At 37.2% G+C, this 72,089-nt stretch overlaps 1 long non-coding RNA gene across 1 annotated transcript; it reads right to left on the minus strand.

Annotated features, from left to right (window-relative positions):
- Positions 1 to 33,617: 33,617 nt before the first annotated feature.
- On the minus strand, positions 33,618 to 53,483 carry LOC131402596 (uncharacterized). Its single transcript, XR_009218803.1, has 4 exons — positions 53,367 to 53,483; positions 44,100 to 44,163; positions 35,018 to 35,113; positions 33,618 to 33,780 (listed from the first exon to the last, which is right to left on the minus strand). It is a non-coding gene; the product is annotated as an uncharacterized LOC131402596 (long non-coding RNA).
- Positions 53,484 to 72,089: the final 18,606 nt, after the last annotated feature.

Here is a 72,089-nt window from a genome sequence, read left to right on the forward strand (position 1 = left end):
CAGCAACTAGAAGGATGTGCAACTATGACATACAACTATCTACTGGGGCTTTGGGGGAAAAAATAAATAAAATTATAAAAAAAAAAAGAAAGTGATTATCATTTTTATGATTTTTATATAAGTGTAAACTTAAACTGTTTTATCTTATAATCCCTTGCCGCATTCTCATTAGCTAATGAACACTATAGAATATAAAATATTTCACTGAGAAACAGAAAAGCATTGTGTAAGTAGAGACTTTTTAATGAAAAGCAATTTAGTCACATCGACAGTCTTAAAATGCTACAATGCTGCAGTAAACATCAAATCTTAATCAGTTCTTGTTAGGATAAACTTCTAGAATAGAAATTATTACATTAAAGAGTGTATGGTAAAAGAAACCTTGATATAGCCTAATGAAGAAACATTATATAGACATTTAAAATAATATTTTATAGAAATAATATGAAGAATAACTATGATAGTATAAATAAATGTTAGTGAACGCAAAACTGAATATCCAATAATGGCTGTAACCACATAATAAGAAAGCCTATGCACAGTAATAGCCAAAATGTTGAAAACATAATGTTTTCCTCCAGACTTTTCAGGATTTTTCACATTCTCTTTGACGAGAAATTAATATTATTTATAAAATGAGTTATTTGGAATAAAATAAAAATAGCAATATTTATTTAGCTCTTATAATGAGTCAGACATTTTGTTAAGAGCTCTACACACATTATCATTTAATCATATATGACTACCATGAGTTAGGAATTATTATCCCTATATAATAGACGAAAAAAGTGAGGTGTAAAGAGATTAATTAAATTGTCCAAGGTCACACAGTTAAGAAATAGAAGAGATTGGTTTTATAGCTAGGCCTATATGATGGAAAGCTACTTTCGTGTATCACCTTCTTAAAAATAAAAATTTATTATATATATATGTGGTATTCTTTAATCTTCAGGAAAATAATTTGTGGAAAATTTCATGGACCTGTATTTTCACAAAACAAAGTACGAAATCTCCTTTTCTCCATTAATTTGAAAAATGAGAGACCAACAAGTATATATGTTTTTAGCCCAGATCTCTATAAATCTGTACATGATTTAGTAAATAAGTACTGACATTCATCCTAAATTTAGAACCTTTGCAGCTTGGAAAATAAGCTCTTATGATTAAAAAGAATTCCTTTCTTATTGGCCTTTTCTCCAAAGACTGTCAAAGTAGATCAATCCATTTTAATTGACATATGAAATGTGCTAGTCTACTTCTCAGATTTAAAGTTTGGGTTCACTGAAAACGACAAATGTGAAACAATTCTTTCAAGGATGCTTCAACACACATGATCTGATCTATCATGATAATTATGCCATAAATGTAAAATACTGCTTCAAGTAGCTGACCAAAATTACTCATATTGTGTTCACCAGTATGATGGCAAAAATACATGGAACTCTCTAAGAACCTTATGAGAGAACGTCACACCTCAGGGAAGAAGGGGCTCCCAAGGCCCAGTCCTCTGGTTTAGAAGAGGGCAGCTCTTTACAATATGGCTCATTAAATAAGAGGGGGTTAGAATAGGACTAAATAGGATAGGTTTTTCATCAAAGTTCAACAGACCTTTAAAAACTGTTAATAGATTCAAAATAAGAACAAAAAGGGGGAAGGAAATAGGGAAGTCCCAGGTAAGTTTCTAGATTTATTTATATTTATGAATAAATATGATTTTTTTTCTCAGAGTAAAATGCCAGGAATATAGGCAGGCTCAGTGGGTTGGACCAGAGCAGGGGCACAAATTGAGACCTGTAGTAGATTCGGTAAAACAATACTAGATCATAATATTCCTTGTACATCTTTATTCTGGACCATAAACCTTGCTTTCTTATTTGAATCTGTTGTTCCTCTTTTACATTTCAGCCATAACTATAAGAAGTCTTCATCTTGTACGTGAAATATTTCATTATATCTCATGCCTATTATTGGAACTTCTAATTTTAATAAGTTCAGTGGGTTAATTAGAAGGATGCTATTAAATGTCTTTAAGCTCATTTTTTTTTTACTTCCAATTTAACTTTTCTCAGTTCTGGATATTTCTGATCAAGGCATTTAATCTTCATTGGCTCTGGTATAAATACTAGTTGACAGGAGACTTTCATTTCCCTTAAAGACTGCAGACAGTATTACCTGAAAAGAACCTCTGTGTAGCTGTCGCATATGCAGCCTAGGCTTTCAGAAGCAGTTCTGATGCCTTAACTATTTTATTCTGTTTTATTATGATAATCATAAGAATGTCTGTTCAGTGCTCAAATTCACTCCCATGCCTATAGATAAATTTGGCTTTCTGGTTCCTCAAAAACACTTTCTTTCTTTGCCAAACTAATGAAGTAGATGTTTTCTTTTAACTCTTTAAGTAGAAATTATGTCTCAAATGGGTTAAACTATTTGAGAGCATTAGAACGAAGTGAACCAAATAAAACTGAGCCACGTGCAAAATTTACTTAAATGGTCAAAGATTAATAAACCTTTAAGAACTGTGAATAGATTTGAAACAAGAATAAAAGAGGGACATCGGTATAGGTTCATGTTGCAGGATTGCTATATAACAAATCTACTAAATTAGGAGAGGTTTATACCCTTTCTTGGATTGCAGCAAACTCACTTCCTGAGCAGATGGTCTTCCACCATTTAATCGCTCTTTAACTCCCTACAATCTGCCTTCTGGGCACACTATCCACTAAAATCACTCAAAGGTCACCAACAACCTGGATCATGGAAGCCAGCAACAGAAGTGCTAGAAAGAGATTTACGAATCAAACCCAGCCAAATAATTTTATGGATTAGAGAACTACACTCCAGATACATTAGGAGACCTTCCCCAGATTACACTGCGGGTGAATCGTGCGAGGTCTGAAGACCAGCACCTGAATTTCTGCCAGTGCTGTGCTGTTCCTCCCAGCCAACAAGGTAGTCAAAAGCCTTCTTGAATCACCGTCTCAAAGTCAAAATTCTCCACACTTTCACATCCACTGACACTGTTTTACCTTCTCACTAGACTCCTTTGTCCTGCCCTCCTTGAACATCCCTTTACTCCATCATCTGCATTACCCACACTCTGGCAAAGAACTAAGCCTCAACCCTGGCCTCCCAAGAACTTTCTGCTCATCGTTTCAAATTCTACCATAAGCCATGTTCAATAGCAACACAACCTTGTACCTTTTCTTTTCATTAACTACTGGGCACCTCGATTAACTACCACGTCTGCATTGGAACTATCAAAATGCAAATATTAATAATAGCTAACATTTGTTGAGTGCTTAACTACAAACTAGGAGCTGTTTTAAGCTCTTTACCTGTATTAATTCATTTAATCCTCACAACTCTTGAGTATTATTCTGATTTTACATGCGAGGAAACTAAGGCATAACAGAGGTTAACCAACTTGCCCAAACTTGGATTCAAACCCATATACTGTGCCTCCAGAGGCTGTGCTCTACACTGTTTTGCTAGGCAGAAGGTCTAGCAATATGGAATCTCTCCTATTTATATTCTTGAATATTAACACAGCATTTTCATATCATAGTGTTTTTTTTTCTGTGACTCGTCCTTTGATGTTAGAATGGCTTATTTATGTAAAAATTCTGTTGCATTCAACATCAATTTCAAGAAACAACATCAAATTTTCTCAAGTTGGTTTAAAAATGAAGAAAAGAAACCCAATTCCTGGCTGGTCTTATGCTACTGCCTGTTAAATATGTTAGTTTCAGACAGAATCCTGCAAACATTTAAAAAGGTATGAAGTGTGTTTTCCTATTTAACCACTAATCTTCTGTATTTTGATTAGTATAATACACATTTCAAAAGAAAGTCCATTTGCTCTACAACTCCAGAAACCTACCCCTGGTTGCTATAAATGGATGTCCTCTGTAGGGTCACCTTATCCCCAGTGGACAACTGCAATGTAGAATACAAAGAATCAGTGAAATGTACATGGTCTGCTGCTTACACTTTCTGCACCAGTCAAATCTCTTCCAGATATGAATGAGCAGCAAAGGCTGGAAACAAACACAGCCTTCAAGAAACCATTATCTGATGTTAACATGGCAGAGTCACTGCAGTGCGAACAACGAAAGTCTCATCGACAGATAATCAGTAGGTAGTCAGCACCAGAATTACTGAGGCAACAGAAAACGATGAACATCTACCGACAACAAGTTAGGGTGAAAGGAGAGGGAGAGTAAACACTCAAAGAAGCTTGCTAGCCTCCTGAAAGTGTTTTCCTTTGGACAAGGAAGAAGAAAATCCCTAATAAAATTACTAATTATTAGACTGTGGACTTGGTCTCATCCTAGTGCTAACAGGGAAGAAGAAAGAAGCTAACAGTTAGACCCTTTTAACATGATCAACCCCATGAGGTGACATCTCTGCATCTAATTCTTCAGATCATTTCCACAGCCCTCTCAGTGTGCTAAGGCACAGGTGCAACTATTTTTCTGTGGTGTAATATTGAGCCAGCCTGTTCAGTTAATAAGCTATTTCCTTTGTTAATTCCTTCACACCATTACAAAAATCATTGCTTCCAAATGCTTGACATCCCCTCCCCCTTTCCTTCTTCAGGTAACACCTTCATATTGGTTATGCCACTTGACAACTGTGTGACCTTGGAAAAATTACTTAACCCTTCTGAGACTCACATTAGTTATTTGCAAAATGGGTATAATAATATATATTTCAGAAAAGTGTTAAAATCAGATATAATACATACAATACATATAAAATACCCATACCGTAGGAGCACAATCAATAGTGGCGATTCTTATTTCTCTCATTTCCTTTCTCTTGCCCTGACAAATACCAGACTAGGCTGATAGAACACAAAGAAGAATAAGACACATTCTCTACCGTGAGGAGCCTTGCCAGGCCACAACTACGACAGTGTGACAAGTGTTGTAACATGGAGTGCGTAAAGAGCTATAGGAAAGCAGGCTTAGTGGCACAGCTGCCAAACCCACATGACTTGTTTCCAGGGAGTTGTTTATGGGATGATTGGATAATATGGTCTTTTGTATAATTTATCTTCTCTAAATCAAATGTGACATAGGAAAGTGGGAGCAAGAAGAGCAGGCATTGTTACCCTATTTATAAGAATAAAGGACAGACTAATTAACAGGTTGGGGTTAATTATTTTCTTTCAAATATTTCTTTATCAGATAATATGAATAATTTTGGCGTTTAATTTACTTGGTTTGCATCTACTTGGGGTCATCACAACTGTTTAATGAACATTTACTCTGCTTAAATCCCAGTGTTAGGTTTATCAGCCCAGATCTGTGGAGCATAGAGGGTAGCTGGAGAACAAAACACTCACAGAAACAATGAGATAAGACTCAAGCAAAGGAGGTAAGGCTTAGGTTTCTAGTTCCAGAGAGCAAAGTGAGCACATGCACTCAATTCTCATTCCTCCTCAGACCCCACAGAAATGACCATAAAGATGTTAATAATAAATAAAAAAAACTAATGCCACAGCAATGAAGAGAAAACATCAAATAAGATATTTCAGCACATTTCTAGTATAAGAGACGGCAAATGGAAGTGCATTAATGCATAAAGCAGAGCAGAGGAAGCCCATATATGCCAAACTATACCACTTAGAGTATCACCAAAATGCTGCCACAGGTGTGGGAGTTGATCCACCGAATAGAGGGGCCCCAGAGGGGCACCTGGTTTGCAGGCACAATGGAGGGCAGATGGGAGAAGTGGGGTGTGACACAGAACTGATGAAAGGCCACAGTGGCCAGCCTCATGCCCCACACAGAGAACCACAGTCAGCAATAAAACCAAGTTTTTCTCTTAATATACTGAACAAACTGACTGGCGCAAGTTAATGCTTCCAGTGTAGGCAAGAGCCTCCTCAAAGTTTCCCCTTCACATTCTGGCATTTGGCAAGAATGATGAGGGTCTGATCCCTGAGAGACAAAACTCCTAATCCCATCTCCCTCACCTCTTGTTGAGGTGGTGTGGGGGCAGACCACTTAAGACACTGAGACACTTAAGTGAGACCACGTAAGATACAATCAGATCATCCATCACATTAATATGACTGGATAAATGAAGATCATCAGGTAGGTGACAAAATAACCAGCAGGAAGAAAGAGAAACATCACATTAATGAAACACAAAAATTACCTTGGATATTACATTTAGTGAAATAAGCTAGACACAGAAAGGTAAATATTGTATAATTTCACTTATATGAGGTACCTAAAATGGGCAAATTCATAGAGACAGAAGACAGAATAGAGGTTATCAAGAGCTGGAGCGTGGGGAGAAGGGGGAGTCATTGTTTAAGGGGTAGAGAGTTTTTGTTGGGAATGACGAAAAGGTTTTGGGTATAGACAGTGGTGATGGTTACACAACATTGTAAATGCATTTAATGCCAACGAACTGTACACTTATGAATGGTTAAAATGGTAAATATTATGTTATGTATATTTTGCCACAATAAAAAAAAAGAAAAAAATTACTCTGGAGATTTAACAAATGGCACTTTGACAACTGGATATTCACATGCAAAGAACCAAGTTGGATCCCTACCTCACACTATATACATAAATTAACTCAAAATGGATCAGAGACCTAAACATAAGAGCTAACCCTATAAAATTCTTAGAAGAAAATATCAGCATAAATCTTCATCACCCTGGATTAGGCAATGGTTTCTTAGATATGACAGCAAAAACACAAGCAACCAAAGAAAAAACATATAAATTAGACTTCATCAAAATGGAAAACTTCTGTGCTTCAAATGACACCATCAAGAAAGTGAAATGACAGTCTACCAAATGGCATAAAAAATTTGCAGATCATATAAGGAACTCATATTCAGAATACATAAAGAACTCTTACAATACAATAATAAAAAGACAAATAACCCAATTAAAAAATGACACTGTATCTTAACAGACATTTCTCCAAATAACATAAATACAAATTGCCAATAAACACATGAAAAGATGCTCAACAACATTAGTAACCAGGGAAGGCAAAAAAAAAAAACCCACAATGATATACCACTTCTCACCCATTAGAATGGCTATAATCAAAAAGACAGATAATCACAAGTATGGACAAGAATGTAGAGAAATTGGAACCCTCATAATTTGCTGGTAGGAATACAAAATAATGCAGTCACTTTGGAAAACAGACTGGCAGTTCCTCAAAATGTTAAACATAGAGTTAGCATATGACTCAGCAATTCCATAATGTCCAAGAAAAATGAAAACATGTCACACAAAAACTTGTACACAAAATTTCATAGCAGCAATATTCATAATGGCCAAAAGTGGAAACCACCCAAATGTCCATCACCTGATGAATGGATAAATAAAATATGGTGTACACATACAATGGAATGTTACTTTGCCCTAAAAAGGAATGAAGTACTGATACATGCTACAACACTGATGAATTTTGAAAACATTATGGGAGTAAAAAAAGCCAGTCACAAAATATCACATATATGAAACCATTTATATGCTATGTCCAGAATAGGAAAACCCACACAGACACAAAGTAGATTAGTAGTTGCCTCGGGCTAGGGTAGGGAGAGAGAGAAAGGTTGAGGAAAGTGGAGAGTGACTGTTAAAGGGTACAGGGTTTCTTTTGGGGGTGATGAAAATGTTCTAAAATTGATTGTGATGAATATACTAAAAATTATTGAATTGTACACCTTAAATTAGTGACTTGTATAGGATGTAAATTATATTCCAATAAAGCTTTTATTAAAAAAAAAGTTCAATAAATGATAGCTGTTATTGTTTTATACAATTACTCTGGAGAAAAAAGATGTTTCAAGAACAGAAGAAATCTTAACTCCAAATTTTACTTACAGAAAGACTTACAGAGAGAAAGTATCTATTGAAAAAAGGGAAATGGGAACAAGATGCGTAGACTCAGTTTTCCCTCCTACTCTAATTACAATTTTTTACCCTGGAAATAATCAATGGATAACAATTAAAGGACTCTGAAAGCTGGAAAGAAGAAGGTAGACTGGACTGGCTAAGAACCTCAGGACTTGAAGAATGGCAATACAGTGCGATTCCTGAGATCCCACATATGCTGGGCTGAGCACCAGGGAATCCTGCAGCCTGACACAACAGGCATAGACAAAAAAATAAACAAACACAAAAACAATAAAAGTCTGTTCTCTCTGGCGAAAGGACTGGGAAACAGGAAGCACAACAGAGACCAAGTGGGGACCCCAACCCTAGTTCCTCAACTGAGGTACTTGTTGGCCAATTTGCCTTTAGCAGCAACTGCAAAGCCCTAATGGGCCCACCCAACCTCTGCTTCACAACCAGGGCACTGGTGGGCCAATACAACTGTAGCATCAGCAAAGAAGCCCCAGTGAGCTGTCCAGATCCCTGTTTGGCAAACCAGGCTTCAGTAGGCAGTCCAATTCACCTGCAGGAGCGGCAGTAAAGTTCCAAGAGCCAACTCAACCCCTACTTCAGAACCAGGGCACCAGCAGGCAGTCTGATCCACCAGCAGCAGCAGCTCCACAGCAGTGACAAGCCTACCCAGCCCCAGTGCCACACCTGGGAACCAGTGAGTGGGCCGATCCACCCACACCAGCTCAGGCTGGTGTCAGGCCAGAGAGAAATGGCGTATTACCTATAGAAGAACACAAATTTGAATCGACAAGGGATTTTTCATCTGAAACTACAGAGGCCAGAGGAAGTGGTACAATAATTCTTAGTGCTGAAAGAAAACAACTGCCAATCAGGAGTCCTGTATATAACAAAAGTATCCTTCAGGAATGAAGGGGAAATAAAGACACTATCAGACAATGGAAAACTAATAAGTTCGTTAGCAGACCTACTTATAAATAATATCAAGAGAAAGCTATCTAAACAGAAAGAAAAGGATAAAATGTGGTATATACATACAATGGAATGTTATTTGGCTGTAAAAAGGAATGAAGTACTAATATATGCTACCAGATTGATGAATTTTGAAAACATTATGCAAGTGAAAAAAGCCAGTCACAAAATACCACATATTATATGAAACCATTTTTCCAGAAAGCTGAGACATTCAGAAAGGAAAGAATAATGGAATGGTAAAAGTTGAGATAAGCAGAACAGACTCTCCTTTACCTCATGAGTTTCTTTAATCAAATTTTATGGTTGAAGCAAAAATTTTCACACAACCTGATGTGCTGCTCAATTAATGCAGAGGAAATACTTAAGAAAATTATGCTTAAAAAGTGAAAAAGGGAAAGAAAACTAAACGGAAGTAAAGTTTCTACACTTCACTTAAAGTGGTAAAATGTTGATACAGTAGAGTTTTGATAATCTAAGTATGTATATGGTAATTCCTAGAGCAACTACTAAGAAAATTTAAGAAAGCAATACACTAAAAAACATTATAAATAAATCATAATGGAATTCTAAGAAACGTCAAATAAGCCACAAGATATCCTTCAGTGGGTGAATGGTGAAACGATGGTATAGTGATACCATGAAATACTACTAAGCAATAAAAAGGAACAAACTTCATAACACGCAGCAATTTGTATCAGTCTCATGGGAATTATGCTGAGTGAAAAAAAACAATTCCAAAAGGTTATATATCATATAGTTCCATTTATATAACATTCCTGACATGACAAAATTATAAAATGGAGAACAGATTAGTGGTTGTCTGGGGTTAAAACTGGGGGTGAGGGAGTGGGTGTGGTTAAAAAGGGGTAACACAAGGAAGCCTTATTATGATACGGTGATGGTACAATTAAGTATCTTGACTATGATGGAGGTTACAGAAAGCTACACATGTGATTAAAATGGTCAGAGCTCTACACACACACACATACACACACACGAGTGTATGTATAACTGGTTAAATCTGAATAAGCTTTATAGACTGTACCACTGTCAATTTTCTGGTTTTCTGTTGTACTATGTAATATAAGGCATTAACATTGTGGAGGCTGAGTGAAGGATTCACAGGCCCTCCCTGGACATTTCTTTGCAATTTCTTGTGGATCTGTATTTATTTCAAAATAAAAAGTTAAAAAAAGTTTTTATTCAATTGATACCTCAAAAATTTTTGACTCTCCAAATTTGTAGTAATTGTGACAATAATTTTAAATAAAAACTAGAAAGCTATGAAAATGAGAACAAGAATGAGCTATTAGATATTAAAATGTGACTGAAAAAAAATTCAACAGAAGAGCTGGAACAAAAAGTTAAGGAAGATTCCCTGAATGTAGAGCAAAAAAAAACACAAAGAAATAGAAACCATATGAAAAAAAAGAAGAGATTCAGAGGATCACTCCTTTAGGTCTAAGATCTCACTAATAAGAGCACTAATAGAAAGAATAGAGAAAATAAAGAAAAGGAAATTATCAAAGATATAATTTAAGAAAATTTCCCACAACTGAAGAAAGTCACAAAATGAAAGGGGCAACCAAATGCCAAGCAAAATAAATGAAAATAAGATTCATACAAAAACAGGTTCCCATGAAATTTTAGGACATCAAAAATAAGGACAAGTTCCCAAAAGGAGATGACCCAAAAAATGTAGTTTTATTACATCGTTTAAAGTTATAAAGGTGATAAATAAAAGAACTAAAAATAACTACTAAATATTGGGAGATGAAGATGGAAGGGAGGTTGGGGTATACAAGTGATCTTTCCAAAACAAAGAAACAACAGATACTGTGTAAAGGTAAAACATCAAGCACAGGAGTTACATCTACATTATTCAGAAATTTGGAGACAGAGGTGAAAACAGATATAGATTTAAAAAAGGCTTTTCTAGAGATGGAGAAATGGTGGAATGGTTAATACTCCCAATGGATTGTAATGCAATTGCACTGTAATCTTATCTGTATTATTTCACATTTTACAATATGCATTTATGTAACTTTTTTTTTTGGTGAGGAAGATTGGCCCTGAGCTAACACCTCTTGCCAATCTTCCTCTTATTGCTTGAGGAAGCATGGCCCTGAGCTAACATCTGTGCCCGTCTTCCTCTATTTTGTATGTGGGTCACTGCCACAGCATGGCTTGATGTGTGGTGTAGGTCCGTGCCCAGGAGCTGAACCTGTGAACCCAGGCCACCAAAGCAGAGCGTGCAAACTTAAGTACTATGCCACCAGGCCGGCCCCTGCGTTTATATAACTTTTATATGTAGTCAAAGAAAAAGGCACTGCATGGGGCTTGGATTTTAAGGATTCTGACTCAAAAAGAGGCCAGGGTTTCAGGATGAAGGTTGCACTAAGTGTGGAGGTCTGGGAGCGGTTGAGGGCAGGGTGTGATATTAGATCAACAATTCTGCGAAGGAAGAGCAGGGAGAAATTTGGAGAAATTGCAGGATATAGGTGAAAAACAAGGAACTGAGGTGACCGTGTGGGGCCTCGAATGTCGGGATATGGAGTTTAGAATCTATCGTGTAGGTAGCAGAGAGTCAGGGAAGGTTTTAAGCAGAAAATAACATGAATGCACCCACGCTTTATAAGATCATGTGTTCTCAAGCACAGATGATAAACAGGAGGAGAGACTGGAGACAAAGAGATTATAGTAATCATCCCATTGAGCAGTAATAAAGTCTGAGTGGTACATGGCAGTGCGGATGAATATGAAGAGACAAATGTGGATGTTACTGCGAAGGCAAAGCCAATATGACAATCAACTGGATACAGAAGCTACTGGTGTGAGAAGAGACTACTGCAGTCCTTTCTTATCCAAGATAGGGACTGTGGAAAGAGGGGCAGGTTTGAAAAGAGAAGACAACAAATTTGGCATTAGAAATGTTGGCTTTTACTTCTTTTTAAATTTTTTAAACCACTGTATTGAGAAATATGCACATACAAAAAGCTGTGCATATTTAATGTATACAACTTGATGAGTTAGAAATAAGTATACAACCAGAAACATCGGGTTTTAAATACTAGATCTGTGGAGAGATGATTACCAGGTAGTTGGAAATTCAAGTTTAAATATTAGGAAAGAATCACAATTAGAGAAACAGATTTAGAGATATCTGCATGAGAAGTCCACTTCAGGACCACTAGGACAGGTCCTGAAGCTACAAAAATGAATAAAACATAGTTTCTTATCTCTAGGAGTTTACATTCGAAGACCTCCAAAAGGTTTTTTTCTTTTTTGGTCAGAATCTCATAATACGTTCAAGTATATCTGCTATTGCTTACAATGCTTTTCTTTCTACTTCTCTAAACTTTACTTACAAAATGGGATTTGTTTTATTCTCTAACTAACATCAAGAGGAAACAGCAATTTCTGACTAAAGAGTGAGTAGTGAGAAGGGTTACCCTAGATGATACCACACTTCTCCAACCTCAGTCTTACCCCCAGGTACAAAAGTATTCCCTTTTCCTGAAATGAATTTGCTACGGGTATTGTTAAGAAAATCAACAGTTCTCAATTTAGTCCTCAACGTTTTGGGTTTGCAATGTGCCAATAGCCCTATGCAAACTTGAAGGAATGGACCTTTCTACAGTGCTAGCACACTCCCTGCTTTCTGGATTCTGGAAACTTCCTTCTGCCATAAACCCTTCTGTGAAGGAATGAGTTGATTCGGCAGGTCTGTGTTGTTCAAACCCTGAACATTCCCAAGAAAGGCATGTTTTCAGGATGGGCCCTTGGCCGGCTTCTTGGAATGTTCTGTCAGATAAGAAAGAGTGTTTTGCATGCCTGAGGCCTTGGGCCACAGCTTGTGCTGTGGTTTGTCCAGAGGGTTTCCCCTAACATTGTGGTTTATGGGGAACATCTGCTTTTTCTCTAAGGGGCTAGAGCTTGAATGACCGAGGTCAGTCATGCGGGTGCTGTACGCCCACAGGACTGACCCCCAGTGAAAAGCCTGGACACTCCAGCTTGAGAAAGCTTCCCTGCTTGGAAACGCTCTGCACGCTGTCACACGTGGCTGCTGCGTAACTGCGTCTCGCACGGCTCCACTGGGAGAGCACACTGGGCGGCTTGTGCCTGGTTTACCCAGACTTGCCCCACGTGCCTCTGCTGGTTTTACCCTGTACCCTTTCACTGTAATACACCCCAAGTGCAAGTACAACAGCTTCCGAGTCCCGTGAGTCCTTCTAGTGAATCTCTGAGGCTAAGGGTGGTCATGGGGACCCCGATACATCTTCCTTCCAAGTCTGGGATTTCACTCGTTTTCAGGAATTGTCTGAAATTTACTCCTCTCTATTTACTTTTTCCAACACTTGGCAGACTTTAAAGCACCTGGTCAACCCCCACACATCAGCTAATTGCAAAGTCTGACCTGGTCAATCATGACCAAGAGGCCACTGACACCATTTCAAGCAGAGGACTACATCTGACCTCTATATTTCGCCAGTCCATGTCACCCAAGCCAGCAATGGACATGGGCACGCCAGTCTTGGCTACCGCTTAAATGGCTGAGAAAGTGACAAGGGCACCTCACCATTTTATATCCGACCACAACTAAGCTGCCAGTAGGGTGGGGCATGACAGCTCCCCGCAATTTTCTGCTGCCAATCCTCCCCATCATCTCCCTCTCAGAAACCATACACAACTCTGCACAGACGTAATCTACCACATGGCTGCAGGAGACGAGCCTTTGTCCTTACCCTAGAGCAAGTCTCTTAGCTGCGATGTGGCTCCACCAGGGAGGCATGCCACAGATAATTTAATAGCAACATCAGAAAATGATTTCAATGTTAAAAAATACACGTAAAGCAAATTCTCTATAAAAGTCACTCTCACTCACTCTGATGTGCTTTCTTGAGTGAGAGAGAAAGAGCTGCAAGCATATTGGATGTCAAAAAATAAAAATAACCCACAGCCTTCCTTATAAGTATCAAGCATAAAAATTGTTTATATTGTTGATTTTGCTAGCCATGTGCTTTGATGTTCTCTGGCTCCTGCCCCCACACCTCAAATCTGTGACCTATTACTTTATTTTCTAAGAAAAGGATTTGAGATTTCATTGCCCTAGAGAAGTGGGTCACACATGTGAAATGCTATGTAAATGATAAACACTAGTCTTAAAATGGCTCCGAGTCACAGCACTGGGTAATATGAAGTTAAATGTATTCCCTATTTTATCATTTCTTCAATGATAAACTGCATGTCTCAAATCTGTACAGAATGTACACTTGTACTGCACTGACCCCAGTGGTAACTAAGATAAAGGCTAAATCCCCACCTTGTGTAGGAGCTAACAGGCCAGTGAAAAATTTCTATCACATATTAACATAGGGATTTTATGTTCTTGAGAAAATCTTAACATTTATTTACAAGTCTCCCAAATAGCTTCCCATCTATAAACCACAAGGAGTACTTAACATGTTTTGTTGAAGACCAGCAAAAGACTCAGAAATAGCGTGATAGAATGTAATGGAGCTGGTTGGCTCTCCTTTCTCTCATTAAAACAAACATTTATTTCTGTGTGTGTGTGTTTGTATATGTATGTTTTTTAAAATAAAAGGAGCATTTCAATTTTGTAGACATGTCTTCTATAAGTTCTGATGCTGTTCTTATTAAATAAATGTTAACTGCTTGGAATCCCAGGCACACACTCAAGTTCATTCCCTTTCTCCTCAGGCAGTTTCCATAATCCACAGCATTTTCATTTTAACAGTCCTCATTACTGGTATCATTTAATACTTGAGAGTTTGCTCAAGTCTACATCAATCTTGCTGATCCTGCAAACACTTATGTTGTTGACACAACACAATCTGAATCCATAGCTACTAAATGTAAAAAACTGAGAACTATTCCTTCACCCGACACATCACCAAGTACTAAGAAGAACTCTGTCAGTCACTTGTCCCGTCACAGAGACACAGCGCTGGAGAGACGTCAAGCACAGGGCCTTTCACCAGACCCCATTCCCTTCAATATGGTGCCGTCTCATCTATCTCCCTGCCTCCCATAGGTACTGCATCTTCTCAAAGACATTTGACACCTTAAGCTTACCCACTTTGAAGAGGAAAATGTGTACCTGGAAAACATCTTGTTAGACATATCTGGCTCATACTCCCTCACTAAAAAAGAGCCCTTTACCACAAGTAAATTTTAACTAACCAGAGACGGAGAATCTTCGCCCTCGGAAAAAGCAATAAAAACCCCTTCAGAATAAAATTTCTTCTTCAATTAAGCTTTAAATGTCTTTGAATGAGTCTAAATCAAGAAATAAAATCTCTCTTTACCTGATTGGAAAACTTCACGCTCACGTTACGTTGATTCTGTAGTGGGATATAGCGCTGAACAGGATCAATGTCTTTAGGACTGATTAATTCATCAGCTGAAAAAAAAGAAGGGAAATGACATTATCAAAAATGCATCTGTACAACACCATAATCCAACCAGACCTAATATATATCTATAGAACATTCCATTCAATAAGAGCAGAATATATATCCTTCTCAATGCAAATGGAACGTCTTCCATATGCTAGGCCATAGAACAAGTTTCAATAAATTTAAAAGGACTAAAATCATACAAAGTATGTTCTCTGACCACAATAGAATGAATTAGAAATCAATAACAGGAAGAAGTTTTAGAAATTCACAAATATGTAGAAATTAAACAACGTAATCCTAAATAACCAATGGGTCAAAGAAGAACCAAAAGGGAAATTAGAAAATACTTTCTAATGTACTTTCTGATGAGATGATTAAAATAATGAAGACATAACATAACTTATGGGATATAGGTAAAGCAATGCTCAGAGGGAAATTTGTATCTGTAAATGCTTATATTAAAACAGAAGAAAAGCCTCAAACCAATAACCTATTCTTCCACGTTAAGACAGTGGATGAAAAAGAGCAAACTAAGTCAAAATCAAGCAGAAGCAAGGAAATAATAAAGATTAGAGTGCAAATTAATGAAATAGAGTATAGAAAAACAATAAAGAATATAAATTAAACCAAAAGAAGATTCTTGAAAAGCTCAAAAGTTGACAAACCCTTAGCTAGACTGACCAAGAAAAAAAGAAAGAAGACAAATTACTAAATCAGGAATGAAAGAAGGAACATTACTACCACCTTTAAGGATTATAAGAGAATACTATGAACAGATGTACACCCAGAATTTAGATAACCCAGACGATATAGACAAATTCCTAGAAATACACATATTACCAAAACTGACTCAAGAAAAAACAGAAAATCTGAACAGATTTGTAACAAGTGACTGAAACTTCCCACCAAAAAAAAAGCTCAGAACATATGGCTTCACTGCTGAAGTCTACCAAACAGTTAAAGAAGAACTAAAAGGAACCTTTCACCAACTTTTCCAAAAAATAGTAGGGAGAACACTTTCCAACTCATTCTAAGAGGCTGGTATTACCCAAACACCAAAACCAAAGACACCACAAGAAAAGAAAATTACAAACCCAAATCTCTTCTGAATATAGACACAAAAATCCTCAATGAAAATACTAGCAAACCAAAGCCAGTAACATTTTAGGATTACACACCATGACCAAGTGAGATTTATCCCACAAATGCAAGGATAGCTTAACATCCCAAATCAATACTTGCAATACACCATTTCAATAGAATAAAGGACAAAAAACTACATGATCATCTCAGTAGACACAGAAAACACATTTGACAAAATTCAACATCCTTTCTTAATAAAAAGCATTCAACAAACTAGGGATAGAAGGGAACTTCCTCAACCTGATAAAGGGCATCTATGAAAAACTGATGGCTAATATCATACTCATGATCAAAGAGTGAATGTCCCAAAGATTAGGAACAAGACAATGATGTCCGCTCTTGTCACTTCTATTCAACATTGTAATGGAGGTTCTAGCCAGAGAAATTAGGCAAGAAAAAGTAATAAAAGGCATCCAGATTGAAAAAAAGAAGTTACAGTAATTAAGACAATGTGGTACTGGCATGAAGATAAGACACACAGATCAACAGAATAGAATCGAGAGTCTAGAAATAAACCCTTACATTTACAGTCAATTGATTTTTGACAAGGGTGCCAAAACAATTCAAGAGGGAAAAGAATAAGTTTTTTTCCCCCACAAATTGTGCTGGGACAACTGGACATCCAAATGCAAAAGAATGAAGTTGGACCTTCATTCCTCACACCATCTACAAAAATAAACGGAAAATAGATCAAAAAGTTAAACGTAAGAGCTAAAATTATAAAACTGTTAGAAGAAAATATGCATAAATCTTTGTGACTTTGAATTAGACAAAACTACGACATCAAACCATAAATGACAGAAAAAATGAGATAAATTGGATTTTGTCCAAATTATAACCTTTTGTGCCTCAAAGGACACCATCAAGAAAGCAGAATGTTAGCCCACAGAATGCAAGAGAGTATTCGCAAATCATATATCTTGTAAGGAACTTGTACCTTGAATATGTAAAGAACTCTTAAAACTCAATAATAAAAAGACAACCTAATTTAAAAATGGCCACAGTACCTGAATAGACATATCTGAATAGACATTTCTCCAAAGATTTACAAATTACCAATAAGCACATGAAAAGATGCTCAACATTAGTCATTTGCGAAATGCTTATCAAAACCACAATGAAATACCACTTCACATCCATTAGGATGGCTATAATCAAAACAGACAAGAAGAAGGGTTGGAGAGAATGTAGAGAAATTGGAACCCTCATACATTGCTGGTTGGAATGCAAAATCGTTTAGCCACTTTGGAAAACAGTCTGGAATTGCTCAAAATGTTAAACACAGAGTTACAATATGACTCACCCCTAGGTATAGACCATACATTTCACCTATTTAAAGTTTACAATTCAGTGGTTTTCCACCCCTAGGTATATCCAAGAAAGCTAAAAACATGTCATTTTATGAATGAAACAATGTCAAACAATAATTTGTACATGAAAGTTCATAGCAGTATTACTCATAACAGCAAAAACGTGGAAACAACCCAAATGTCTATCTCCTGAGGAAAGGATAAATAAATCAGATGTGGTATATACATACAATGGCATGTTATTCCACCACAAAAAGTAATGAGGTGTTGATTGATACATGGATGAACCTTGCAAACAATGAAAAAAAGTGAAAATAGACAGTCACAAAAGGCCCCACATTATGAGTCAAGGTACATGAAATGTCCAGAACAGGAAAATCTATAGAAAATAGAAAGTAGATTAATGACTGTCTAGTGCTGGGGTGAGGAGTCAGCCTTGGTGGTCTAGTGGTTAAGATCAGGTGCTCTTCCACGGTCGCCCAGGTTCGTTTCCTGATCAGGAACCACACGACCCATGTCACAGTTGTGACACTGTGGCGACTGGGTGTTGCTGTGATGCTGAAAGTTATGCCATTGGTATTTCAAATATCAGCAGGGTCGCCCATGGTGAAGAGGTTTCAGCAGAGCTTCCAGGCTAAGACAGACTAGGAAGGAGAACCCGGCCACCCACTTCCAAAAAATCTGGCCACGAAAACACCATGAATAGCAGCAGAACATTGTCTGATATAGCCAGGATGCTGGGGGGAATGGGGGAAGGGTGAAGTGATTGGGGGGAAGTGGGGGGTGACTGCTAAAGGGTATGAGGTTTTTTGGGGGATGATGAAAATTAAATTAATTAACTGTTTGTAGTGACAGTTGCACAATTCTCTGTGAATATACTAAAAACCACCGAATTGTAAACTTTAAATAAGTGAAATGTATGGTGTGTAAATTATACCTCAATAAAGCTGTTCTAAAAATAATGCATTTGCATTCTCAAGGAAGGAAATCATTTCACTAAGGGGAGTCAAAGTGTCTGCTGATGCTAAATTCTACAATAGTCTTCTGAGATGGGGCGTTTTTTCTGGGGCACTGACCAGCATGACGGTAATGTCTCCAACTGCTGCTATACTGTAAACACGGAAGCTCTTTTCATGTGGTAGTCCCTTGTGGCAACTTTTGATAAAATCCAAGGATACAACAAGGAACGCCACTTAGATTTTTGGGAGGGGAGGTTGAGAAGAAGGTACTAAGTCAGTGGTTCTTTGCTGTCTTCTGCTCTAACACACCTGAGAGGCCCATCAGCACCTGAGACTCACTGAGGCAGGGATTCTCCCTGGGCCTGGAAGAAACTAAGCTGGGGAGGAGAGAGTCGGTGGTGGGAAACCACAACTCAAATATAATTCTGCATAATCTCGTCAGAGGACAAGTTGGCAGTATTACCCAAATTTACAGCAAGCATACTCTGACCCAGCATTTGCACATCTATCAAGTTATCTTATTATGCTCAGACATGTGAAACATAATTAAATAATAACATCGAAAAAGGAATCCAACTATTCTAAAGTGAGTCAGCACACTTTTTTATTTTTACCGCACTTAAGTTATGAAAATGTGCTCATTTCACTCTTGATCTTCAATTCTATATTGATCACATAAAAACGACACCACGCTGAGTTTTGTATAAATTCACCCACGTATAATATTTACTAAAAAAAAGAAAAAAATTACACCTCATTTTCCATAGCTTTTTAGGTACTGCTTTTAGACAGTGAATAATTCTGAAAAACAGAACAGGGAGTTAACCACAAAAATGCTTATAAATTTCTTTGCAGTTTTGGGAATGTTTCTCATTATATTTCCATTTGAGGGTAACTTCAGGGCACATGTGCAATGTTATCCAACAGGCAAAATCGCCAAAGGTGTTTATAGTAACACTTGGAAGATGTTTTTAATAATAATAAAAGTGATATTAAAAATAGAATAACAAAAAAAGGAGGAGCAGCCCCAGAAGCCACTGCTGCCTCTGCAACAGCAGCCCTAGCAACACTCACACAGAACTGACTACATCCCTGGCAGTATGTCACATGTATTAATTCATTAATCGTCACAACAACTTTATCATTTTACAGATGATGAAATGGAGGTACTGAGTGGTTAAGCAACTTGCACACGGCTGGTAAATGACAGAGCTTAGATTCCAACACAGGCAGTCTCTCTCTGGAGTCGGGGTTCTAAACCACATACAACTCTGTCCTTTGAGAACACTGACATTCTATACAATACAGATGGAAGAGACACCAGGAGGAAGAAACAATAAACAAACAATTTAGACCTTGATATGTTATACTTTCCTACCCAAATCAGGAAGCATATTACAGAACATCTTCTCTCTGAAAAAAAATATACTTTGGCAAAATTTAAAACAAACCAATACAGGCTTAATTATGGCAAATATCAACATATAATTCCAATTTATTACTATCATTTTAACTCATGATGCAAGGTTGACCATGACAGTCTAGATAGCAGCAAATTATTTCCCTATCTCATTTGTCTGATCATTGAGATGTGGAAAAATTTCCACTACCAACAAGCATTTTACATAATTGATGTTTCACTGTCATTCTATAGAAACGAAATTCTATCTTTATTATTTTGTTATTTATAAATGATGACAGATAAATTAAGAAATCTTTATATCCTTGGAAAGCATAAATGCTAATGTATCAAAATTGATATGAATCAAATAGTTAACCAAGTCTTTTGAAAGTTTATTTCTTTGTACTTCCTTCTTATTTCTCTCTTTGTACTGCACCTGCGTATCTAGCTTGATGTTCCCACTTATACCATGTGCTTGTCTATGTCTCCACGGGCTGTATGCTTCTCACTCATAGCTGTACCCCACTACCTAGCACAGCATCTGGCATACAGTAGGTACTCAGAGACTTATTAACCAAAATAATAAATTGGTGAGTTAACAAATTTGGAAACATTAATTGCCATAATCATTACTTTAATTTCCATAGAGGTAAAAATGACAGGTATTTTAAAAGGTCAAGTTAACAGACATACATTTTTTTCACTGCACTGATTTTTATCACTCAGGAGGCAAAAACGGAGCTCCTCATTGCGCTAATTCCGTGACAGCAGCTTTCTGGCGAAGTGTGAGAAGCCTGAAAGAACTTACACCCAACCAACTACAGAATTGCTAAAGGGAAAATGAGACAACAGGAGAAAAGAGCAATTGGCTTTCTACATTTCACAATACAGTACCAAAGCTCACAGAAAATCAAGCATTTCTATAAATAGGAGTAGCTGTCTTTAAATCCTTAGAAGACAGATTAGGTTCATTAATATTTGCACTTTTTTATGCATAGAAAGGCTTATAAAACATACCCTGGGTTCACCTCTAACAATAATTATTGAGGGTAAAAAGAAAATATTAAGGAGAATTTTTGTTTCTTTAATGAAATGACAATTTAAAGGAAATTTAACAGAGTAATTTTTTATCATGACACCAAAATCACATAGGACACACTAAAACAGGCTCAGCAGCTAATTCATGGAGTAAAATTCTGTGCTGCAAAGCCTGGTTGATTCTCAGGGGCAGGGACACATATTAGCAACACATGTATTAAGAAATGAGCTATGAAGAAAAAGAAAATGTAGATCTTCAACCGAATACATTGTACCAAAAAATTTCAAATGTATAATATATGTTTTTAACTCAATTGATTAACAGTGATGAACTTTCAAAGATTAAATGTTAAATTCTATGGCAAAAAGTTAAATAGAAAAACAATGAAACACCTGAATATATAAAGACTTTAAATTTCATTCATCGAAAAACAGAACAAGCAAAGTTTAGAGGCAAACAAACTAGGAAAACGTCAGAGAGATTTAGTATACCTAACATATGAAACATTTATGTAGACTGATAAGAAAAATCGTAAAACCAAGGTTAAATGCGCAAAGCAGATATCCAGACAATTCACAGAGGATACAGAAATGACTAAGAAATATGTTTTTAACAATCAGCATGTAAATGAAAACAGGATACAAATTAATTCTTATTAGGTTACCAAAGTTTTTATTTTTAATAAGCATATTTACTGCCACAAAGGTTACAGGTGACGCAAGCACCTCGAAGACTCCTGAATAAATCAATCAAGTCTCTGTCAGTCCCGGGCTGGGTGACCTCGGGTGAGGTGCTGAGCTCTTCGGAGTTTCAGTTATGACACAGAGTACCCATCTCATAGAGGAGTTAGGAGGATTACTTAGGACATTATTTGTAAAGGGTAGAGCACAGAATCTGACACATTTTAAGGCAGGTATTATTATTAGCATTTCTGGGAAATAGTTTGACAATATGTATGCAGTCTTCTCGAACTCTAGGCATCACTGCTTTCATATTCAATGTCACTAAGATATTTGAGGGTGGAATCATAAATTTTTTATACAAGTTTTCTAGACCTAGTAGCAATTCAACTAAAAATTTCAGTTTCAAGAAAGCTAGTCATTTATACAATAAGCTAAAAGAAGAAAATCTTCCTACGTGAAGCTTTTCAAGTAATACTGTATTACATGTGCTCTCAAGATGTTTATAATGCCCACTGCACAGAAATCCCATTATAGGTCACTATCAATCACAAGGATACCATGAAAAGGATAACAAAAGTGCTCAGAAATTGATGTCTTTCTGCTTGAAGTTTCCTGAAGTGTAACAGATGGGAAATCTTTCAGCAACCACAATTTATAACTATATCTGTACTCTTATCTATTCATTTTACCTTTACTGATCAGTAACAAAACACGTGCTATACTGAGCAATAAAATTAAGTCAACTGCATTTGAAGTCAACGGACCAACGAAAATCAAGACCTCAGTTTCGTATGACCTCATGCACACTAGGGGTGTGATCACTGATTTACTTTAACTTTTAAAAGCATTAAATTTCCAGGCTTAATAAGTGGCTTTTATATTTGAGGTCAATTGGGCAAGAAATATCATGAATGAAATCAAATGCAAATGGACTTATCTTAGTTACAAACACTGGAATTAGGAAGCAGTATATCAGAATAAGTAGGCTGCCCTCAGAGGACAGAAATATTTCCTAGATTGTCACATTCCTTTCTTGCTGTAGAGCTACTGGATATCACAGTGACTAGCACAGAGCAGGCCTCTACAAATAGTAGCTGAATCATCAAGCAGATGAATGGTTATGGAGCAACTAGGCAAGCATTCTCTTCCTGTGATGTTTTGTGGCAATGAGAGTACTAGCAAGGAGGGCCCAGGAGCATCCTGAGTTGCCTGGTTAACAAGAACTATGCAACATATTTTCACAAAACCATATCCTAAACGGTGGCTGAGAGAGGGAGGGAGGGTAGAAGGGCAGGAAGTAGAAGAACCATTGAAGTATGTAGTTGTCCCACAGTCAATGCTTTATGTATATTTCCTCATCAGTTAATCTTTCTGACATAAAAATAAAGAAACTGATGATCACAGAAGGTAAGAAAATTCTTCAAGTCATATAAATAGTAAGTAGTAGAACTTATATTCAAACGATGAACTGCCTAGTTCCTAAGTTTAGGACCCCAAAACTCTTGATCTTTCCACTACAGTCAAAGAAAAACATGAAGAAAAGGAAAAAAGGAAGAGAAACTAGGGGAGAAGGAAGTGGAGGAAAAAGACGATAATGTCAGAGAAATAATCTATATCACATGGCTACAAGTTTGCTAGGTATTAATACTCATTTAAAATATAGTCTAGTGGAAAATAAATTGAGTTTGAAACAATGACTTACCAAAGAACTTTAGGTACCCAAGAAATTAAGTTGGGAACTTTATATGTACATAACACTTTGGATATTTTAAAGTACTTTTATATCCATTTTATCACTTTAAAAGTCTCTGAATAAAACTCCCAGGAAATTAAATAACATTCATGCCAAAAAGACAAAAAGTCTTCACAAAACTCAAGAAAAATTTCATTCACCTGAATATTTTGGGAGTTTGTGTATATTGGAGAGAAAGGTGTACTTATTAAAATTACTCAATAATTCAAGCTTAATCAAAGAACATGACTGACTTTAACTCCTGATGTTTACTAATAATGTTTTCAAAGTATCCATTCTAAAAAAATCCTTCTATTCACCTGTCTTAAGTTATACAGTATATAAAGCTCTAATCTTTAACGATTTGGGATCTTACAGTAGGACCTACATGAAGGTCATCACTGTCAATGTCCTACGTACAGAGAAAGGAAAGTCAGTTGCATGTATATTGAAAAGACAAGATAAAATCTAGAAGTCAGATATTTTTTAAAGCTAAACAACTCATATGTTAGTTTCTCTTTTTAGAAAATACTAAGAAAACATATTAAAGTTAAGTAATGGCTTTGGGAAAGTTTTAGAGTAAAGTTGTCATTAACCTTATGTTATCTTACATTTCCCTACTTTTCTTAACCTCAGAAAAGAAATGCAATCCAAAGAACTTTTATGTGATAAATACTTTTACAGTTATTTTTGCAAAGAACTCAAAAAGTACACTGCTTTCTACAGACTGATCATCTCTTACATGGATAGTTTCTAAACTTCCAAATTTAAATAACAATTGTAGGTATAACAAATGATCACTTTATTCTAAGACAAGACAAATGTATCTTAAAATATGTCTCTGGTTTAAAATAAACATGTTTACAATTTATTCACCCATTTTATAGCAAACACTGATATTCTAAAAGTCTAAATTTTCTAAAGAAAATAAAAGAAATACTGTAATAATTAACTATTTTCTAAGAACACAGTGGGTAGGTCAAGCCTTCGGCCAGGAAACACCATATTGAGTCTTTTTGCTCTAACAGTGGAATACAAGTCACATAGTTTTGTTGTATAATTATTCACTAAGGCACACACAGAACAAAATATTCTTAGTGGATTTCACTGGATACAAACTGGCCTGAATTAGTAAAAGTCATATATTCCAGAATATTTTTAAAGATTTACTGTTCTATTATTTTCACATAACTCCAATCAATTAACTGTCCATAAAATGTTGCCAAGCAGATATCCAACTGAGGCTTCTTTAATGAATAAATAAGCCTTTGTTGGTAAATGTGGCGTCTAGAATGCTGATTAACGTCCACAGAAGTGTGTTGGTTCTTGGAGCAAGTATACAATAGCTAAGAGTGAGTTGTCAACCAGAAGACACACAGCTAGGTAAGAGTGCTAAAGAATATGCAGCATCTCTTTCTCAGGGAAGACAAGCATGTTGTTTCTTAGTTTGCAACACACCCTCTGCATGTTCTCTACTGCCTTTGTAGAAGCTCAGCAGGGAAGAAAAGAAACTGACTCTTTCTTTGAAGGCTCTTTCTTCTTTTTGATCGTGAAACAGATCAAGGCATGACCTACACTATTTCTGTTCACTCTGGTCTTAAGATAAGAAAATGGTATCTAAACTCAAAATCTGTCTACACTGAATACATTAATTTTGGAGTAAAGAAGGTCCAATGCTTTTTTACTGATTGATATTGTTTTCAATTTTTTTCTTTTTTTTTAAAGCTCAATTTGCTTATGTAGAGTATAGTCAATTCTGCATTCCCAATTCACTAGGCTTCTCAATTTTATCCACAGGCTTTGCTAAAATAGCACTTTTTCTCACTGTATCAAGCTCAGGCTGAATATACAGCAAGAAGCAGAATGAAGAAGGTTTAGATCTCAAATCCCATATCCCAGGCACCAGTTTTCAGCCTCTGAATCACAGAAAAACTTCGTTATGCTCGTTTGTAATTTCCAAGTATAGTACTTAGGATTCTGATGTTAAAATTCTTGTCCTTAGGTAGGTTAGCTACTCCTCTACTATAATATGTTTTATTTAGCTGTGAGTATCAACAAGGCTTCTTCATATTCATGTTAGTGAGAAGGAAATAACATTCTACCCAGAGATAACCTTACCAACTAGGCTTGATTCTAAGAACACTACTTCATCTATATATATTTGTCTGTTGGAAAATCTAAATGCAAAACCTGTATAAATAATATCAACTCCTTATTAAAAAGCTGCCCTTTTAAAGGAAGAAAATTTTTCTACAGGTTTTAAAATTAGCATTAAGTTTATATGGAGACCCAGAAAATACAGTTAGGAAAAGAACAAACTGGAAACAGCATTAAGTTAATTTTCTCTTCTTTGGTTAGCTTCTATTTGCCCTTATATATCATCTGTGTAAAGCTTGAATTGGAAATCTGGACTTTGAAACATTCTTCCCTAATGGAATGGAAAAAAAAGAAACCAAAGACAATAACTCCTACAGCACAAATTTAGCATTTATGCAGTAGTACTGGGGACAACAAAGACAACAACAGTATTTCACATAGCAAGCAGTTCTTTTAGTACAGGTACAGTATTCACGATCAGCCTGTTTCATAATCTTTTTGTCATAAAGGAATTCTGCCTCTAATAAGATAGCCTTTTTGATGGAAATGCTAATAATATTTTAAATTTTAGCAAGGAATCGCACAGGAAGAGGCATAATAGTTCTTTGTGTTCGTTAAATTAGCCTTCATTTCAATGTGTCCAAAGAGTACTTTTATTCAGCTGAAGTTTTAGGAAAAGCTAAAGAATAATTCTTCAAAGAATTATGAATAATGCTCCCGTTAAGCCTCTAGCAAACTGAGTAAATTGCCAATGTGTATTTACCGGAAAGAAGAAAACTCTGGGATAACCAATTCCTTTTGGCAAGTGGTTTACTAAAGCTATGACCAAACATGATTGCTATATTAAATCAGAATTTTATTACATTATATAAAAGTAACTCAAAGTTCCCATAGGCTTCTGTTAGAAACCTATCCACTAAGCTGAATGCAGCCCTCTAAATGATAATGGTACCCACACTATCTGACTTTCTTCCCAGAAACCGTCCATCATCATTCAGTGAAACAGACATATTAATATACCTTTACATACTAAGAAACTCCCCCAAGACCTCTTAGCAGCATGAAACGCCAGGCAAACACAAGAAAAATGTCTGCAAAGACCTACTTCTTCTTTTTTTTTTTTTTTTTTGGTGAGGAAGATTAGCCCTGAGCTAACATCTGTTGCCAATCCTCCTCATTTTGCTGAGGAAGATTGGCCCTGGGCTAACATCCATGCCCATCTTCCTCTACTTTATATGTGGGATGCCTGTCACAGCATGGCTTGATGAGCAGTGAGTAGGTCCACACCTGGGATCCAAACCTGCAAACCCCAGGCCACCGAAGAGGAGTGTGTGAACTTAACCACTAATACACTGGGCCAGCCCCTGACATACTTATTTCTAACGACTTGATAACAAGAGATAACATTGTTCCCAACCTTCTCCACTTACCCAGGAGTTTTGCGATGATATAAAGGGCTTGTCCCCAAAGAAACAGTTTTCCATCACGGCCACAGTTGCTAGGAAATCGCTTCTGACTACCAGGGTTTCTTTTTCAGATTCTACAAAATCAGCTGGCACATAGTAGTGCTTTGGTACAACAGGATAACCTATGGAGTTTAAAAATAAATATTTAAAATATAACGAATCAGTGTCCTTCCCAAATTTTCTCTTCAAGAAATTGCAATAACTAGAAGGGAGAGAGAAAGGTTGTAGAGGAGGTAACAGATTTGATAGACTACAGAAAATTGGATATTTTGGCTCCTTTCAGAAATTGCAAGTGCAAAATGCGGAAAAAGCTTCTTGACTTTAAAACACTAATTTGACAGCATATGTTACGCTTTAGCCAACAATGTTAACATATCTCCTTTAACAACATTTAATTTTAACACCTTTAAATGAACCAACAAATATACAGTACGCAAATATTTAGAGCCATTGAAGAAGCTATTTTTAATAGGATTAGTCTATGGAAGTTTTACAAATGAGATACTGTATAATCTTAAATGAAGAATTATAACCCTGAGCCATTGCTTAGAGGGAAGAAATCCTCATTTTAATCATTAAACCCATTATCTACCATTCAATATCACTGAAGAGAAAAAATCCATCATACCCTGTGAGCAAACTGTTTAAAAATATTCCTTGGTGAAACTAAAAATTATTATTTAAAGACTAGAATCTCTGTGGATGATGTAAAGGGGGAAAAAAACCCAATTCCAGTAGAGTGCTACAGAAGACTTTTTGCAATATCAGCCCATAGTAAACTTAATTTCCCTCATTTCCCTAAAATTTGCTTCCTTCTTCATGCATCAATCAATCACGATGTTTGTGTCTAAAACTAGTAAAAAGGTCTATGATTCACAGGGAATAGTTTGAACACCACTCTCTGAATGTGATGAAGCCTAAAGTGTGGTACACTAAACCACCACCTCAAGGCATCAATGATTTACCACTGAGTACTAAAAGATCTCATTCGAGGGATTTTAAATATCATATGCATTACCACACGCATTACATTATTTCTCACATTGCACAAGTAATTATTTGGAGCATAAAGACATAAATAAATTAATTAATTTTTATTTCAAATTCAATGTTTATCCATAAACATTTCACTACTTTAACATTACAAGTATTTTAAAGGGTGAGTACATACTGTGAAGTATTTAGGGTACTTGTGGAAAACCCTAAAGAATATCACAAACTTCATGTGAGATAGGAACAGGGCTCAGTGCTGTAACCGCCAGTTCATGCATTGTGCCCATAAGCCATCCATTTTCACCAACAAATCGTATATACATATTTGTTTTTGTGAGGAAGATCGGCCCTGAGCTAACATCTGCCAATCCTCCTCTTTTTCTTGCTGAGGAAGACTGGCCCTGGGCTACCATCCGTGCCCATCTTCCTCCACTTTATATGGGACACTGCCACAGCATGGCTTGACAAGCAGTGTGTCGGTGCACGCCTGGGATCCGAACCGGTGAGCCTCCGGCCGCTGCAGTGGAGCGCGCACACTTAACCGCTTGCGCCGCTGGGCCAGCCCCAACAAATCATAATTTTTAACTTCCAGATAAATATGTTTTCAAAGATGTTCACTTATGAGAACATATTCTCATTTTATTAATACTTCCAAACCCCAAAGATATTTGGAACTTCTCCTTTGGAATTCCTTTGATAACTAGTTTTCTAGTCATACAGAAAAATCAGTTATGTTCTTTTATGGGCCCTGACAGTGTTTAACTGCAACCAACATACTACTCATAAGATGGGGCCTTTTGACCATTTCTAAAATATTAAACCCATCCTCAAAGGATGACATTTTAGCATCACAGCAGACATTCAAAATAACATGCTAAAAGCCCTAGAAGCAACTCCAAAGAGGAGGCCAGAATGTTCTTGACAATGGTAGTACCTTTAGGCTAGGACAGAGCCTTTAGCTGGCCCTCTGGAGGGGGCAGCAGTCACCTGAACATACCATTTCTGGTGACCTGAATACAAATCAGTCATTTTATATTATTGCCACACTACACAGAGTGGAGTTACACAGTAGATAACAGATGAAGAACCCGGGCCTATCCAGTGAACTATTTTCCAATTACTACAGCCATGACGACCTAAATTCGTCTCCATCCTTGTATTGCCTAATGAACTCCTTTTATAAAAACAAATTTATTATAGCAAATTAATAAATTATTCTTTCTAATTCATTCAAGATCTCATTCATTTTTTTCAATTTAAATAAACTGTTCTGTTTAAAAAGCAATCATTTACGCTTTTCAAAGGAATGTGAAGGAAATATCAGGAGGAAGAATTTCTTGAAAAACAAGCCAACTATACCGTCTGTGGTCTGATGAAGCACTGGAGTCAGAAGGTCCTGATATTCCTTTACTTGGTTGGGATTTTGCCTCTAAAAACTCCTAAAACGTAAAATATAAAATCCAACAGCATCTGAGCTCAATAAGCACCACAGAAATTTTACCTTAGGAAAATCTATTAGCCCAGTTATAATTATTTTGGTAATTTCTACATAAATGATAAAAATAAAATTGAAAAAGGTAATGCAAACGTGCGTGATATTTTTTCAGGAAATTGATTTTAGAAGGTCATGTTAGCATTTAGAATCGAAAACAGAATTTTAATTGAAATATCTCTATTTATATGTGTAAATATTATAGATATTCACAATGTTACGAATTATGGTATTCGTGATTTCTATTCATAAAAAAACTTCTTTGCAAATATGAAAATATGTTTGCATCATTTTTTAAATAAAGTATTTCTTTAATTCTTTAAATTCTTTTACAGAAAATGATTTAATATTCACTCAGAAAGCAGAAGAGTAGCGTACAAAAATGCAGAGCAGTTAACATCACTGTGTGCAGTCTATTTTGCTAGCTGAAAGGAGTCATATTTCATTTTTCTCTTCTTTAAACCACTTATATCCTATAGCTTAAATTTCAGGAGGAAAGCTCACTTACCATCAATCATCATGTAAAGGAAAAATATGGGAAATTCACACTCAATGCCATCAAATAGCTAAAACAAAAATAAAATATTAAAAATTTCACTAAATTAATTAGAAAATTATATTAATTAGAATAATTATAGTTAGGATGTACATAAAAGATTCATTTATAGTAATAACAAAATTGGACTGATTTATAAGTAGTTTCATTGTTCTTTTTTAAAAATTTTTCTCAGAACTCTTATTATTCAAACGCTCATTCATTTAATCCATCACACACAGTAGTCATTCATTCAATAAGCATTTGCTAAGTACTCAGCAATGCCTGGCACCAACTAGACAGAGGGCTGTGAAGACAAAAAGACAGAGAAGCTGCCCTCAAGAGCTCACAGCCTAGGGGAGAGGCAGGCACGTAAACGAACAACTGTAGCACCCGATGAAATCTACATACGTGATATACCAGAAACACAGGGAATGAAAGACCCAAGTCTGCCTAGGGGGTCAGGGAAGGGTGTATAGGAAAAGAGATGCTTCAGCTAATGCTTGATGGATTTCTCCAGGGAGATGAGCTAAGGGAACTCCACACAGAGAAACAAAAGTATAAACTACAGATGCATGGAAGCACAAAGTTTCTTAAAGAAACTACCACCAATTCAGTATTTCTGGAACAAGCAAGGAAGAAATAGTGAAAGCTGAAGCCCAACAGGTGGGCCAGGCCAGCCAGATCAAGAAGAGCCTGGCAGGTCATGCTAAGAGACTAAGACTTTGATCTGGAGGCGACACAGAACCACTGTTGAATACTGAGCAGGATCAGATTTATTCATTAGATTTACTTGCTAGATGGACAGCAGGCAGTGTTGAAGAGAGTTTTAGGGCAAGAAATGAGACCAATTGGAAGGCTGCTGGGAATAATCCAAAGAGAAAAGACGATAGCCTAAACCAAGGTTTTTCCACTTCAGCATTTATTGACATTTTGGGCAAAATAATTCTTGGTTGTAGGGGCTATCCTGTGCATTGCAGGATGTTGGTAGAATCCCTGGCCTCTACCTCCAGATGCCAGTAGCACCCACCAAGTGGTGACAATGAAAAAATGTCTGCAGATATTGTCAAAGGCCCCCGGGAGAGCAAAACTGTTCTTTGTTATGAACCACTAGCCTAAACCAAGGAGTTAATAGAGAGGAAGGTTAAATCTGTCAGCCTTGGTGAGTGACAACGAGGGGTGAGTGAGAATGAAGTGCCTAGGATGACTCTCAGGTTTGCGACCTGGGCAGAAGAGCGGGAGACGCACATAAGCAGACTGCAGGGCATCCAAGGGAGGACGTCCAGAAGGCAGGTGGATACATGGTAGGGCACTCCTGGGGAGAAGTATGAGTTAGGGACAGAGACACTAAAGTTAACAGTGATAGCTATGATTGCATGAATAGCAGAAGAGTAAGGATGGAACCCAGGAGAAGAGTAATATTTAAGAGGTGGAAGAAGAGGAACCCGCAGAGGAGACTAACAAAGACAGTGAGAGAAGTAAGCAGAGTCAGGAAGAGAATGGGGTCACAGAAAACGTTCCAAGTAAGAGAACTCAGTTAAGACACCCAAATGCCAAGGAAATAAGTGAAATAAGGCCAGAAAAGCATCCACTATGACCCAGTGACCTAAACTGACTGAAGCCAGCACAGCTACCGGAAGTACTGGGAAGAGGAGCAGGGTTATAAGGTGAAGGAGTGAGTAGAGGCAAACGAGGTACTACACCTAGAATGGACCATGCTTTTCAGAAGTGTAGCCACAAAGAGAGAGGCGATGGGAGGCAGACAGGGGTGAGTGGTGAGGGAGAGTTTTTGCTTGTTTTTTTAATGATGAACTTCATTGTGTTTATGTGAAGAAAAAGAAGCTGATTTGAGTTGGGGAAGCAAAACAGCGGGAAGGAAGAAGTAGGGAAGATGAGGAGACAAAAAGAAAGAGATAAAAACAGACACCTATCTATCAGGGAAGAAGACAAATGATACACCAAGAATCCTAGGAACTAAAAGAGAACAGGATGAGGTGTACATATGGAGGGTTAGCCTTAGAATGAAGAACAGACAGCAACTTCTGGGAGACAAGAGAGATGGAGGTAAGTATGGATGAAGGATAGATGCAGTGGAGGAGGCCAAACAGAAATGTAAGGCTAACAAGTAGAAAGTGAGAAGTCAAGTCTGGGAACTTGAGTACAAATGGAAAAAATTTTGAGAAGCTTATAAGAGGAGTCCCTGGCAGGGTCACATAGCAGAACTAACAAGCAGTGAAAGCAATGATGAGAACTGAACCAAGATGGATGTCCTAAATCCGGGGTGGCATCTATCCACACTGCTGTGGCCTTTCTCAGTGGTGCTCAGCAATAGGTGGGAAATAGAGAGAGCCTGCTGGACTGATCCAAACTTGAAAGTATGCAGGGTGGTAGTTACAGGGGGTCCAGTTCAAATGTAAGTGCTGTAAATCAGCACAGGAAAGGTATTAAATAGAAAAGAAACATCTCAAGGTGTTTAAGAGATAAACGGATCTTTTGGCTTAATCTAACAGACTGCTGTAAGGTTTCAAAGATGTACACAATACAATGGCTCCTAATGCTCCCAAATGATAGTCAGTTGTGAAATTAAATAAAATGATAAATAGTGTGTCTCGCTGTTCTGCAAAACTAAATGTATACTAAATTTTAAAAGAGTATTTAATTGTCAAACAAATTACAAGGTACCATGCTGCCTGGACATTTTTTATATACAGATTCATGGGATTTTCCCTATCTTCAGTGAATGAGTCAAAATTATGACAATGCTTACAAAAGTAATTTTCAATCTACCCCACTAATTGTATTCAGCAATGTGGAGGCACGCTTACCTTTTTGGGGGGTGTTATAGTTTTCTGGACAGCTTAAAAACACCTAGTATAAATCTAGATATAGTGGTACATATGTATATTTGAAATAGAAAATATTTTAAAACTAATTATTTAGAGGACTATATTTCAAAGGGAAGTGTCTAAGTGAAACAAAAAAAAAAAGAGCATTTGCTTAACAGATTGAAAATTGGATCACAAATAGATATTTTCTATTACATGAGACAAATGGTATGAAACAGGCAGGCAGAGTTCTGAAAGTGTGAAAGAAGAATTATTCACCCGATGAATCAATATGGCTCCATATGAGCAAATGGGCTTCACTGGTGGTAAGAGCTAACACTTATCAAGTGCTTACGATGTGCGAAGCACCGATCTAAGCATTTTTATATATACTAACTCATTTAATCCTCACAAGAACCTCAATAATAGGACCAATAATAGTAGGTACTATTATATTACCAATGAAGAATATTAACACAGAGAGGTTAATTAACATGCCCAAGGCCAGACAGCTAGTAAGTAGCAGAGCCAGAAGTCAAACCCAAGAAGTCTGACTCCTCAATCGGTGCTTTTGACCACTCTGTTATGCCCTGATATGGAATAGTTTTTGATACCTTCATTTCAGCTGGTTTGTAGCAGCGTATGTTGGGATCTTCCAGTGATGTTCTATATCCATCTCTCAAGAAACGTTTAAATCCATATTTTCCTTTTAATTTTCTAACCACTTTATCAAGTGTCTGGCTAAACAGAACTTCATCATCCAGGGCAAATGCAGGATAAGTGATGCAGGGGAGCAGGGCAGCATCTGTGTTCTGGCAGCAATAAAAAAAAAGAAGGGACTGTAAGTGCCTGCAGTGATATGATCAACACAGCCCAAGGAGAATCATGGAGATGAAAAGCCGATAAAAATAAGTCAATAAATAAGGAATAGATAATAAAAGGTAAGTAAATAAGAAATAAGTCAATAAATAAGTCAATAAAAGTCTTTAACTGACAGTGAGATTGCTGTGCTACAAGGGACACACAGACGCTTATATGGTATGGTTTAGTGAAGCTTACAGAGGAGATAAAACTTTATTCACCAATAAGGAGTATTTTCAAGGTTCAACACTGGACTCAAACTTTAAGATATTAATTAAGGCAGTGTGTAAAAATTTAACACCAATAACTAATCATTAAAACTTAGTTTCTCATAACAATTTTTTGGTATCAGTGAAAAACACAAAACAATCTAAATGTCCAACAATTAGATAAGTAAATTAGCAGCCATTAAAGTTTATATTGTAGAAACATTTATTGATCTGGAAACATGTCCATTCATAGAACCAGATTATCAAATATTATGAACAATATTCTCCCAGTATTATAAAATGAAAAGTATATATGTATATAAAAATATATAAAAACATATAAACACAAATGTTGTCACCCTAAGATTATAACTGAGTGGTGGAATAACGAGTGGATATTATATTATTATTACTTGCTTATTTGTGGGTTTTGTTTTTCTTTGATCATAATCCTGCATTACTTCTATAAAACAGTTATTTTTAAATAATTAAATTATTCCATTTTGAGTGTTTTCTAAGAATAGAGCCATAAATAACCCCTATAAAAATCCGCAATTGCGTACTATAGGCATATAAAAGTTTATCAGCCAAAAAAAATTGTGACTCGAATGAGAGAAAAGAAGCATGAAAAATAATTTTATTCAAAAGGAATATAAATTATGAAAAATATTTTTCTAATATTCTGTGACAAAAAAATTCATTTTGGTATAATGTTGCTACTCCCTCCTGAAAAAATAAAAGGTCTACTTTTCTCCTGTTCTACAAAAGACTCGAAAGACAAAGCAGCTGTGTCCACAGCTCTGCTCACTTCCTGAACAAGACCTCCACAGACCAGGCAAGTGAGAGGCAACGTCTATTCTCTCTTCTCTTCTCTGCTGGCAACCTCTAACATTCTGGAACACATTCTTAGAAAAGTAAACAAAATTACATAACAATCATAAACGATAGCTCTTATTAATTTATTATAAAAATATCTCACATGAGATCTTGATTCTCTGGGTAAGAGTGAGCACAAAGTTTGCCTATTGCGATTGTGAGCATCGAGATCCACAAATATAACCGACCAAGAACAGCCCTGGAACAAGAAAGAGAAAAACATTTCCTAAATTAAGAAAAAACGACTTGTAGAACATTGGGCATTTTGACTGTAAGAAATTTCACAAAAACACTAACACTGGTTGCATTGAGAGTGGCATTACAGAAGATTTTAATTTTCTTTTTTTATACTTTCAGCACTTCCCAAATTTCTTGCAATAAACATTCATTTTATAATCATAAAAAATGTTATTTTTACATTTCCCTATTTCTCCTCAGTCTTCTTATAAATCAAAATGTATTGATTGTAAGATACCTAATCAATTAAGGATATTCATGTTAATAAAAATACAAATAGTTTACTCACATTTTTGACAAGGAATAAAACAAGAACCAATTTGAGTTCACAAAATCTGAATTGTACAGTCCTAATAAAGAATGTTGATTATATGATCAAACTAAGCAAATTTAGATACAATCTAGAATTATAGATGTAAAAACTACTTGATTAAAATATAGAGACAGGAGAATCTCAAATAATAAAAATGCAAATAAAAGCTAATATTCACTGTGTGTCAGGCACTGTGCTTTATGCTTCACATGGATTATCTCATTTAATCCCCATATATAGAGGATTATTATCCCCATTTTACTGAAAAAGATGCTAAATCTTAGTTTAATAGAGCACGGGTTCAAAATCAAGTCTCTAACACAGAAGCCCACACCTTAACCACTAAGTTATACAATTTCCCACAATAAAAAATATCTTTCAAGTAAGAGCCAAAAAACTTGAACAAAAAGACAGGTGTAACAAAAAATGTCAATTGGTCTGCTAACCAAGTTAAAAAAAATTTAATATTTAGCCATTAGTGCTTTCCGTATTTATGAGCATAGCCATACGTAAACATAGCTTTGTTCTTTTACTGGGGAGCTAAACATTTTGAAAACACAGAGAATGAAACTGGAATACAAATACAGCTTCCATTATAAGAGAATACTCAGAAAAACACATGGGGAAGGGAAGAAGAGAACTATCATTCTAATTCTCACCAACTTCAAAGACGCATTCACTCTGAAACTAAAATACCTCAAATCAATCACCTAGACTGAAACTCAATGTCTAGTGGTACTAGGCCCTACCTCCAAATATCAGACTCACTATATGTACATTTTTCCTGTTAACCCACGTACATACATGAGTATTAGCTCATAAAATAGAATGATTTCTCAGGCCGGCCCGGTGGTGGAAGTGGTTAAGCGCGCACGCTCCGCTGCGGCAGCATGGGGTTCGTCGGTTCGGATCCTGGGCGCGCACCAACACACCGCTTGGCAAGCCATGTTGTGGCGGCGTCCCATATAAAGTGGAGGAAGACGGGCACAGATGTTAACCCAGGGCCAGTCTTCCTCAGCAAAAAAAGAGGAGGATTGGCAGATGTTAGCACAGGGCTGATCTTCCTCACCAAAAAAAAAAAAATAGAATGATTTCTCATTCATAATATCATTTCTTAAATCTGTTTTAACTCTGACGAGTAAATTAATAAATGAAGAAGAAATGAGTGAGGCTGTCATTCTACAACCAGATTAACACTAAACTGTCCTTTCTATTATTTGAAATTCCCTAGTTTTCATATCCACTGACAAAATTGAATTCAACAAAGCTTCATGCGGTATCTGCCACTGTCAGAGTGATGTGTTCTCTGCTTTGAGGAAAACAAGATAGAACTTGACCTCTGCTCTCAAGGAGCTGACCCAGGTGATATTCAGTCCTAACCAGATGAATATTAAACAAAACAAAAAGACTGCACATGGCAGGCAATACATGACGATGTACCAAGATATGGGCCTATGTACCAAGTGAGTGGCTTAGATGAGAGAATAATAATGATAATAAATCTCTAAAGGTAACATAAAAAAAACAAAATAGGGAACCTGGGATACTTCATGGAGAAGGCAAGGACCAAAGCTAGGATCTGAATTTTTGTGGGAAGGGGAGCAGGCAGGGTAGTTAGAACAAACAGCAGAGAAATGAATAGGTATGAGATGTTGGGAGCCTGTGAATACACAAAATAACAGGACTTATAATTTATCTTTAGGCTCATAATTAATAAAGTTAATTGCATGCCAAATCAGTCTGCCTTGAACTGAATTTTTAAAAGATAAAATCTAACTAGTGTAATTTATAAATAATGAAGTGAAATAGCAAATTTGGCAATTCTTGCCATTATCTGATTAATATAAACAAGCCAATTTCTATTTTCTGGCCACGAATAAATGGTTTATTTATCTAAATTCATCAAAGTATTTGTTCAGGTTTCTTCCTCTGCCAGCCTCTAAGAAATATGCACAAAGGGAAAAATAATTTCATAATATTACTGGATTTTAACAGTGAGAGCAAATGCTAGTTAACTATATTGTGTGGCTGTCCTCTTAAAAAATATACCATGCTTAGGCATAGGGCCAAGATTCACAGGAAGATAAAATTCACCATAAAATTCACCTAAGACCATGGGCACCTATTCCTCTTCAGAAGCAAATTTTTAAGAAAGTCATCAAGGAGACCCTACTTATGGAATTAATTATCACCAACTTTAAATCATCAGACACATTAATTTTATGCCTGCAAATTTCAAAGGAAGTTTGATATGTCTGCATTGCTTTGAATGCTCTGCATAACATGAGCAATTTCTCTAGTCATTACCTTTTAGATTCTGGCCTCAGCTCATTTGTCAGTATTGTGATTTCTCCAATCAAAACCAGGAATATGAAAGGATGTTTTATATGTATATGTCACTCCAAAGTATCTGATTAACACTGTATATTTTATTTTCATCTTCCATTTCCTGAAATTATCACAACTCTACCATCATATCCTGACTCCATCTACAGAGCATATTTTAAGACTGATAGCTCAAACTGTATTCCCAAACTGAGTTTCTATGACTACTTTCTAGTAAATACACTAGAAGATGATTCAACCTAACCACTGTCATGGGGACTTGAGTTCCAATGGTGGGGAAGAGCTGCACTGAACCATCTACCTCAGACTCCATGACTGCAACAAACACTTTTGAGATGGTACCTAAAGCCAAGGGTGACATCTATGACCATAAGACACTGCTGATCTCTTTAGTCTCAATTCAAAGGGAAATGATTTGAAGGATCGTCTGGGCCTTTCTTTACCCCATCAATCACTTCTCTGAACCTGAGCTAATAGGCTTGCTGCCACATAGCATCAAAGCATAAAACAAGATGAACCCACTCAGTGTATCTACTACACATGATTTCTGTTCTTCTGAATGCAAAATCATACCACAGAACTACCATCAGGAGACTTTCTTCCCTAGTTCAGCATTAAGCTGTTCTTGAGCTCCGTGGCAGAGCCTGGAGAGCAGGATTCTTACAGAAAGGATATTTACTGATGGGAATTACCCCTCTGCATCATGGCTGTGGTGGCAATGGGCATGTAAATAGTCAACTTTTACTTACTGGCCCAACAGTAGCTTCCAGCAGCCCCTCTCACAAGCCATGCTTCTCTTTTCTACAGAAGATTCTACTCACATGCGTTAAAAGAACTTTCCAACTACAGAGCGAGGTGAACCTGAGTAGTAATTCTTAGGGTTTCAGAAAGGGGAGAGCTGAGACTCAGACCCAGGAACCACAAAACTGTTGCTTAGCATGTCTATGACATTTGCTGAGTGTGAATTATAATTTATTTAAAAATTATTATTTAAATAGTGTCAAATATCACTTAAATATTATATATGTCACTATATTTATAGAGAACATATTTGAAAGTATGATGAAATATGTGATTCTCATATTGATGAGTATGTTTCTAAATGCTCCAAATTAGCCTTTATTATAAACTTATCACTAAAGACATTAGGCCATTTTATCACATTTTCTTCTTAGATATTTTCTGCCAAAGAAAAATAACTTGCTTTCACAGGGAAGATTTAAATGATAAGGTTTTTTCCTTGAATAATAAGACAAGTCTGACATTTTAAAAAAAAGAAGAAAGGAAGTGTAAGAACACATAATAACCATTATCAAAGCTAAAAGCTTATTCCACCCAACAATTTTCCATAAAAATAAAAATTAACATTTATCTTATCTCATACACTGAAGCACAAAAAGGGCAAAAGGCAAGCCTTTCACGCTGTTTGCCAAGTGGATGTCTCATTCAGAAGTTCAACAATTAAGAAGAAAATAATGTGGTCAAAAGGTAAAAACTTCCAGTTATAAAATAAATAACTCATGGGGACGTGATATACAGCATGGTGACTACAGTTAACAATACTGTACCGCATATTTGAAAGTTGCTAGGAGAGTTGATCTTAAAAGTTCTCACCACAAGAAAAATAAATTTGTAACTACGTGTGGGTTTGGATGTTAACTAGACTTATTATGGTGATCATTTCATAATATATACAAATACTGAATCACTATGTTGTACACCTGAAACTAATATGTTGATTACACCTCAATAAAAAAATTAAATTTTTTAAAAAAGAAGAAAATGGCTTAAAAGTTTTCAAAAGCAAATGCACAGTTCTCACCTCTAAAGGTAGAAAGCATTCAAGATTTAAGATTTCCTGTACTAATAGTTGATATTCCAGATTCATTACCAAGTGGCTTTGGTTTAATTCCTGTTCTGCCTCTTTGTTGCATGACCAGTGAAAAGCCACCTCAACTCTGTGACCACTCATTTTGAGAGAAGGGCCCTTCCAGCTCCAAAGATCTAAGATTGTCTGAGTTGCGATCAATAGGTGTACTTTTTCAAAGCTCTAAATTAATTTAGTTAAAGACACATGATCAGGTCTTCTAAAACACTACATCAACAGTTTTTGGAAATAGCTGAGAATATTCATCTGATCTGAAATCCCTCAAATCTTGAGGAGGTTTCTATAGGTTTTCATTTGAATAAAAACATTTCTTTGTTACATCAGTTCTTTTCCCAGCCACTGACTTCTAATTAGACCACAGCCCATTGAAGGACATGGAGCAATATGATAAAATGATTAAACACTGAAAAGATCATATGCACTCTTAAATGTGCTACTATTTAGCAGGTATATTTTTAACTTTGCTGTAGAGGTGGGAATTTTAACATTAACAAAGTCAGGTTTCTGTAATTCTCCACATCAGAAACAAAAATGAAAGGGAATTGGTAAAACTAGGATACTGTTTGATATTATCCAAAAAAAAGGAACATGGAGAGCTCCACTTGCAACATGTGACATCTATGTGGCTAAAGGAATAAGACATTATTTGTCTATATTTCCATCCAAAATACTCAACGAATAGTCAACTCGGCAAACATTTGGCACACAGCTCTGCTGGGAATGGACGTGAGCTAACCAAGGTCAATATTAACTCTGCTTAGAGCAGTCGTTCTCATCCTTGGCTGAACATTACAATTCCTGGGCAGTTGGAAACATCTCAAGGCCAAGGTCTCCCCCTAGACCAATTAAATCAGAATCTCCAGGGGTAGAGCCCAGCAATCAGTATTGCAAATAATTCCACTGTGCAGCCAAGACTGAGACATTATGGCTGAGGAACAATTCTAGCAGTATATTTATAACTCAGAATCAGAAAGTATAGTAGAGCAATTCAGTGCTTTTAGAGTTATGGCTAAGAGATCTATGAAAGCTTCCTGGGAAAAGTAGGCTGAAGACAGAGCCCTGAAACATGGGTAGTTAGGAAAGGTAGCATGTATACGTGTGGGCTTCTATGTAGGTGGAGGCATATATGTAGTATATATACCAGACACATAAGCAACATACACTAAGACTCAGGGACATCAAAGGAGATGGCACGATTGCAAAAAAGAGCTGACCAATACCTTATAATGTCCAACCTAGACACAAAACTCCATTCAGCACACTACTTGGTATGCCATGGAAGGCAGAAGAGCAAGACCTGTATCTTTCCAGACTGCTGCTGTAACACTATTGATTTAGTCCATGACTCCTCTAAGTCTCCTTGAAATACTCTCTAGAAGCTTTTCAGTCCAATCTCTTCATTTCCGTTCTTTAACATTACCAGTACTTCATTAACAATAACAAGAGATAATATTTATTGAGGGTTTTATCTTTGCCAAGCACTATACTAAGCTTTTTATTTGCATGAAAACCTTCTGAGTTAGGTCCTAGTATCATTATCTCTATTTTTTTAGTTGAGGAAGCCGAGACAGGTAAACAACTAGCCAATGTCACAGAACTCACTAGTGGGAGTACAGAGCGTACAGTGAGTCTCCTGACTCCAAATACAATGCCATTCTTTTTTTTTTAATTGAGGTATAATTGACGTATAACATTATATTAGATTCAGGTGTACAACATAATGACTCAATATTTGTATATACTGCAATATGATCACCACAATAAGTCTAGTTAACATCCATCACCGTACATAGTTACAAAAATTTTCTTTCTTGTGAAGAGAACTTTTAAGATCTACTCTTAGCAATTTTCGAATATGCAATACAGTATTATTAACTATAGTCACCATGATACACATTACATCCCCATGACTTATGTTATAACTGGAAGTTTGTGCCTTTTGACCCCCTTCTCCTATTTCACCCACCCTCCACCCCCGACCTCTGGCATCCACCAATCTGTTCTCTGTATATATGTGCTTGGTGTTTTGTTGTTTTAGATTCCACATATAAGTGAGATCATATGCTATTTGTCTTTCTCTGTCTGACTTATTTCACTTAGCATAACGCCCTCAAGGTTCATCTATGTTGTCACAAATGTCAAGATTTCATTCTTTTTCATAGCTAAATAATGTTCCATTGTATAGTCATGCATCACTTGATGATGGGGATATGTTCTGAGAAATGTGCTTTTAGGCACACTGTATGCTGTTCATCATTGTGTGACTATCACAGAGTGTACTTACACAAACCTAGATTGTATAGCCTACTACACACCTATGCTACATGGTACTAATCTTATGGGACCACCATCATATATGCAGTCCATTGTTGACCAAAACATCGCAATGCGCCACATGATTGTATATATATTTACCACATTTTCTTTATCCATTCATCCATCGATGGACACTTAGGTTGTTTCCATATCTTGGCCATCGTAAATAATGCTACAATGCCATACCTTTATGCCATGTTTATGCCTTTATACCTTTATGCCATACTCCTTCCTTCCTTCCCACCTACCTATCCATCTAATATACCTATATACATACACAAACACAAACACAGACATACACACACACATATACACACACAAATTCATACATACACACGTACACACTAATTTAAATGAATGTACTGAGAGTGAGGCAAGGGTGAAAAGGAAATGAGAAGTACTGAAGGATACATGTGGGACTTCCATGAGTATGTTGACTCTTCCAGTGAGAAAGAAATGTTGACATAAGCCAAGAGATCAGTGCCAGAGGCACCAAGAATCTCCAGGAGAGGCATAATATTAATAATCATGATTTCGATAGGCTCACACCCCTCAAACCCCCATGAGCTCTGATCTCTCCATTTCTCCAGCCAGAGGTCTTGAGAGAGGAGGAAGAGTGTGGGAAGTGGGCGATTTAGTCTTGGGCACCCAAAATAAGGTGCTGCTCCCCTCTTCCCAATCCGTTCATGTCTATGTTCATTCTTCATTCTTCATGTCCTGGATGTAAGCAGAGTCCATCCTCCAAGAGGAAGTTAGAGTGAGAACAGAAGTGAGTTTGTGGATGTAGGGAGTGAAAGAGAGGCAGTTGTACTATAACACTTCAACTTAAAACTTTCTTAAATTCAAGACTTCGGGTACATAGTATTACAATTGCCATAACAAAAACCATGTTACCTTTTGCATATCTGCATAACTTTCTAAAATGTATTTTTACTGACTCGGCATTTTAATTGGTTGTTGTTTTTAGTGCCATCAAGTCCGTTCCGACCCCTAGTGACCCTGTGTACCAAAGAGCAGAACCCCGCCTGGTCTTTTTGCTCCATCCTCTCACCTTCTGGTGCTGTATCAGATAATGCTCCAATGCTATTCATAGGGTTTTCATGGCCAATTTTTTCAGAAATGTGTGGTCATGTCCTTCTTCCTAGTCTGCCTTGGTCTGGAAGCTTCCCTGAAACCTGTCCACCACGGGTGACCCTGCTGGTATTTGACATACCAGTGGCATAGCTTTCAGCATCACAGCAACACATGGCTGCCACAGTATAACAACCAACAGATGGGTGGTGAGGTTCCCTGACCAGGAAACGAACTCAGACCACAGCAACGAGAGTGCTGAATCTTAACCACTAGACCACCAAGCATTTTAATAACTTAAGGTTAATTATAATATCAGCTGGAAACCGCCTTTGCCCTCCCATCTTAAGAATCTTTACAAAAATTGCTAAAGACAATTAGCCTAGTTCTTGATCCAGAGTAATAACCTGTATTCCTACATTTTATTCCCTTTCATTGACAACTCAATCCACGGTCACTTGATTGGGTGCAGAAACTTGTTAAAGATCTTGTTTTAAGAAAATTTAAGGCAACCCTTAGGATTTCTCTTTTATCCCGAAGAAAATGAGATTTAGACATATAATTACAGCCAGTTGAGGGTTAAGCTAGGATTAAAATTTCCAATTCTTTGGCTGCACATATTACACAAATTCCCCTCTACATAAGATTTACATTAAGTTGAAACCAACATGAGAACTAATATGGAAAATATATGATATATAAGGCTAGGAATATTTAAAACTGTGAAAGCTCAACAAGAGACCTGAGGAAAAAGCTAGGGAACAAAGACAATGAGAATTCTTTATGAAGAGATTTTTTTTTTTTTCTAATTAAGCAATGTTTTTTAGTTAGAAAACTAAAATTTAACCGGCAAATCATATTCAAAGGAAAGTCTGTTCAACCATGGTCTGCCACATAAATTTCAGACATTCTCTGATCATAAGGAACAACTTGGTTAATGAATGGCCAAATTAATTAAAAACATAATTCAAATAAACAATCACAGTTTATTGTTACTATTGCTGTTTTTTTTACCTGGTTGCCAAAGAGGTTGAATCCATTAATTGCTTCTAGAGCTGCTTTTGCTAAGCCAACAGAGCTAAAAGAGAAAAGGAAATACTTTATAACTCTAATATATCTGGCTACAAAATAAGAACCATTATCTGATGAATATTCACAAGTAAGTTTCTTTATTAAAACTTAGAACAACTTCTGTAGGAAGAATAATGTCTAAGAGATCGCAGTCTGACATTTCACTATTTTAATTTCTCTTTTTTATAGTTAGTGATCTTCTGGGAAAAATATTTCTAAGTTCACCTTGATCTAGGCAAATGGTCATACTATTGATGGGAGTAGTTTTAATTCCAGTATCATTTATATTCACTAACTCAAGAAAAAAAAAGATGAACTTTAGAGGAAGGTATATTATAATATGTGCACAGTAATAACAAGGTTGCGCATCATTAGCTCAGATCAATGTAAAAGAGCTTTTCTGATATCAACTCTGAGCCTTAAAAAAAGTTCTTGCACATCATACACTTACCACGGAGTGGGGTTTAATATACCCATTCAAATACTCTTTGCTTAGAGTCCAATAAAATAGGCATTACTTTATGCTCACAAAACAACTGATCATCATACCTCTCATTTTTTGCTATATTGTTCTGTTTATAATAAAATACGTACTCCTTTGCCCTCTCAAATGCCACATACAATAGTGCTGGAAAATGGGAAGACAAATTTCATTAAAAATATGACTGTCATCTTATAAATAACATTTAAATATTTTAGATCTAATATCCAGTTTATTTTACTTATTGCATTTTTTCTGTTTTTATTAAAAGCAAATGCATATGCTATTAATATCATTTAAAATTAATGATCAGTCATCATTTCAGCATTTCTCTAAAGGAGTGATTATCAAAGTGTGGTCCCCAGAGCAGTAGCATTATCTGGGAACTTGTTAGAAATGCCAATTCTCACTCCTCTCCAGGAGTGGGGCCCAACAATCAGTGTTAAAAAGCCCCCCAGGGGGTTAAATGCACTTTAAATTTGAGAACCACTGTTCTAAGCTATTCGAATCATCATTATCTACATTTTCAATGGGTTGTTTACATGAAATGTTCTCAAGTAGGCATTACTTTTAATACAGGATAGTAAATAGGTGGGAAACCTTTTAAAATACATGGATGGGGAAGTGGAGTAGACATAAGTTTCCCTATTTCTCTCACTAAGTACAACAAAAAACCCTGGACATCACATAACAAAAATAAAAAGCCTCAGAAAGATGGAAAGGCAGACTGGCTAGGAGCCTTAGGATTCTAGGAACAACACTTGGTAAGTTCCCTGAGTTTCCTTTTTGCCTCCAATATACCAGACTTAGAGCTAAAGAAGCCAAAAACCAGGAAATGCCAGTAGGTGTATTAAAAAAAGCCCCAACAAAAGCCTGCTCTCTCTAGCTAAAGGACCAGGAAAAGGATAGCCTAGCAAAACACAATAGACAACAACCACTCAAAATTTAGACAGTTTAAAATTTAGAGAAGAACCACTCAAGAAAAGAAAACTGTGGCCCTACCCCCACTCACTCCTGTAAAGGCTAGTGGGGAACCTAGACTTCTACATTGAGTCTATAATAAGGAACTGCACCCAACCTGCAACCCTCTCAGCTGCCGTGTGGTGTCAGAGAAGTCCAAGAAGGAAGCCAAGACTTTCATTACCAATGAGTGTTAAGAAGTCTCCCCCCTCACACTTCAGCGTCAGTGGAGAACACACGGAAAGCCTAGACTTCCACACCTGCTTGCCAGTAATGAGGTGAACCTACCCTTCCTGCTGGGATGGCATCAGAGGAGGTCCAATGGAGAGTCAGTACTTTCACTAATGCCCAGCTGCAAAGAGGCCACATCCTCTCCCTGTTCCATAAGTAGAGGCCAACTGGGAATGAGTAATGAGGCACTCCTATCCTTCCTAGCCAAGGAGGTATCAGTGGAGGCCTACTGGGGAACTAGGCATCCCAACTGGACCCAGCAACAATGAAGAGTCTCCATCTTGGATATCAAAGAAAAACCTAGACTTACATTCCTACCCAGTAGTAATGAGGTGATGACCCTGCCCCCTTCCCCTGGCAGAGTGGTGCCAAAAAAATATAGCTAAAATAGAAAGTTAAAATAAGATTCAGGGTGTTACAACATAATACTCAAAATGTCCACATTTCAATCAAAAATCACTGATCATGTCTAGAACCAGACCCAGCCAAACTGAATGAAAAAGGACAATCAATAGATGCTAACACTGAGACGAAAGCAATGTTAAAATTATCTAACAAAGATTTTAAAACAGCCATAATAAAAATTCTTCAATGAGCAATTATAAATATGATTGAAACAAGTGAAAAGATAGAAAGCCTCAGCTAAGAAACAGAAAAGTGTAAACAAAGTTTTTACAAGTGAAAAATTACAATAATAAAAATTAAAAGCTCAGTGGACAGGATCAATGGCAGAATGGGGGAGAAAGGGGAAACAATAACCAAATTGGAAGATAAAACAATAGAAATTATCCAATCAGAACAAAAGAGAAAAAAATTGACTAGAAAAAAAAAACGAAGAGAGCTTCAGGGACCTTTGGGGCTATAACAAAAGATCTAACATTCATGTCATTGGACTCCCTCAAGGAGAGAAGAAAAAGGGCAGAGCTAAAAAAAAAAGTACTTGAAATAATGGCAGACAACTTCCCAATTTGCAAGAAACAAAAAGCTACAGATTCAAGCAGCGAGTGAAACTCAATCAGAATAAAATAAATATATCCATGCTAGGCACATCAAAACTTTTGAAAACTAAAGACAAAGAAAAAATCTTTAAAGTAGCCATGGACAACATTTTACCTATAGGGGAAAAACAACGGAATGACAATGAATTGCTTACCAAAAACCATGAAGGCTAAAAGGATGTGGCGCAAGTGTTTTCAAGCATTGAAACAGAAGAACTGTCAACCCAGAATCTTATACCAGTAAATATATCCTATTTGTTTATTTATTTACACAAGACATTCCCAGATGAAAGAAAAATAAGAAATCTGTCACCAGTAGATCTACCCTAAAAGTATGACTAAAGTAAATTCTCAAAACAAAATGATTGCAAGCAACCAACCAACCAACCAACCTTGGAACAATCAAAAAGGAAGAAAAAATATAGTAAGCAAAAATATGGGTACACACGATAGGCTTTTCTTCTCCTCTTGAGTTTTATAAATTATGTTTGACAATTACAGCAACAGTTGTAACACTGTGGGTTCTAAATGCATGTGGGAAAAATATTTATGATAACTATAATATAAATGGGGGAGCGTAACAAGACATAAATGGAGGTAAGACTTCTATATTTGCCTCCAGTGGGTGAAATAATGACCGCGGTACACTCAGTTTATATATATAATGTAATACCTAGAGCAATCGCTAAAAAGCTATACAAAAAGATACCTTCAAAATCATTACAGATAAATCAATACGCAATTCTAAAAAATGCTGAAGAACCCACAGGAAGGTAGGAAAAAGAAAACAGAGAAATGACAAGGCCTAGAACCTGAAGGAATAAAGTCCAAGCGAAAAATATGTGCCAGTTTAAAACATGTCTGCAAATTCTTTGACAGTCTTCCCATCAAGAGGTGGACTCTTATTCCCCTCACTAGAATATGGCCTGGTCTTACTGACTCTAACAAATAGAATGTGGTGGAAGTTATACTGCATGACCTCTAAAGCTAGGTCATAAAAGGCAATACAGCCCCCACCTGGCCCTCTCTTTTGTGACGCTGGACCTTGGAACCCAGCCACCATGTTGTGAGGAAGTCTATATGAAAAAACTTCATATAAGTCTTGTGGCAGACAGCTCCTGCCAAGGTTCCAGTCAACATTCCGATACCTGAGTGAGGAAGCCATCAAGCTGACTCCAACCCCACCCACAACTGACGGAAAATGCATAAAAGACCCTGAGCAGGAACCACCTAGCTTAGCCCAGCAACCCTCAGAACTATGAGAGTTAATACTAATAAAATATTGTTGTTGTTTTATGCCTCTAATTTGGGGGTAGTTTATTGGCAACAATAGGTAACCAGAAAAGAACCTAAGTCAGGTTCCTAATTCTATCACGTACCCAGAATAAGTAGGCCAATCATACTCAGCCTTGCATGCTCCAAATGGAAACCAAATAGTACCTGCATAAGAATTCTAGACTCCTGGAACCTAAGGGTTAGGAGAGCCCCTAGGGGTCATCTATTCTGACAGTTCATGCAAAAACATCCATCGTCAACTGGTGTTCTTGCTTAAGAATGTGTTCCTGATGTCCTAGGAGTTCCCTTATAGTCCCCAACGCACAAACATTTACATGCATTTAACTGAGTAATACCAGAAAACCTCCACTTACAGTGTGACGTACATGTGTTATGAAGACTGTTTGTAGTATTTTGAGAAGCGAGAATAAATAAATTATTCAAAAGGCAAATATCCAAAAGAAATACTGCACTGGAGGAGATACACGATGTAGCTAACTCAAGGTTTTGTCTTTAACAAGACAGCTAAAGGATGAATTTTGAAATTGTCTTCTAAATAAAGCATTACAAAAAAAAACAAACACTGTACCTGGACTAGAGTAAATGTGGAACTCTTTCTCTTTTAACTTTCTTTCCCAATGCAATTGGTTAAATAATTGGACTTAACTGAAATTCACAAATATGTTACTTTATTATCCACTGGTTATTTAAATCTCTGGCTACAGCAAGCTATTTAGAAACTCAAACATACTCCTAATGTGATCTTACATTTTACTGTCAAATATAATACATACTGTTGTAAGAGTTAAAAATATTTTACTAGCACAAGACATTCTCAGAAAATTAAATTACTCTATAATTAGTTATTGAATATATTAATATTAGGTGAATACTACCAGTAGAACATTCACCAATCTGGTCTTGAAAAGTGTTACCTCAACATTCATTTAACAGGGCTAAAATGAAGTGATGTTCGCTTGGGAGATAGTTTGTAATAAAAGTGGTTTGTTGCATATTTCAAAGCTTTTCTAGAAAAGATGATGGGTTTGGACTCAGTGATTGACAACCCACCACAGAATCCAAAAAATTCATTGACAAGCATGAGAACTAAATTCACATCCTCCTGCTCATTAACACTATGCTTTAGTTCCCTGAGCCACCCAATCATATCCCCTGAAACAGCAAGAACTTGACAGGACTATAGTTTTAATGGGTGCTGATGAATTGTTCAGTACAGCAAAAATACATAAAATGAAGCAGAACGGAGGGATAGTTGCTTCTATCATAGTTCAATGACTGGAACATCAAAAATGATTTAAGAAGATTAAGTAGTTACTTTAAATAACAAGCACTGTGTGGAATAAAATGGTCACTAAAAACATCTTAAACTGAGTAAAGTGGTGATATGATGGTTACTTATCTGATATTTTAGTGATGGCTTTCTTTATTGGAAAAGCCAAGCGAATAGAACATAAAACCATGAAAAAAAAAAAAAACTGAAAAATCAGATCTAAATTTCTAAATTCTCTTTGCTTCTACAGTCTTCTTTGTACCGCAAATATTAGATTTAACAAAGTAAAAAAGGAAATTATGCTATTAAATAGAAAGTTCTATTTAGGAGTTAATGTTTCAAAAACTTTTCTTTCTATTTGGGCAGATATCCACATTACTAAGTTATTAAGTACAATTTTCCTTTTTCTTCCCAACAGCCAAAAAATTCAAAGTTAGTCTTGGTGAAGGTTCAATTCACATCTTATAGATGACTCATCTCTTCTCCAAAACAAAGAATTTTGGTTTAAAGGTAGTCCCAAGGTGTAGGAATATCCTCACATAAATGAGGAAGGGGAAATATAAAGATTAAAATACTTTAATTCAACTTGGAGCAGCTGAGAAGACTACTTGGATACGTAATTCTGGGGGTTAAGAATTAGTGCTACAATAAATAGGTACCAAAAAGATATATGGAGGAAAATGTAATTAAATCAAATAATATAGGATTTTAAAATACATAGGCATTTGTTAGAGACTGAACAAGAGAAAAGAGGAGAATTAGCTGACACAGTTCCAGACACCCTGGGAGAAACTGAAAGGAGCATGTCACTTGAGGAAAGTCAAGTCAACAGAAAAACCAGGAAAGCAGGGAACACTTGCTTAGGAAACATTTCAAGAAAATCATAGTGAGCCTAGAGCAATGGATCCTTTTCCTAAAGCCCTGAAAAGGGTGAGGCAGCTGCTAGAATGCGGTTCAGATAAATGTAAAGAGATCACCTTTCAGAAAAAAATTCTAGGGTTTATCTAAGAAATACTAAATAATTCAAAAACTTGGACTAAAAGGGATACCAGCAAACCTGGGGCTGAAAAGGGCAGATCAGGAAGGGTCTGATCAAAGCATTAAGCTGAATCAAGCTGTACTGATTACTAAACAAAGATATACTTGAAACTTATAACAGTTTCACCAAGAGCATATACCCTACTGTTCTTTCAAACTTTAGAAAAACTTTTTAAGACTTGAAAATACAACGTGAAAGAGCAGAAACAACTTTGGACTTGGAGGCCAATCACCTGGAATCCAGTTCTGATTCTACTACTTACTGGGGTGTATCATTTAAAGGCAGGGTCGGGGGGAGATCGCTAAACCTTCTAAACCTTAGTTTCTTCCCGTATAAAAGGCAATAATGTTCCCTGCCCGACCTAAATAAAATATATTCTGTAACTGGACAGTGCCACAGATTGCAATTATTAAAGGACCACTGAGAATGGATGCTGAAAAGGGAGGCTCTGACTTCGGAATACTATGTGTGCCTTTTGGGGGCCTAGGGGTGGTAACCTTCTTTGATCAAGTTGCAGCTTAGAAGGGATGTGCCCAGTGTGATAAGGGAAGAAAGGAACATTCACCAAGCCAGTCGCTTTGGCCAAGGCCCTAGTGAGCACCAAGGCAACAGTCAGATTGTGCTCTGTCTCTTCTCTGACTCCTGCTAAGGAGGACCGTATAGTACACAGCTAGAGGGAGAACGGCAAAGAAAGCCAGAAGGCAAAAAGGGTGGTGTGGGTACTTACAGCAAGAGTTACTGTAGACTACTTCAGGCTGTCTGAAATGAGGAGGACAGCTTAAGGAGATAACAGGGTATTGCACTAAGCAGTAAGGATCAGATCCAACCAGGCACAGACAGTTCTGGGATGTCTTACAGCAGCAACAGGCTAAGCAGCAGCTCCACATTCCACTACCCAGGCCTGAGCACAGAAAGATACTGGCCTCCCACGACTACCGCTATCGCTGCGTCCGTCAGTGCCAAGTCCGCCTGCAGTGTCAAAATAGACCCTTTTGGCACCAGAGGTGACACATCCAAGAAGGCTTGTGGAGATCTGAGGTCAGACACATTTGAAAAAAATGTTTAGAATTCTTATGGAGAATTGTAAAGTGTTATACCATAGAAAATTAAAAGATCAATGTTAAATGTATAAAACCCGTCATCCAAACCTAATGGCAAACTTCATTACCCATCCATTTGAATAGAATTGGCCTGCTACAATTAAGATTAATTTTGCATGCAAAAGGTAGCAAAGAACATCATATAATGATCTTCCAAGCCTTGAAATAAAATCCTTAATGGTTCAATTAAAGATTAGCACCTTAGTTACAAGAAAACAAGTTGGAGCCTGTTTTTTCACTAGAAACCTTCCAACACCTTCACTTTCTAGGATGGTATCTTTCACCCAAGGTTCTTTCTGAGTTTACTACACTTTTTATAAACAGGAAAAACGCCACTCCAAATATTTTATACTGAAAATAATGTCAGTGGGATAACATTGGCATGTATCAAACGGTTATTAAAACGCAGATAAAAGGTCTGATAAATCATAAATGCTAGAAAGGTAAATTTTTAAAAATCACCTTTTCTAATCAAATCCACTTTCTTTCTTGTAATTTGATAATCTGGAAAATGTTGAGAACTTAATTTGGATTATGGCTGAAATATAACATTATCTTCCTATTTTTAATATTTGCCAGAATTTGTTTAATGTCTGAACTGAACTTTCCCACAAATTATTTCTCCACTTCACTGACTTCTTCACTGATTGTTACTATTCTGCTGTGCACTATAAAAATGCCTCATATGAATCATAAAACTTACAGAAAAATGTTTGTATTTTAGTTAACCCAGAGTTAACTGAAGTCCTTTTTGTTTCAATCTTTGTTATTAAAATATTCTTAAATGTGTGAGTACACTTGTATTCTAGTGCTCACTTATGCCAGGTATTCAAATGCTTTACATATATATTAACTCAATCATTATAACAACTTTATAAAGTAGAAACTATTATTATCTTCATTTTATAGATGAAGAAACTGAGGCATGGAGATGATACACAGCTAGAGATCTGGAGCCAGTTTCTATATCTTAGTTTATATCTTATATTGGCTTAGTTTTCTGTGTGATTAGTTCTTCTACCCAAAAAAATATACAGCTGTGGATTCCTCTTAACCAGTGTTTCTTAAACTGTTTCTCTACTTCAAGTCTCAATGATGTAAACTGACCTATAGTTAATCACCTTTAAATTCTTAAATCTTTTAGTGTGAAATGGATAGGACTCATTGAGCTACACTTTTTAGTTAAAAGATGACCTCCTGGGCAAAAATTTACAACATCTGAAAGGTGCAATCAGTCATTAAAGCTATTTCCCTCACCCTAAAGAGTAAAGGAAATTCACAAACTACTAACATAAGTTATCAACTATTCTTGTTTATTCAAACCCCCTAAACCACAGCTCAAGATGGTGACCACACCTCTCAGAGAAAACAATGAATGTTAAGTTTTATATGAAGAGTATAAGTATCTCTGATTAGGACAAAAATCAGCTCTATAACATGGAAGGGAATTTTACATGCAATGTATATACATAGGTGTTTGGCAATTTTAATTTCCTTGATCTTTCAAAGAGTGTCATTGTAAAGAGGAAAAAGAAAATGACTTGGCTGAGCAGCAAGGCCAAGCCGTGGACTGGAGGCTGATATGCATGTACCAACACCACGGGAGGCTGGGAAAGACACCCTGCTCCTTTCCTGCATCTGTTTATCGGCACTGAGAGCAGACTCTTCTGGTTTAATTTTAAGTGAATTTCATCTGCATCACATAGAAAAAAAAAAAAAGAGATGAAATTAACATAGAAACCACAGTTCCCATCTAATACTTTTGATTTTTATTCATATTCAAATTCCACACATTTAAATTAAAAAAAAAAAACCCTTAGAAATAAACAAATTACCTCGAATGTAGCTCTGTGCTGCCATTATTATATTTGCTTCCTCTTTCCCAGACACCAAAATCAGGCACACGGTAAACTCTTTCTACACAAAATACAAGGTTTTGAATAAAAGAGACCTAAAAGAAACGAAATAAAACATAAGGACACATGCAGTAACAGGATCTTTCGATACTGATAAGAACAATTAGATACCGTTTGAAAACCAAATACATACTTGCCTACTAGCACTTTTTTACCATGTTGAAACTCTTGTGATTATTACATTACTATTAATATTCTGCTATACCCGGCTTTTCAAATATAAAGCTTAAAATGAGAACCTAATATTATACCGTACAGATACAGAATTTAAATCCTATCAATGCTCCAACGATAATTCTTCAATGATACACTTATTACTGTTCATGACTACTGTGCATCTTAAGAATTAAGAAAAACATAAAGCACTCTTTTATACTAGATAATAATATTTGGAATCTAAAATAGCCATATGAAATGTTAAATAAGCCTAAAACTTGAGAGATAAAAAGGTATTTCTCAGTTCTGCAACGAGCCAGTCCCATGTTGAATAAACCAGGAGTCTTGGGTCTATTACTCCTGGAATCTAATTTTCCTCCTGCCTTTTCGACAGCTATAGGTACCCATTCTTATAAACTCAAAGCTTGCACTTGGAGGTAGGCTCCAACCAACAGGTCAGGAGTCACAGCTTCCGTGTAAGGATTTCAAATATTTGATGAAGTTTACACTCTCAGAAGTAACTACGGAAAGCAAAGATTACGGTCAGTTCTTATTTAATAAAACTTTAGTCATTTTAATAAAGGCAATATCTTAAGTGGGCTATGGTCCTGATTATAGGGTTTTTAATTTAGTCATCATGTTTGGTTCAATAAGACAAACTGAATATGTGCATCGAGCCTAGCCTTCATCTCAAGATCCCTCTCAAGTGGCAATATATATTCCCAACTGCCACCCTACACACACATAATTAATATAATGTATATACCTTCAGAATGACAGAATAATAACACTGAAAACCAAGGTAAGGTCCCACCAGTAGACCAGAAACTTTGAGAAATTACAGGAAGACAGAAAGCAGTAGGAAGGAATTGATCAAGAAATCAGAGCAGGAGCCGGCCTGGTGGCGTAGTGGTTAGGTGCGCGCGCTCCGCTGCGGCCGCCCGGGGTTTGCGGGTTTGGATCCCAGGCGCGCACCGACGCACCGCTTGTCAAGCCATGCTGTGGCAGCGTCCCATGTGAAGTAGAGGAAGACAGGCACGATGTTAGCCCAGGCCCAATCTTCCTCAGCCAAAAGAGGAGGATTGGCGACAGATGTTAGCTCAGGGCTAATCTTCCTCACACACACAAAAAAAGAAATCAGAGCAGAGGAAACCATAGCCCCTCAAAATGGTTCTTCATTGTAATCTAGCGTCTCTGGAAAGTCTCTACGGCCAGAGTCAACATATACATTGATCAAGAGTTGAGCAGGGAGCAGTCTACCCAGATTCTCTTACAAATGATAGACAGCTGGGGCACTTGACACCTGCCTTTTCCATTCTCCATCCCAACAGAGAGATATTTGCCCTCAGGGCCAAGAACAGCTCACACATTTCAGTGGACAAAAAGGACCTAGGATGTTGGGGCCTCACAGAAAGAGAACTGAACATAAGATAATTCTGGCTTTCCACAAAACATGCATCTATCTCACAACTTGTCTACCCAAGAGTGGAGCAGTACATACCTACAGTAAACTTTTTTTTACTTTGATTATTGGTGAGGGTCTCCCTAGCTTTCCCAACCTCTTGCTACCGTGTCTACATACCCTAAGGAAAACCTGCCTGTATAAAAACTCTGGTCCATTTTCACAAAACCTGGTGTCTTTGCCTCTTCCAGGGTCTTTCAAGTTATTTAGATTCTATAACACATACAGGAAATATGCTATACTTTGTCAGGTCTCCATGTTTAAAGCTTTGAAACCATCCAAACCTTCTTCCTTTCACGATAAACTTCTCAAGTGATAGTCCATATACCTCTTTCTTAATCCTCTTAGAAGAACTTTAGGAACAGGGTTAGGCCCAAGTAAGGCAGTCTGGTCAGGCTGTGTAATTGGTATAACAGGTGGCTAGAAAGGCATTTTTGGCTAACAAGCCCTGTGGGGAAAACTAAAATAACACTTACATTCCAGTTCTGCAAGTAAGCAGTTTGGAAACTGCCATTCCACTCCGTCTTAACAAGTAAAAAGCTGAACAGACTGAAAAATCCACAACTCTTCTTGGATCCATAAGAGAAAAGAGGACACAGAGCAAACTGCTGCTCTATGACTGGAAAGACAACAGGTGAATACAGGCAGTCACGGCTTCCTGGAGCAGAGACTCACGGGGGAAACCAACTTGGGAACTAGCACTGGGGTAGTAAAACCTTAACTGTAACTGACAAACTGCTCAGTTAAAAACTGAGAGTTAAAAACTCCAGGAGGACCCAGTCATAAGGGGGTTCCCACAATATTGTGAGATTTACCTCCAAGAGTCCAACTAGATTTCCATACTAAATATCAGAGAAAAATCCTCTCTGGCTTCCAACAGGGGGAGGGGAAAAGAAACCATTTTGAGAGACACCAAAGCACTCAGTTTTTCTTAACAAGGCCTGCCATTGTGGGGCAACCAGTCAAGCAGAGCTTGACCTGCTGGGCTATTATCAGAGCCTAACTGACCTGGGGAAGGGGAATACCCACCTCCAGCCAGCTCTAGCCTTCCACAAAAGGAAGCCCACCATAGCCATTCTGTCCTCTCTGAGGGGAGAGAAAAAACTAAGAAACACTTGTAAAGTCCACAGTCCAGAAGCATAAGGCAACTAAAAGACTGAGACCTAATCATAGGACTACAGAGTGCTTTGCTTCCCTCCCCCTCACACCTCACCACCAGAACACTAAAGGCCTACTTACAGCAGATCCTTTTAGTTGGCACATCATGTCTGGCTATCAAGGCATACCAAAAGACAAAAAAACACAATTTGAAGAAACAAAGCAAGTACATGGCAGGATGTTGGAATTATCAGACTGAATTTTAAAAAACTATGATTAATATGATAAGGACTCTCCTGGGTAAAGTAGACATCATGTAAGAACACATGGCCAGTGTAATCAGAGAGAGGGAAATCCTAAGGAAGAACCAAAAGAAACGCTAGAGACAAAAAATTGTAACAGAAATTTAAAATGGCTTTGATGGGCTTATTAGTAGACTAGACTGAAGAATCTCTGAGCTAGAGGATACGCCAACAGAATCCTTGAAAACTAAAAAGCAAAGAGAATGAAGACAAAAACACAGAACAGAATGTTCAAGGACTGTGAGACAACTAAAGAAGGTGAAACATATATGTAATGGGAAGATGGAGGGACAGAGAGAGGGAGGGAGGAAGAAAGGAAGGAAGGAAAGAAGGGAGGGAGGGAGGCAGGGAGGGAGGGAGGAAGGAAGGAAGAAAAGAGAAGAAATATTTAAAACAATGACGTCTGAGAAGTTCCCCAAATTAATGTCTCACACCAAACCACCAAACCATATGATAAATGCCAAAAAAACTACACCTCAGCATATCGTTTTCAAAATACAGAAAATCAAACATAAACAAAAAAACCAGAAAGAAGTCAGAGGAAAAAAACACCTTACCTATAAAGGAACAAAGATAAGAATTACATCCAACTTCCAACTTCTCAGAAGCCATGCAAGTGAGAGTGGAGTAAAATATTTAAAGTGTTGAGATAAAAAAACCATCAACCGGGGCCGGCCCGGTGGCGAAAGCAGTTAAGTGCGCGCGCTCCGCTGCGGCGGCCCGGGGTTCACTGGTTCGGATCCCGGGCGCGCACCGACGCACTGCTTGGCAAGCCATGCTGTGGCGGCGTCCCATATAAAGTGGAGGAAGATGGGCACAGATGTTAGCCCAGGGCCGTCTTCCTCAGCAAAAAAAAAAAAAAAAGAGGAGGATTGGCGGATGTTAGCACAGGGCTGATCTCCTCACAAAAAAAATAAAAAAAAAAAAAACCATCAACCTAGAATTCTGTACTCTGTAAAATTATCCTATAAGAGTGAAGGAGAAATAAACACTTTCTCAGGCCAATAAAAATTGACAGAATTTGTTGCCAGTAGACGTGCCCTGCAAGAAATGCTAAAAGTCCTTTAGAGGGAAGGAAAATAATATAAGACAGAAACTCAGATCTACATAAAGAAATGAAGAGCACCAAAGAAGAAATAAGTGAAGGTAAGATAAAAATTTTATTTTTCTTATTTTTTTTTTGCTGGGAAAGATTTGCTCTGAACTAACATCTGTTGCCTATCTTCCTCTCTCTCTTTTTTATTTCTCCCTAAAGCCCTAGTACATAGCTGTATATTCTGGTTGTTAAGTCCTTCTAGTTCTACATGAGCCGCCATAATATGGCTACTGACAGACAGGTGGTGTGTTTCTGCACCTGGAACTGAACTCAGGTCGCCAAAGTAGAGCACACCAAACTTTAACTGTAGGTCATCAGGGCTGGCTCTATTTTTCTTATTCTTAGTGGATCTAATATATAACAGTTTGTTCAAAATAATAATAGCAACAATGTAATTGATTATGTTTATGAATATACCCTATGTATGCTTATATATACGTGAAATGAATAACAGCAAAGATAAAAGGGAAGGAAAGAAGGAACTAGTGTTATTTTGTTATTATAAGGTATTGACACTATATGTGAAGCAGTATAGTGTTATTTGAAAGTGAACTAGGTTAGTTATAAATGTATATTGCAAACTCCAGGGCAACAAGTAAAAAAGCAAAAAAAAAAAAAAAAGAAGTGTAACTGATATGCTAAGAAAAAAGGGAAAATGAAATCATATAAAATACTCAATTAAAAAGACAAAAGGCAGAAAAAGAATGGAAGACAAAAATAGACAAACAATAAGGGCAACAAATAGAAAACAGTAAAAAATATAGTAGATAGTAATCCACCTGTATCAATAATCACTTTGAATGTCAATGGTCTAAATGTACCAAGTAAAAGATAAAGATTATCAAAAAACATGGCCTAATTATATGTTGTCTATAAGAAACCCACTTTATATATAAAGATACATAGATCACAAGTAAATGAATGGAGAAAAACACACCATGCTGACACTAATCAAAAGAAAGCTGGAGTAGCTATTTAATTTCAGAGAGAGAAGAATTCAAAGTAAGGAAAAGTTATCCGGGGTAAAGAAGGGCATTACATAACGATAAAGGAGTTAATTCTCCAAGAAGACATAACAATCCTTAACGTGTATGAAACTAACAACAGAGCATCAAACTAAGTGAGGCAAAAACCAATAGAATTGGGAAGAGAAATAGATGAATATACTATCAGGATTGGAGACTTCAACTCCCCTCCATCAAAAATAAGCAGATCCAGCAGGCAGGAAATCAGTAAGAACATAGTTGAATTCAACAACACCATCAATCAACTGGATATTACTGACTTCTACAGATGATTTCACATAGCAACAGCAGAATACACATTATTCTCAAGCTTACATGAAACATTCACCAAGACAGATCACATTCTGGGCCATAAAACATACCTTAACAAATTTAAAAGAATAAAAATCATACAATGTCTGCTCTCAGACCACAATAGAATTAAAGTAGAAATCAATAAAAGAAAGATAACTGGAAAATCCCAAAATATGTGGAGATTAAACAACATGCTTTTAAATCACACATGGGTCAAACAAAAAAAACCTCAAGAGAAATTAGAACATATTTTGAGGGGCTGGCCAAGTAGCGCAAGCGGTTAAGTACGTGTGGTTTGCTGCAGCGGCCCAGGGTTCGCCAGTTTGGATCCCGGGTGCACACCAACGCACCGCTTGTTAGGCCATGCTGTGGCAGCGTCCCATATAAAGTAGAGGAAGATGGGCACGCATGTTAGCCCAGGGCCAGTCTTCCTCAGCAAAAAAGAGGAGGACTGGCATCGGATGTTAGCTCAGGGCTGGTCTTCCTCACACACACAAAAAAACATATTTTGAGATAAATGAAAATACAACTATTCAAAATTTGTGAGATACAGCAAAAGCAGTGCATAGCAAGAAATTTATAGCACTGAATGCATATATTAAAAAAGAAGAGGGGTGGGCCCGGTGGCGCAAGCGGTTAAGTGCGCGCACTCCGCTGCGGTGGCCCGGGGTTCACCGGTTCGGATCCCGGGCACACACCGACGCACCACTTGTCAAGCCATGCTGTGGTGGTGTCCCACATAAAGTGGAGGAAGATGGGCATGGATGTTAGCCCAGGGCCAGTCTTCCTGAGCAACAAAAAAAAAAAGAGGAAGACTGGCAGATGTTAGCACAGGGCTGATCTCCTCACCAAAAAAAAAAAAGAAGAAGAGAGATCTAAAATCAACAATCTAAGTTTCCACCCTGGGCAACTACAAAAAGAAGAGCAAATTAAATCCAAAATAAATAGAAGAAAAGAAATAAGAATTAGAGCAGAAATCAATGAAATTGAAAACAGAAAATCAATAGAGAAAAATCAACGCAACCAAAAGCTGGTTCTTTGAAAAGATCAATAAAATTTATAAGCCTCTAGCCAGGCTAAGGAAAAAAAAAAAGAGGACACAAATTACTAATACCAGAAATAAAAGAGAGAACATCACTACAGATCCCACGGAAATTAAAAGTAAATAAAGAAATATAATGAACAACTCTATGCCCACAGATTTGATAGGCTAGATAAAATGGAGCAATTTCAAGGAACAATTCCTTGAAAGACACCATCTGCCAAAACTCACACAAGAACCAACAGACAATCTGAATAAACCTGTATCTATTAAAGAAATTGAATCGATAATTAACGAAATTCCAAAACAGAAAACACCAGGTCCAGATGGGTTCACTGGTGAATTCTAACAAACATTTAAGGAAGAAATTATATCAATTCCCTACAATCTCCTTCAGAGGACAGAAGCAGAAGGAATATTTCTTAACTCATTCTACGAGGCCAGCATTACCCTAATATCAAAACCAGACAAAGACATTGTAAGAAAAGAAAACTACAGACCAATATCTCTCATGAACATTGATGCAAAAATGCTCAACAGGGGCTGGCCCCGTGCCATAGTGGTTAATTTCGGCACCTTCTGCTTCAGCAGCCCAGGTTCACAGGTCTGGCTCCTGGGCGTGGACCTATACCACTCGTCAGCCATGCTGTGGCGGCAACTCACATACAAAATGGAAGAAGACTGGCACAGATGTTAGCTCAGGGTGAATCTTCCTCAGCAAAAAAAAAAAAAAAAAATCCTCAACAAAATATTAGCAGAATGAATCTGAAAAAGTATAAAAAGAATTACACACCACAACTAAGTGGAACTGATCCCAGGCATGCAAGGCTAGTTCAACATTAGAAAATCAATTAACGTAATCCATCAGATCAACAGGAAAAAAAGAAAAATCACATGATGATATTAACAGATGCAGAAAAGCATTTGACAAAATCTAACACCTATTCATGATAAAAACTCTCAGTAAACTAAGAATAGAGGGGAACTTTCTCAACTTGAAAAAGACTATCTACATAAAACCTATAGCTAAAATCATACTTATGGTGAGAAATTCAATGCTTTCCCACTAAGTTGGTACAAGGCAAGCATGACCCCCTCACCACTCCTTTTCAACATGGTACTGGAAGTCCTTGGTAATCAAAAAAGGCAAGAAAAAGAAATAAAAGGTATACAGATTGGGAAGGAAGACATAAAACTATTTTTGTTCACAGATTACATGATCATCTCTATAGAAAATCCAAAAAAAATCTACAAAATAACTGGAACTAATAAGTGAATATAGCAAGTTGCACGATATATGTTTAATATACAAAAGTCATTCACTTTCCTATATACCCAAAATGAACAATTTGAAATTAAAAACAGCACCCCTCAAAATGAAATACTTAGGTATAAATCTAACAAAATATATATAAGATCTATATAAGGAAAACTACAAAACTCTGATGAATGAACTCTAAGAAGAACTAAATAAATGGAGAGATATTTCATGTTCATGGATAGGCAGACTCAATATTGTCAAGATGTCAATTCTTCCCAACTTTATCTGTAGATTCAATACAATCCCAATCAAAATACCAGTGAGTTATTTTATAGGTATCTACAAACTGATTTTAAAGTGTTTATGGAGAGGCAAAAGACTCGAATAGCCAACTCAATATTGAAGAAAAAGAACAAAGTTGGAGGACTCACACTACCCAACTTCAACAACTACTATAAAGCTATGCTAATCAAGACAGTGTGGTATTGGCAAAAGGACAGACAGACAAATCAATGGAAGAGAATAGAGAGCCCAGAAATAGACCCCCATAAATATAGTCAACGGATCTTTGACAAAAGAGCAAAGGCAATACAATGGAGTAAAGACAATCTCTGCAATAAATGGTGCTGGAACAACTGGACATCCACATACAAAAAAATGAATCTAGAGAAAGACCTTATACCCTTTAAAAATTAACTCAAAATGGACCATAGACCTAAATCTAAAAGCAAAACTACAAAACTGCTAAAAGATAACATAGGAAACAACCTAGATGACCCTGGGTTTGATGATGCCTTTTTAGATACAACACCAAAGAGACAATTCATGAAAGAAATAATTGATAAGCTGAACTTCAATAAAATTAAAAACTTCTGCTCTGTAAAAGACAACGTCAAGAGAATGAGAAGACAAGTCACAGATTGGAAGAAAATATTTACACAAAAGATACATCTGATAAAGCACTGTTATCCAAAATATACAAAGAACTTTTAAAACTCAATAAGAAAACAATCAACCCAATTATAAAATGGGCCAAAGATCTTAACAGACACCTAACAAAAGAAGATACACAGATGACAAATAAGCATGTGCCAAAGGATGCTCCAAGTCATGGCATCAGAGAAATGCAAATTAAAACAACATTAAGATACCACTACATACCTATCAGGATGCCCAAAATGTGGAATATTGACCAAACCCTGGCAAGGATGTGGAGCTACAGGGAATCTCATATATTGCTGGTGGGTATACAAAATGGTACAGACACTTTGGACTATAGTTTGGAGGTTTCTTACAAAACTAAACATACTATTAACAAACGATCTGGCAATTGCACTCTTTGCTATGGACCCAAAAGAGTTGAAAACTTAGGTACACATAAAAACCTGCATTCAGATGTTTATATCAGCTTTATTCACAAATGCCAAAACGTGGAAGCAACCAAGATGTCCTTCAGCAGGTAAGTGGATAAATAAACTTTGGTATATCCAGACGATCCTACTTGGAAAAAACACGATGTCATCTCCCTTAAGAACTTGTCTTGTATCCACCCTTCAGACAATATGAACTCGCAATTCTATGGGATTCCCTGATTATGTAATCACCACAGAATTACATAGGGTGAGGTTTTGGTTCAAAAACGTTTTGAACAGCAGTTTTTGACTCTATGTTTTATGTGCTTTTAAAAGAACCCACCAATTTCATTTCCCCATCAATTCTCATTTCTTTTCAGTTTTCTTTGAAAATTCATTTTGTACTGTGTGCCCGTGTCACTGACTAGGTTCCTCAGAAACTCAAGGGTGGGTTTGGAAACAATGAACTGTTTTTCCAAGTTGTTTCTTTTCCTTTTGTATGTTAAGGAGATGTAACCACCAGCCATCCTGAAACTGACCAAATGAGGCACTCAAGGGAGATGTAACCACCAGCCATCCTGAAACTGACCAAATGAGGCACTCAAGGGAGATGTAACCACCAGCCATCCTGAAACTGACCAAATGAGGCACTCAAGGGAGATGTAACCACCAGCCATCCTGAAACTGACCAAGCCTCATCACAGGAGCTGTGCCCACGACCTTTGCCTTATTTTTAAAGCAAAGATCTCTCCAGGGGGAGCTTAGGCCTCATTATGTGGACGCATGTTCTCCAACTGAGCCTCTACAAGTGAATACCCACCTCTCCCTTTTGAATATTCATTCCCCAACGAAATAAAAGTTGCTGCTTCCCTTTGTTCAGGGATGCCATGACTTCAGAAATGATTCCTCGTGGCCTCCTATTTGCTGCAAATACACTTTACTTTGTGAGACAACTTCTACTCGTGTCGAGTCTTATTTAACTCACCAGGAGGCGAGCTCACTTGGTTCAATAACACCTGTTCCTCAATTTATCTCATTTTTAATTCATCACCAGCAATGGTCTTCTCCATAAACTGGCAAAGTTATCACTTTGATGTAGTTTTTATAAAGATATATTATGCTTACATGTTCTAAACATTTCAAAAGTGTGAAGTCATCAAGTCTTTCCAGGCTGCATTCATTTCTACAGCACTTGCACAGCCACCACTGCTCTAAAACTGGGCTGAAGTCCAGGAACCTTGTTGTCACGCATGAACAGGTTTGTTCTAACCCCTGTGTCTAATTCCAAGGACAAATGTTTGTTGTTCTGTTAATTGAGCTATACATACATGCAGCAAAGTACACACAAATCTCAAATTCACAGCTTGATAAATAAACACATGTCCTTGTCCAATGACCACCAGGCTTAGAGTACAAACCTCCCAAAACCCCACTAGTCTTCAGATGGCACCAGGTCTCAGAATCAATTCCTGAGATCAGACCCTGCACACAGTGTGGGGCAGTCAACAGACAAGTGCTCAGAGCCTCAGGCTCAACCGCCAACAGGCTGTGTGGCCTCCAGCATATTATTAATCACTCTGAACTTTCATTCTCCTGGCTGTACAACAAAGATGATGTGACCAGTGTCAATGTCACTGTGTGAATTACATGAGACTGTGCACGAAAATCACTTTCTCTGCATCTGACATATCATTGCTAGTTCCCTTCTCCCACCACAATGAGGAAACTAGGTTGGGGGTAGTAGAAACAGACCTGTAGCAAGGTGGCCACAGGCTTGCTCTAGGCATTCAATAATTTTGCTACATTCTTCTGTGTTTGCAGTCACAGAAATCAAATGAATTGGCAGGGGCCACCTCCCACAGCAGGATTTCTCATGGCGCAGGCCTGCTAAGACTGTCCACTTGTGGATGCCTCGGGATGTTCATAAAAATGTAAATCTTTCCACTTTAAACCTAGTAAAACAAATTATAGATGTATGCATGTATATATCTGTGTGCGTACATTTGTATGTATTTGCATGTACGTGTATGTGTGTGCGTGAGTGTAAATTAATGTGTGTACATGTGTGCATGTATGTTAATTTGTGCATGTTTAGAACAATTCTTGAAAACATGCATTTTTAAAATGTTGTTTTGTATTCTTTTGGCACATTCACATTTGATAACCACTATTAAATATTGGTTATTTCATTTGAGATTCTATGAATTACATTTGGTGAGTAATTTGGTGTTTTCTACTAAGTGGAAGTGATGGTAACTTTCCTAGCAACAGATACCTGAGATCTTCAAACTCACCATCTAGTTTGCAGTTTCCCCATGTTCTTTCCTACGCGGGCAGAATGATGTCAAACAATATGAATTTAGTAACTCTCTTGGTGAGAAAGACTGATCCCAAGATACACTTTTAAAGATAAGACTTGTTCATAGAAACTGAGCAGCCAGGACACCTGTAGATGCTGGCAGGCGACCTCAACTCAAGGGAAAAGCATCCTTGACCACTTTCCAAGTGCTGGTCATGGGGCGTAAGGTAAACTTCTTGCCCTCCAATTTTTCAGTTTAGTCTTAATATTTACCTGATTAAGATTCCTCATTTGGCTCCCCTAGCATCTTCTGGTGGTTGTTGGAAAACAGCCCTGCTCTCAGCCTCTCTATGGCCCACCAGATGATGCAGCTTTTAGAGAAGGTTCCTACTAAGTTATTCTAACTGTCTGTCTTATCAGACCCGAGCGTGGGGGCCCAATCTCAGTATTCTTTCAAAGGGGGAGGCCTTCTCGATTACCTTCAGCTGCCTGACCTAAATTCCTGTACTTGCAGAGGGGAAAAGGCTAAGACTTCCTCAGAGCAAAAGGCATTTTAATTATTAATCCTTGCAGTTTTTGTTCAATGCAGATTGAGTTTTTTAAGTATCCCATTTGGCCGTTTTTCTATTATTTTCTTCTAAGTTCATAATGAAAGACAGCTTTCTGTTAAATCACAAAATCTAGTTTACAATTTACTTTTCAAAGACAGTGCGGTTATTAGGAAAACATAACTTTCAACATGAGGCACCCAGATCTACAATCTTACTCCCATTGATTTATGTAGAAAACAGCTAAGATTGTCTCTTGACCTCTCCTGTTCCAGTTTGAATGGAGAACCCTCCACTGGCCATGTCTGCATCTGCTGTCACAGTTTAGATTTCTGCTGTCCCAACTAGATGAAATCTCTTCAAAGACAGACATTGTGTCTTATTTTTGCCCAATTCAACAAATATAATTTGAGAGCCTGCTAGACACCAGACACTTTTCTTGGCACTGGGATAGCGGAGCAAACAGAGAAGAGAAACCCCCACCACGTGGCACTTGCCTTCTCGTGGAGCAGATGGACATTCAGTGTAATAAATAGTCAGTTGTATCGTGTATCTGACAGTGAAGAGTGCTATGGAGAGGAAGCAGAGAAGGGTGGCTGAGATTGCCCCCAGCATCCAATGAAGTGCACGATTCAAACACTATTGAACACGACTATATTTAACTAAAAGGAAATAGCATCTTTTGAAAATATTTTGAGAACGGAAGATAATGTTCAAACAATTCACTACTCTTGTATAAAAATGCCTGCAAGGAAAATAATGAAGGATGTATTAACAGTGTGTGTAGGACAATACAATTTAGTCAGAATGTCCAGGATGTAGAAGGCATTCCATTAGCCTCACTGCATAAGGAATCAACTCCATGTGTAATATTATTCACTATAAACCAGTTCCTGGACTCCTGCTGGCACCTACTGTGTGCTTAATAAATACTTTTAATCTATAAGTGAAGGAGAGCAGAGGATAGAAGAAGGAGGAGGAGATCTCATTTCTAACATATGAGAGCGAGGAGTGAAATCCAGTGCTCTCAGCACTCTAAGGGGAGAATCAAGGGTTAGCGTTGAGGACAAGAGCACTCCAGATTGACCTCTTTATTGGAGAAAATTCTGAGTAATCTGTGCAGACTTACGTTCTCTCTTGGCTCATTTACAACTGTGAATAGACTGTCATCATCATTTGGGCAAGGATTTTTTTATCCTAATTTCTTAAAATACTTTAATAATTTGAGAAACTCGTGTTGTTCAACTATTTTCACATTTTGATGTGTCTAGAAAGCCTATTTGAAGACAGGAATGGCTATCTGAATCATACACGCACAATGCTATTAATTGCAGCTTAGTATTTTTTACTACTTCTACAGTAAACAAAAATTATTTTGCCTGAAACTGTAACCCTTCTTCCCTTGGTAAATCTCCTGTCTGACCATCTGGTTCTTGAAAAAGAGGAGTGCTGCCCTCACAGTCTCCACACTCTCTGGCTCCAGGTGGGCCCTGACCCTGGGTGAGTCAGCATACTCCATCCCCCAGAACAATGGTTGGTCCAGGAAGACACACCTGACTCTCCAGGCCAGTCGGCACCCTCCAGGAGTTTCCTGTCCAACTCTCTGGGGAACAAATCTCCTTCACATTCTCCCAACTCTTTAAGGATGTGACTCCTGAGCTCCCAGCAGCTGTGTGCTCAGCTGTGTGAAGAAAGCCATCAGACGTACAAGAGCATGAAGCTGAGACAGAAAGAAAAACAAAAAGCAAAGACAAAATACAAAGAGATCGAAAGAAAGAGAGATAGAGAGAGAGGAAGAGGGGTGGGTACTGGGAGAGAGATTGCTGACAGTGATGCTAGGAGATGCCTTACCTCCTTTATATTTTTCACTAATTTTGTCTTCTACTTTTGTACTCTTCCAATAAATCCTATTTTCATTACTTTAGTTCAAATTGGATTTCTGTTACAACCTAAAAAATATGGAATGCCACAGAAATTAGACTCAAGCGTGGTGTCACAGGGAAATACTCCAAAATATAGCTGTGCTGAAGTGAGACAAGTGGGTCTGGGGAGCAAAGACCCTTGAGTCCTGGCCACTCACAATGAGGAGTCCTCATTCTGGTCGCTCTTCTAAACTGGGCATGTAACACCTCCAATTGTCTCAATGAATTGGAAGGAAGGCAATGTTATCCCCATTTTACTAATGAAACCTAAGCTTACATAAGTTTATGTAATAAGTTTATGCAATAGAGTGGAGTTTTGTTTAATTCAAAAAAGGTAATATGTGTTTTTGTCATGGAGGAAAGATTTAGACTAATATTGAAGGCTATTAGTCTAGAGAGGAATAACAGAAAGGCTTGGAGACCAGGTGCAGGAGACAATCCTTCTGGAGCCAACCCCAAGACCACTTACCAAAGGGCTGGAACTGTGTCAGCTGCAAAGCCTCCATTTGATGGTAACCAAAGCTGGTAGTGTTAGTTGTCTGGAACATCATGAAACACTTTCCTGTGTGAGAACTCACATCTGGTTCTAGTGTCCCATCATTTTTGGGTTTGGCTCTCCTTTTTTCAACAACGGTATCTGCTGATAGAGATGGGAGAAACCAGCAGCCTTTCATTTTCAACAAAATACATCTTAACCTATTTTTGAAAGGTTCTGGCAAACACATTTTGCACAAATTTGTTTTTCTCCTCAATCACTGGATTTGCAAAGAAATGTTAAACCATGTGTATTTGATTAAGTTACCATTAACTCTTTGAAAAAGCTCTTTAGAAGAAATGTTTAATGGACAGAAATCCTTGGAAATCTTTGTTGTTGGACCAAATCTTACCATTTTGTTGAAATGAAATGAAACTTGAAATCAATGCATTGAATTTGAGTCTACAATTGGCACTCTATATTTGACTAAATGTACAAAAGACTGAAAACACAATAAGCAACATAAATTATACATATTGAATGTGTTATGTTTTAGAATATTCTCATTAGTTTCAAAACAGCATCCTACCATTACTAAATGGCATTTACTTTAAGTGAGTAACTATGACTATATGTCTCACAAAAAGTAAATTAAATTTAGCAATAGGTTTACACAATTGTAATCTCATAACATGTTATAGTCTCTCAAGTGTAAAATATGAATAGAAAAACCAGAACTGGTGATTTTAAGGAGTCAATAAGACTTTCAAAGAGGTTTAACTTCATCTTGAGTATCAGGAGTAGAGCAGCAATTAAGTGATGCTCTGAGAACATATTGGGTACTGTCTACGGGCTCCACGCAGCCCCTCAGTATCGCTTATATCTGGATATCTCTTCTGAGGCCTCATCTCTCATTTCTGTCACCCAACTGCGCACCTTACACTTAATCTCCTCGCCATAACCTCAAAACTAATTTGTCTAATTAATGCAAAGTTTCCCCTGTTCTCAAACTGGTTTTTCTCTTTCTTCTTCTCTTTATTTTCCTGCTGATAACCGAATTGTAAATTTCTCTACCACTTATTTTTTTTAACAGCTTTTTTGAGATATTAACTGCAAAGCACAAATTCACCCAATTTAAGTGTACCATTCGGCATACATTTCCTTTTTGTCTTTACACAAAGGTCATCTTCTCAGTGATTTCTCTCTAACCAGTTATTTAACTTTTCAATACCTTTTCATCAATAACTCCCAGATATTGTCTTTGCTTTACATTTGCCACTTACCATTTGCTTTTTTATTTTTAACACACCTTAACAAGGTCAGGGTTTTTCATCTGTCTCATTTGTTACTACGTCCCCAGTAAGTACAACAGTGGCTGGCACAGAGTAAGCACTCAATAAATATTTATTAATGAATGAAAACTCGTGAGAAATTATGATTAATAGAGACGGAATAAGAACTATTGGATTTAGTGGTAGGGAATTAAGTAGCGATCCTGTCAAGAATAGTTTCAATTAAATAGCTGGTGTAAAACAAGATCATAGTGGCTAAAAAAGTGAAAGAGACCTTTGTGCACTGTTGGTGGGAATATAAAATGGCACAATCTCTGTGGAAAACAGTATGGTGGTTTCTCAAAAAATTTAAAAAAATAACATACGATCCAGCAATTTCACTTCTGAGTATACATCCAAAGGAATTGAAAGTGGGGTCTTGAAGAGATATGTGTACACCCATTTCCATAGCAGCATTATTCACAATAGCTAAAATGTGGAAGCAAGTCAAGCGTCCATTGACAGATGAATGGATAAACAGAATGTGGCATATTCATACAATGGAATATTATTCAGCCTTAAAAAGGAAGGAAATTCTGACACATGCTACAACATGGATAAACCTTAAGAACATTATGCTGAGTGAAATAAGCCAGTCACAAAAGAACAAATACTGTATGATTCAGTTATATAAGGTCTCTAGAGTAGTCAAATTCACAGAGACAGAAAGTAGAACGGAGGCTGCCAGGGGCTGGGGGAGGCGGGGATGGAGAGTTACTGTTTAATGGGTATAGAACTTCAGTTTTACAAGGTGAAAAGTATTCTGGAGATGGATGGTGGTGATGGCTGCACAACAATGTGAATGTACTTAATGCCACTGAACTGTACTCTTAAAAATAGTTAAGATGGTCAATCTTATATGTGTGTATTTTACTACAATGAAAAACAACAACAACAAAAACAAGCAAAAAAGTGGAAAGTGAGGAAAAAATTAACGCATTGAAACCCATTTAAAAGCTTAATATGTGGCATGCAGAAGAGTGATAATTAAAAAAGGATGTGGGATCAGGGGAGGTGTTTTAACGTACAGATATGGATTTACATGTTAGGAAATATAAAGAAGTTGAGAGAGAGAAGCGAGAGAGAATAACTGAATAAATCAAATAGTCTGAGGAGGTAAGAGGAGATGTGATCCAGAGAACACACAGGGAAATTAGCCTACAGGAAGGAGGAAAGACAGAAAACACGATATATAAAGATGCAGATAAATGTGTAGCCTTGAAGGTAAATTTTAAGAGAAATTTGTCTCTTACTTCTGTGTTCTTTGTGATGTCTGAGAAATGGAAATCCCTGGAGGTTTGAGGATGCTAGGGCATACTTGAAAGAACTGTTACATAAAACGGCAGAGAAGGAGAGAGAGACGACTCACAAAGTGTAATGACACAGTAGGCAGAAGGGAGGGTCCAGATGAGGTTGCTGACTGTACTGATAGTGGTGTCAGTCTAGACTTGGTACGTAGATTTAAAGTTGCTGCAGTCTTCACGTTTCATTCTGTTATTGATGTTTTCTCAATTTTATGGGTGTGGGGTCATTGCTGTGCTATTCTTATCTCTACTAACTGTTCTTAGAGCCGTGGAAAGATGAGGAATGTGAAAGCATTGGGTTTGAGAAAACCCGGCTCCGGGGGTACTGAGGTGGCTGTGTCAGCTCCCATGAATGATTCCACAGGCTGAAGTTGAAACTTAAGCAAATTAGCCTCCAAATAAAGACTGTTCTTTCAGCTTTTGACTCAGAGATGAGCAGAATAAGTGGGGAAGGGGCCATATATTGGGATTTTCTCTTGGTAACAAAATAAGGGAAGATACACTTCGATGAAATTTTTACTTATCTGTGGAGATAAGTAATTCCATAACGGAAAGAGATACCTACTAAATTTTATAAAGTGGCCGTGAATTTGGGGTATTTAAGTAACTGATCATTTTTTTTTAAATTATCATTTGTATGTTTATACCACTGTCTTGATAGTTTTGTAGGCAACACACCCAGATATGATTTATAATGTTAGTTGGGATAGGGTGGAGTTCTTGGCTGTGGACCTGTTGGAGCAGGAGCTATAATGCATGCCCATCACCATCTTCTCTTCTTGACCCCGAAATGTGAGAAGAACAACAAAAGAGGCTGCACAAGACCATGCCCTATTGTCTTACCTTTCCTGGGAATCCAGAATTTTTACGTTTTTCTTGTATACATAAAACTGAAGATCTCCCCCCACCACTTTCCTTCAAAAATTGTAAAAATACACTCTGGACAGGACGGCCCTCTGAGACTCTGACTTGCTCTTTCTTTCTCTTCTTCCACATGATGACACAGTGGAAGTGGACAGAATGGAGAAGGCCAAGGCTGTGGCCCTAAGATTTGGTGCAAAGTGGTGACCACAGGAAATCTGGCCAAGTTGAACTAAGACAGCTCTAGGCTTCTCTCTGTGTCTGTCCTGGCTTTTGGCAGCCCTGGATTCTTTTTAATCAGTCTTTCTTCTAGTTATATTGACGATGGCTGACACTAAGGCTTAGACGTTAAAGGGAAATATATAGGAGTGATATTTGTGCTTTCTTTGAATTGAGACTATTCAGACCTTCCTGGAGTAGGGGAAAAAAAAAAGTAGTGCCCTCTACATGGTCCAGCACATTCGCTAAACATTGGGTTCTGAGGCCATTGGGATCTCTTGCCCAATCCCATTAAAAATAAAGGGATATTTTGATTCATTTTCCCTCTTGGTTTGTTTTAACTCCCTCTAAGTCTTCTTAGAGGAGAAAAAGAGGCTCAGTTAAATCAGGATTCAAAAATTCAAAAGCCTACTCACAAATTCCATTGTAAGATAATCTTACTGCTACCCCAATCAACATTACTAGCATTTTCGTAGGGTTCAAGAGCCTTCAGAGACATTATAAAGGTATTTCTAACAACCTAAGGCTGGAAATGCGGGTAAAGGTAGAGGAATAAAAACATTAGAAAATAAATATCATAAACAGTTAGGTAGCA

This window comes from Diceros bicornis, unplaced genomic scaffold, assembly GCF_020826845.1.
Source record: "Diceros bicornis minor isolate mBicDic1 unplaced genomic scaffold, mDicBic1.mat.cur scaffold_161_ctg1, whole genome shotgun sequence".
NCBI lineage: Eukaryota > Metazoa > Chordata > Mammalia > Perissodactyla > Rhinocerotidae > Diceros > Diceros bicornis.